We start from the raw sequence: 72,089 nt of genomic DNA on the forward strand, positions 1-72,089 counted from the left end.
AAATCTATTTGAACAAAATAGCAAATGCAAATACTCTACAATATACAATACCGTACACTATACCCCCAAACTTGAGTGTCACATTGTCCTCAATGTGAGAAGACAAGTAAATGAAAATAAGAACAGAGAAGGTTAAAGAACAATAATACCAAGTGGAGTGACGAAGGCAAAGATGGTCAGCTATGTGAGTGCGCAACTGCGTCCCCCAAACTTGGACAGGAAAACCTAACAAAACACAACTAATGTACACAGGTAAAAGCATAGGCTTTTAAGAAAAATCAGAACAGAAAAAAAAAAAAAAAAAAAAATACAAACATGAATGTTATTGAAAGAGAGAAATCTATACAAAAACACAAATTGGCACACATTAGGTAGAAGTTTAAAATGGAAAACAAAATAATGCCAAAAGCCGTGCATTTAGAGAGATGAACACAAAATGAGCACAACAAAATGAAGAGATGGGTTGAGGATGGATGCCGAGAGGAGAAGAGTGGATGGGGGGGTGTGTGTGATAGTGTTGGGATGGTTGTAGGGTTGCTTGGGTTGCATGGAAGGAAGTTGGGTTTAGGATCATGAATGGGTAGTAGTCGAGATTGGGTGGTGTGGAAATGGAGCAGCTGCGAGCACTCGAAGCTTGGCTTCGAGTGCTCGAAAATTTTGCAGAGAAATGGTGTTGGGTTTGGTTAAGGTTGCATGGTGAAGTGGGTTGAAGGAGGGAGATAGGAGTAGATGCCGAGAGGGTAGGGTGTTGTGAGGTTGGTTAATGCTTGGTTTGCATGGTTGAGGTGGTTTATGATTGGTAGGTTGATGGAGCTTGAAGTTGCCGAGAGAGAGAGAGGTTTGGAGGTGGTTGAAGGTGCATGCAGGGTGTGGGTTTGCATGGTTTAAGGAGCTTGCTGCATGCATGGAGATCGTGGGTTTGCATGGTGGGATGAGAGGGAAAGAGTTGGTTTGGATGTGGGAGCTTGCATGCATGATGGATGGTTTGTTTTTGGTTGTGAGTGGGAGAGAAATTGATGAAGGTTGCATGGTTGGCATGGTTTGTTGTAGAGGGGTTGAGGGTGGTGGACAGGAGGTTGGAGTTGGCTGCGAGGGCTCGGGATGTTTGGGCTGAAGGTGGAATGCAGTTGCGAGCACTCGAAGCTTGGCTTCGAGTGCTCGAAAAACAAACAGAGAGGTGGGCATGAGTGTGGGATGAGAGAGAGAGAAGGAAGTGTTGTGTTGGTGGGGTTTGAAGTTGCCGAGAGAGTGAGGGAGAGGTTGGTTTATGGTGTCGAGCAAGATGGTGGTTGGGTTAGAGGTTGGTTAAGGTTGAAGAGAGATATGCCGAGAGATGGGAGTTGGTTTGGATGTGGGAGCTTTGGTTGGTGAGATGCCGAGGGGATGGTGTTGTGTGAGGTGGTTTAGGAAGGTTGGCATGCATGGTTGGATGGTGCTGATGGTGGTTGTTCTTGAGGATGGTTGATGCTTGGGTTGGATGGTGGGTGAGGGGGGGTATGATGGTGGCATGATGGTTTGTGAGGTGAGGTTGGTTTGTTTTGAGAAGTGGGATTTAAGGAGGGTGGTGTATTGGGGATGCTGAGGTTGGTTTGTGTGAGTTAGTGAAGTTTGGTTGATGGTGGTCTGTTGGTGCATGGTGTGTATGGTTGGTGAGTGGGTTGGTATTTCGAGCACTAGAAATGTGGCTTCGAGTGCTCCAAAAACAAGCAGAAGTGAGCACTTGAAGTTTCGAGCATGCTGAATTTTTGGAGTGGAGGCTCGAGCACTCGAAATACATGGTTCTAGTGCTCGAGAAACAAACAGAGAAGTGCCCAAATTTGGATGAGGAAATTCGAAATGGCACATGAAATTTTAGAGCACTCTAAATGGAAGCTAGAGTGCTCGAAATGAAAGCAGTGTCCTCAGCAAGGTGGTGTGGTAATTTGGAGCAATCTGAATGGGATTTAGAGTGCTCCAAAATTGGGCAGTGAGCTTAGGATGAGATTGGTTCACAATTGGAGCACTCTAAAATGGAATTAGAGTGCTCAAAATACAAGCAGTAGCCTCGGAATGATGGTGAGGAAGTTTTGGAACAATCTTAGGCAACATAGCAACATTGAAGTTGAATTTTTGGATGAATTCCCTGGGAAGAAATTGAAACTTGGCAACATGATTCCCAAACAATGCTTGGATGCAATTTGCATGCCATTCCCATGCATGGACAAATGCATGGATGGAAAATTTTTAAACTTAGCATGGATGGAAAATTTGCCAAGCTCTAAGCTTCAATGCAATGCATGGAAAATTTTGAAAATTTTTCAGACTGAGAAATTTTTCTCCAATGCTTGGCTGAATTTAGGAGAAAAAAAAAAAAAATTGAAATTGCACATCAACTCAAATGCATGGAAATTTTTTTAAAACTTTGCAACTCCATTTTAATTCAATGCATGGAAAATTTTAAACTTTGCACTTCATCTCAAATGCATGGATGGAATTTGGTTTATTCAAATGCATGGATGAATGTAGGAAAATTTTTAAACCTTTGCAACATCACACAATGCATGAATTAAATTGCTGAATTTTTTTTTTTTTTTTAAAAACTTTGCAAATTCATTCCAATGTAATGCATGGATGGAAAATGTTGAAAACTTTTCAACTTCTTTCTAATGCATGGACAATTTTTAAACTTTTGAACTTCAATCCATTCTAATACAAGGAGGGAAAATTGTCAAACTCTACACTTCATTGCAATGCATGGAAAAATTAGAAAATTTTTCAAACTGTGCAATTTTCCGCCCATGAATATATGAATGAAATTTGGGAAAATTTTGAGACCTTGCAACTACTCTCTACTGCATGAATGAATTTAAGAAACTTTTTAACTTTTTGCAACATCAATATAATGTATGGATGATTTTTAGGAATCATGATCCAACAATGCAGGAAGAGGATAGGCTATGCATGTGAAGGCCAAGTCGAAAGTCCGAGAAAATTGCCCAATAGAGCCGGAAACTTCCGGGAATGAAAACAAGAGTTGAGAAGGTCTAAGAAGCCGGTCTAAAATTGTGGAACACAACTAAAGAGCATTCCAGAAAAATCAAATTTTTGGCTTTTCGAAACCATTTCCCAGAAAATTTCAAGGCTCAGGCAATGGAAAGGAGGTAGGGAAGCTTGGAACATCGAAAGAATTTATTCCCTTACTTTGCTAAATTTAATGTCAATAGCTAGACGAACCAGGATCGGGATCCATTAAAGAGATGGATCCTTAACACTCTGTATGCAACTTGCCTCCTTCATATGGTCTCAAACTTGGATCAATGAATGGTGAGGGAATTTGATCCTTCCGAAGAGAAACAAGTTTGGCCTTAGAGGATTTGAGCATCGCTTTTAATCTTACTTCTTTTATTTTCAGATTTAAGCAAACCTGTTGCTTGTTCGAGATTATGGAGGCTCGTTGAATGTCATTGTCTTGACTAACAATGGGAGGATCATGACCTTTCATATTTGCAATCTCCAATTCATATACCTCATTGTACTCAAATGGTTTGTTCATAGGTTGAGTATCATGGACAATGATTCTAGATTGGGCTGGAATGATTGGAAGAATTTCCAGCAACTTGCCAACATTCTCCTTACCCTTGTCCGGTGGTTCACCTTCAAAATGTTGAGGTAACTCCGGTGAAGAAATAGAAAGAGATGGACAATCCCAAGATAGAGATGGATTTGGTGCTTCCCATAAAGGAGAGGAAAATGGTGATGGAATATCAAGCAAGGAGTTGACTTCCCGAATGGATTTGTCCACACCAAAATCCTCAAAATCAAAAGGGACCAAGCAAGCATGTAGGGGATCCTCCGTTGAAGGAGGTGGGATTGGATTTTGAATGTGTTCATCAGTAATAGTGATTTCAAAACACTCATTGTCATCTGAAGGAAGTTGCACAGCATTGAAGATATTGAGCTTAACATTCATATTCCCAAAAGAGATATCCATCAATACGGATCTACAGTTAATGGAAGCATTAGCTGTAGCTAGAAAAGGACGTCCAAGAATTATGGGAATGTGTTTTCTTGGATTATGGACTGGTTCCGTATCAAGAACCACGAAGTCTACCGAGAAGTAGAATTTGTCCACTTTTATGATCACATCTTCAATAATTCCCCGTGGTTGCTTAATAGATCGATCAACAAATTGCAACACTATCGGAGTTGGCTTTAGATCTCCCAACCCAAGTTGTAAGTAAACTGAGTATAGGATCAAATTGACACTAGCGCCCAAGTCAAGGAGGGCCCTTTCTATCTTGTTGTCACCAATGACACACGAGATAGTTGGGGCGCCCGGATCCTTATACTTTGGAGGAGCACTGTGTTGAATGATCGCACTCATATTCTCAGTTAGTCTTACTTTCTTTGGCAAATGATTTTTGGAAGTCCGCTTTTGAGTGCACAAATCCTTGAGAAATTTTGCATAGGGAGAGATTTGCTTGATAGCATCAAAGAGGGGCAAGTTTATCTTTACTTGCTTGAAAACTTCCCACATGTCTTGAATTTCGCAATTTTTATTCCCAAAATGTGTCGACTCTTGGAGATGTTGAGGAAACGGAGCTTTTGGCTTATAAGAAGTTTCCACATTTGGGGTGACATGGGTGGGATTTCCGTGAATGGTATTTGGACAAGAAGAACTTGGATTTGGATTGGAAGAGCTTGAATTTGAATTTTTCAAAGGAGGATTTTGTTCACTTTTGTCTCCATCGACCTTGTTGTCGACCACTTTACCACTCCGAAGGGTAGTGATAGCTTGAACATGCTCAAGACTCGGCCCACTCGGAGAAGGGGTTTCGTCAATTGCATGAATCCCTCTAGGATTTTCAAATGGTTGAGCGTGAAGCTTACCCTTGTCCTTTTGGAGCAATTGGTTCACCGAATTAGCTATTTGGCCCATTTGATTTTCGAGCTTAGCTATGGATTGAGTATGGGAGTGAACCATTTGGAGAGTAGGCTGCAAAGATGTCAAGAGTTGCTTGTTGGAATCCATGATTTGCTTGTTTAATGATTCCATCATTTGCACATTTAATGATTCCATCATTTGCTTGTTTGCAGCCACTATCTCATCAATTGGATTCACAGGAGGTTGAGTGGAGACGTTTGGATTGTATGGAGGTTGGTAGCTTGAAGAGGCTTGGAAAGGCCTACCTTGATATTGAGAAGAGGGTTGATTTTGAGGCCCTTGATTTTGAAGTTGGGAATTTTGTGGGGCTTGTTGCCTCCACGAAAAATTCGGATGGTCCCTCCAACCTGGATTATATGTATTGGAATACGGGTTATGCCCGGGCCTTGAGAACATGGCATTAGCTTGCTCTTGGTTGGGATTGGGAAATTACTCCGGTGTGGGGCAATCTTCTGAGAGATGGAATGGACTAGTACATGAAGCACAAACCGAACTTGCCGGATTTTGAGACAATGAAGGGGGCAGATGTGGTGCCATCAATTGGTAGAATTTATGAGCAATGGCATCCACTTGAGATGATTCCTCCCTTATTGATTTTTGTTGACAAGGATTGGTGTTCTTTGGAGTGGTTGAGGTCGGAGCCCTACGAGAATTGTGTTGAAGTGAATTTTCACTCAAATTCTCAAGTAAGGTCCAAGCCTCATCCGCATTCTTGGACATGAACATCCCACCACAAGAAGAGTCAACCATGAATCTATGGGTGTCGGTCAAGCCGGCATAGAAAGCTTACACTAATTGCCATTTTGGGATCAAATGATGATGACATTTCTGAAGAAGATCTTGTAACCTTTCCCAAGTCTCGTGGAGTTGTTCTCCATCAACTTGAGAAAAGCTTAGAATGGAACGCCTCATTTGGTTGGTTTTACTCACCGGATAATACTTCTTAAGAAATTCTTGTTGCAATTAAGCCCAAGAAGTAATAGAGTTGGGAGCGAGGGAGTTCAACCAATATTTTGCCCTATCCTTTAGGGAGAATGGGAAAAGATGTAAGTGGAGTGCATTTTCAGGAAATCCTCTCAACCGGATGGTCGAACAGATTTCAAGGAACTCATCGAGATGCTTATATGGATCTTCATTATCAAAACCATGAAAAGATGGAAGCATTTGGATGGCACTAGATTTGATCTCATATTGAGCTGCGTCGATGTTTGGCATCACTATGCAAGATGGAGAAGCATAGGTGGTAGGGATGAAATGATCTCTAAGAGTCATTGGCTCGATATTAGGAATTTCAGCCCTTTCATTCCTTGTATTTCCTATATTATCCCCCATTGTATTAAATTCAGTTTCAAGATCCCGTGTAAGAGTAGGTTCCCTGGGGTTCCATCTAAAAGTTCTTTCAAGAGAGTTAATATCAATGGGAGAATCGATTGTGGGTAAGGAAAGTGACCTACGACCGAACATCAACAACAAAGCATATACTCAACAAAGCAATTCATCAACCATAACTCCACATACGATGTTCCCTTTCTCCTCAATTATCAAGATAGAAAATAAATGGCCACGACAAGGACCGATGCTTGAACACGAAATTAAAACAATAATATAGCCTCAACAAGGGCTTGCAAATAAATTAACTACTTCTAAGCTTAACACATGCACAAAATATAACAATGCGAAACTAAAAGGTTAAGAAGCTTACCTAGGGTCCCCTAGACTTACACTTTGCTAGCGTTCCCACGGCGAGAGTCGAGTCCCTAGAATCTTACAATATAAAAATGGTTAAGCCACACGAGAAATATGCACAAAACACAATATTAACAATCACACTAAGTTTAACCCTAAAACTTTGGTTGCTAAACCGTATGCAAATCCCCGGCAACGGCGCCAAAAATTGATCGGTTAATCAACTATACATCAACCTTCGCAATAGTACGAATCATTGTAAAATAGGGCTATTGGTCGGGTAAGTCGAACCACTGGGACTGCGCTAGTCTAAAGCAACCTAAATGTCTAGAATCATTCTTAGGATGATGAGGTGTAATAAAGAGTTGTTGATTGTTTGTCACTTATACTATGAATTGAAATATGCATTAATGATAAAATTGTAACAAATTTAGAAAGAGAGATCTAGGTAGAGAAGACTAAGGAGATGAATTCACACTACACCCTAAGTACATGCTAGATTAAGTCTAAATTGGGGATGGACAATATATACAATGGTCAAGAAATACATGACAACACTTAGTTACCATATATTTGTTAAGAGATCCATTAAATTGGCACAAGAATGATCCTTCAAAAGCTAACACATTGAACTACCTAAACTAGGATGTAGAGTCAAATATATTATCTTAAGCTAAAGACCATCAAGCATTCAAGCAAATGATAAAGCACATGAAGTAGGAAACTAGCATAACCCATCAAAGGAAGTTCCTAAGCAATGGACTATCCATTTTTCTATCAACATGCCTTGAAAACATTTCATAGTTTTCTCCCCATTGTCACCATGAGAATACAAGCAATAAGATTAATGTAAGAATCATCAAGTCAAGCTAAATAACTTACATCAATCATTTAAACATAATAGAGTTCATTACAAGAAGTAATATGCTCTAAACTATGAAAAGACCAAAATCTATACATTAAAATCCCCAAAATAGAACCTAATCTAGAACATGAACAACAAGGGGAGGCTTCATCGCCTCCCTAGATAGAGTTTAGTTACCCATTGATGCACTAGAGGAAGGAGGAAGCTTGAAGAAAGACTCCATTTTCGTGCTCCTTCCTTTGCTTCAAGAACACACCTCTTTTTTTGCTCTCTTCTCCTCCTCTATCTTGTAAAAATGCCCCCTTCATGATATGTGTGGCCTCCCTCTCTTATCTTCTAGAGATAAGCCTCTAAAAAACCCCCCACCAACCAACATCTCCAACCAACCATTAAAGAGGGAAATTAGAATTAAGGAACCCAAGATGCAAGTGGCTAAAAATGGGCCATTTCCGGATGCAATTCTGCCCTAATTTCGAGCACTCGAAATAAGGGCTCGAGCACTCGAAATTGGAGCAGAATGCTCCATTCTTACCTTGTTCTGCCCGGACCTACTTTGGTAAAATAGCCATAACTTTGCGTTCCAAACTCCAAATGATAAAATGTTTGAAGATTTGGAAAGCTAATTCAGAGCTCTAAAAATTTTATGTTTTGGTGGAGATCCAATTCTCAAGTCTGGTTTGTCGAAATTGAAGAGCAAGGCAGAAATTCATTGCTGCCAGGCAGTTCTGAGCACCTATGATAAGAAGATCATAACTCTCTGCTCCGAACTCCGAATGACAAACCACTTGAAGATTTGGAAAGCTAATTCAGAGCTCTAAATATGTCATGTTATGATAGAAGTCCAGTTCTCAAGTTTTCAAGATCAAAATGGCGAGCAAAGTTCAGGATCCACTGCTGCCAGAAATTCAGCCTTGTGCCTTTTGATGGCCAAAACTCCACAAAGCCTTGATTTTGCTCCTTTTTTAGCAAATGGAATTGAAAATATATACATACACACAAATGAAGATAATCTACTTAAATAATCAAACGATGGGCTTAACTAATGCAATTTAGGGCGCTTGAATATACCATATTCGGCACAAATGGAGTAGAGATGTTCCTACTTAATATTTTTTCTCGAATGAAGTGACAATCAACTTCAATATGTTTGGTCCTCTCATGAAACACAGGATTTAATGCAATATGAACAACTGTTTGATTATCACAGAACAATGGAGTAGGAGTTTCAACTGTCAACCCAAGTTCTTTTAAAAAATGTTGTATCCATGTTAATTCACTAGTGGTATAGGCCATTGCCCTGTACTCAGCTTCAGCACTAGATCGAGCTACCACCGTTTGCTTTTTACTTCACCATCTAACAAGATTTCTTCTTACAAATGTGCAGTAACCTGGAAAACCAGCCCAGTTAGCATCTGTAAAACCTTCCACCCTGATATGACCATTTGATTTAAAAGTAACCCAAAACCTGGAGCTTGCTTGAGATATCGGATAATCCGAAGAACAACAATCCAATGTAACATTCTAGGATCTCCCATGAACTAACTTACAACACTAGCTGCATATGAAATATCAGGTCGAGTGATAGTGAGATATATTAATTTCCCAACAAGGCGACGAAATTTGCCGGAGTCATTAAATAGATCACCCTCATTAGACACAAGTTTTGTATTTGAATCCATAGGAGTATCAACTGGACGATCACATAACATACCTGTTTCATTTAAGAAGTCCAACACATATTTTCGTTGAGATAAACTTATACCCTTCTTAGATCTAGCAACTTCAATACCCAAGAAATACCTAAGTTTACCCAAGTCTTTAGTGTGGAATTGATTTTGCAGAAACAACTTCAACTTAGCAATGCCTTCAGAATCATCACCTGTGATCACAATATCATCTACATACACCATAAGAAAAATGAAGCCAGCTTTAATGCGTTGGTGAAATACCGAATGATCGGTCTGGCATCTGTTAAGACTAAATTCTAATGCCGCCTCAGAAAATTTTCCAAACCAAGCTCGTGGAGATTGTTTCAATCCATACAAGGCATTTTTAAGGCGACAAATAGTGTGACGATACTCCCCCCGAGTAACAAACCCAGGTGGTTGTTCCATGAACTTCTTTAACCAAGTCACCATGCAAGAAAGCATTTTTGACATCCAATTGAAACAACGGCCAGTTACAATTGGCAGCAATGGAAATAAGTATCCGAATAAAAGAAATCTTAGCAACAGGGGAAAATGTCTCATCATAATCAACACCATAAGTCTGAGTGTACCCTTTTGTCACTAGACGAGGCTTCAACCGCTCAATAGACCAATCGTGAAGGTATTTAACAGTGTAGACCCACTTACAACCAACCGTTTTGGAGCCCAGACGTAAGGGAACAAGATCTCAAGTCCATTACGGTGAAGGGCATCCATTTCATCTACCATGGGTTTGCGCCAATTTGAATTAGAAAGAGCATCCTGCGAAGTCTTGGGAACAAAAGTAGCAGACATTTTGGATAAAAAAATATGATAAAGATGATGAAACATTATGGTAGAAGACAAAGTTAAAAATGGGATGTGCAGTAACATGTAGTAACACACGATCGAGTACCCTTACGGAGAGCAATGGGCAAATCCATAAAAGATATCGAATTGAAAAAACAAATTACAAAAGTTCGAATTGAAAAAACAACTGACAATCTAGAAGGAAGTATAATATATTTCAGATCTATAAAAGAAGACCACTGTATCAAAACTCAGAGAAGAAATAACCATCACAAAAGTTTTGCACAGAATGTGTCAATTGACTGACTCATATTTTGTAAGGATTCATATATATATATATATAGATCTGAGAAGTAAAAGACGATCAAAATTAGGATTTTACCTAAAAAGATTGAAAAAATGAGAACCGACGTGGTCCAACAATATGATTTATTATTACACGTGATTTATATGAGGATTCAGATAAAATAAAAAAGGTGTATCTTACAATTTTGATCCATTTAAGATGTGTTTGAATCTATTTGACATATTTTTTCACAAACATTTGCAAACATTTTTTAGGGATAAAAACAAATGAAAATGGTTAAAGAAAATAAAAATCAGAAGCAAGTTCATTGAAAAAACATTTATCTGGAAAAATAAAAATAAAAAAAAAAAAAGAAAAAAAAGAGAGAAGAACCATTCATAGAATCAAAGAAATAATAGAACAGAGTAAAACACATGCTCAAAACACACAGCCAATTAAAAATATGCAGAGTTTATTTTCATACATATATCAAAGCAAAAGCAAAAACAAAAACAGAAAGAAATTAGAAGCAAAGGTATCTTTATATATATGATGACCCAAGAAGACTAGAAAGTTAGTTGAGCCCAAACTTGGCCCCACTAAAAATTCAGACTATTAGTCTTATTGGGCCATTAGTTAGTTTAAACTCAAAAGAAAAAATATTTTAGTTTCTTAAGCCCAATAGTAATATAAATCATATATATAGCATAATAATAAATTTACCATATGATAGGAGAACATACCAAAAGTCTCTAAGTACTCCTTTTTTTTTTCTTTTTTCTTTTTTCTTTTTTAAGTTGATATTTGACGCTTTATATTTATTTTATACATATCTATGTCACTATTGACAACGTCGATTTTTATGAACGAATATACCAAAATTTGGCTAGATATATTTTTATATGCATTTAATAAATAGTCGAATACTTTGGGCTTATAAATAATTTTGTGATGTTTTAAACTTCCTGATCATGTTTGTGACAAATAGACATCTCTTTACAGACTTTACTCCGAAGTGAGTTGGGTGGCTTGGGAAAAATGTGTTTATCAAAAGTACTTGAAGATGCAAAGAATCAACTCTCTCTATTTTGACAGAGTCTCATTACATTTTCAACCAAAAAACCCCCTACATTCTCTCTTTCCTGCCTATTTATAGGCATTTACAAGTGCTATTAGCATGCTATAAGTGATTCCCTAAGTTGGGTCCCTCGACCTCAGGCTTCATTCCTTAAGGGCCCAGCTCTTCTCGGAAGATCCCATACATTCGGCCCATTCCGCAACGTCATCGTATGGGCTGAGTCCAGTTTCTCGACCCGATCCTCTTTTCGTGTGTCATATCCGGCCATGTCATTTCCGGTATCCACAGTACTGAAGGGTGGGATAGGGTTCAGACTTCAGATAGATAAATTGTTTCAATAATGCATTGTTAGCCAAACAGTATTGTCATTCAAACTTGGCGGGAATTCGTGTATGGGTCTGTGGACACCTAAATTTTGTGATGATAGTCTAATCATTATCCCATCAGTCAAGAAGTCAATACTTTTGGCCAGTGGAGTTCATTTCGAGTTGACACGTGTCAAATTTTGGAGGTTGCAGCTTTAAAAGAAAAGTGTTTGTAATTCAAATTTATTTCCATATAAAAAAAAGATAACAATTTTTTTTTTTTTTTTTTAAGATAAACTAGAGTGACACATGTTTGCCCCATTAAAAAATAATTATTATCATACCATTACTTGTTTCTAATACTCTCTTCATCTCAAAATAAGTGTCATATTTTTCTTTTTTGTCTGTGCCAAAATATGTGTTCACTTTCCTTTTTCAAACAATATATTTCACATCATTTCAAAAATGTCCTTTGAATTTAAATTTCAAACTTGAATATTCAAAACTTAAAAGGGCAAGTTAGTAATTTTTCAGACAGACAATGTATGTCCCATATGTTTCCTTAAAAATTATTATCCCCGTAAGTAACACTTGTATTAGGACGGAGGAAATATAATAGACACATAATAGACAAAATTAAAAAATATACAATAACTACCAAGTAAATGGATCTCTCGTCCTCAATTTCATAGACTTGATTAGGCAAAGGCAATTATAATCGGTGATGTTCAGACAGATCACAGATTTGATTAGGCAAAAGCTACTTACTCGGGAGGTGCGAGACTCTCTCTTCATGCAAAACGTCTGATCCTTGAATGGAATGTACCTGTCGTCGTTCATCAGGAGTCACCGATCGTTTCAATTAGGGTTGTGCTTTGCCCTAATTTGCTTCTCAGGATTAAAATATCTATAAACTACTTGCCTTGCCCTAATTTGATTCTCACAAGGATTAAAATATCTATAGGCTCTGTTTGGAGGAGCTTTTAGTTTCTAAAATTCCTGCCATTGAATCAGTTTTGAAGAATGCATTTTGACGAAAGGCATTTAAAACAAAAAAGTTGTTTGGTGGGTAAATTTTTTGAAGCTCTTAACTATTAATATAATTTAATTTGACAATTATATCCTTAATAAACCATGAATAATAGTAAAGAATTGAATTGGAATGTACAAAGAAGTGAAGAAAAAAAAATCATAATTAAAGTGATGGAAGCAACGATTATTTGGCATAGTGAAAATCCAGGTATACAAATTTAACCCAATCTACATGATTGAAATTTTTTTTTTCTTGATTATCTGTTAGAAGTTGAAAGTGATGGCAAAAAGAAAGGGAAAGAAAAATAAAACAAAAGAGAGAGATGGTAGCAAAAATATCCCATTTTTATTTTTATTTATATCTATAAATCAATTTAACAACGGAATTATATATATATATATTTAGAGAGAGAAAAAATATTTAGAATTCTACATAAGATTGAATTTTGGATAAGATTTCATAAATGTTGGAACTCTTTCAGACTTTGAAGTCAAACAGGAGTCCATAGTATTTTTTCCCGCAACTCCTCAATCTTTTTATTCTTCCTTTGTTGAATCGTTTTTCAACAATATTTTTTTCAATAAAGTTAAATTTTGCTCAACATTATTATTATTATTATTTGGGTAGAGAATGAAGGAAGAAAATGATACAGAAATAGAAAGATAAAAGTTTGCAATTAAATTCATAAATGGAAATAAGTTAAATAATGGACAATATAGGAATTTTATATTTATTACTTAAAAAAATGTGTAGCTTGCGGAAGTCGATTAGAAAGCATGTTTTATTGGCTTTAGTCAATCGAGCTTCTAAACCATTGAAACTTTTTAAAAGTCCGTTTTCATAAATTTTACCGAACGCTCTTTATAATTGGCAAAATACTTTCTGGGCTTAGAAGCTTGTTTTGAGGCTACAGGAAGCCCAGCCAAACATCCCCATAAACTACTTGCCTTTGTAGCTTCACACCGATTATAGTTGCCTCTTTAAGGAGACATAGCTAACTCCTAGGTCTTTCTCTTTTGTCAGATTCAGGGGACTCTGTTGTCAAGGTTAGAGAAGGAGATGAGATCTTTTGAGGAGGCCAGTAATGCCATCGCCTTAGATGGCATTATGTTTGAGGCATGAAAAATGCTACTCTGATTCAATTAGCTGGAAGGGCCAGTAGTTTCTTGAATTTGCTGACTTTTTCATTAGATAGTCTCGTCATTCTCTGATCCAAATCCCAATGGCGAACCATCCCCCGAGTTTGTGAAATACCCATGTCGGGCATGACATGGGTATCAGTATGTGTCCCTTATAGTACCTTTGTGTCTATCAAAAAGAATGAAGGGACAAATATATACCTTTAAACATGAAAGTTCCAAGTGAATTGCTAGTCTAACAGGTAGCTTGTAGGCATTTGTTCCCTAGGGGTGTCTCGAAAACAATGAAGGCACAGAACATGAACGATCTAAATGAATCTAAGCTTCACTACAACAAAGTTCGAAAGATTTAATTTGATTAATTCGTTGCTGCGGACAGCTATATTCGTGTAATATATATTTATATTGGGATGACTGAAAAAAAATTGAAGTTATAAATAGTTTTTTTTCAGTCTATCCCAATATGATGCACAACAGGTTAGTGTTATGGATATATACATATAGAGAGTTATATTTTTCTTTTCTTTTTCTCTCTAAAAAACGTTTAAGTTATACATATAGTAGAGAGGGAAAATTGAAGATTAGATTTTTATATTGGGAAAAATTGAAGTTCCATCAAAGAATTATAAGATTACTAAAGCTGCTCCAGCAGGAAGTTTGGTTCGGAAGTTCTCGGCACGCTTTCTTGCTATTTTTTTCTCCTTGGTCTCCATGAACTCCCATGGAGTTCCTATTAGATTCGGTTTGCGAGAATCAAAAGTAATCTTCTCAAGCATGATGGCGTTCTTGATTAAATACATAGCAAGCTCAACATCATTTGTACGCCCAACAAACCCAATTAATTCCACCACCTTAAGATACTGATGGGGCCGAGACGCAAAACTTCGTCGTATTTTTTTCAGATCTCGCTTGTATAATTCCAACTGTAACAAGGAGGAATGGAGTCATACAGTGACATATACACTTAAAGTAGATCATTACCATACAAAACCAAAATACCAAGCATCAAATCGTAACTCAGGACAAGTTAGAATCATGGCATTGCTAGACTGAATATAATAGCCAAAACGATCAAATATATTCTGTTATAACATATTGAACATATTCTGCTATATATATATGATTCAACAATCAAATATTTTGTCTTAGCAACCATAAAATTCATCAAGCACTTAACAAAAAAATTAAGAAAAGTTTAATTGCTTAGGAATGACAACATGATTACATTAGTATTCCATGTCTTACAAAGACACAAAATGATAAAAGTAAAGAAGAAGAGATAATACAGCGTTAGAGGAATTCACGCTGTTTTGAAAAGGGTCCTAAGGTAATTGAACAATCATTAGAATAAAGCAAAATGGACAATGTAAAACTCTCAGGCAATAAATAATAAATAATAAATATTAAATCAACATAACAAAATTATTGATCAATCAGGAGAACAGAGCAAGCTAAACATTGTAAGAGCATTTTTCCTATTTCTGGTAAAATTATAATTTGTAATAGCAATAAAGAAGCAAGTACCTAGGAAAATTGAAATCTTTTAAGCCGAAGTACAAATGAATCAATGTTTACAATTCAAAATTCAATTTCAAAAGCAAAAAACCTCACATTTTTTTAAATGTGCGATGTAAAGTAAGACTTATTACCTGTAACACAAATTTGCTCAAGAAAGGGCACGCCTCTATCAGGGGAGCAAAAACAAGAAGACTTTGATGATCACTTACTCCAGTAATTATCAACTCTAGTTGCTTGAGCTTATTAAAGACTGGAAATTTAGCAAACTCGATATTATTCTGAATAAACCAAAGAAAAAGTAGTAAATCAGCACAAATTGATGATTATGTTAAAAAATGAATAAAATAAAAATTAAGGGGAGGAGATAAAAAATAATTAGTTAAACTAACTAACCTCAATGGAGGTCATGTGCAACGTCATGTCCAACGTAAGGCTCTCTAGCTGAGCAAGATGGCTTGAAATATCGAAAAAGTTGTTATTAATTAGATAATTGCAGTACTCACCCCCAATAAACAGTTCAACAAGCTGCTTGACCATCTTAAATGGCTGGCTTATTTTTGGTCCAAAATACTTAAATGACACTAGATTCATAGCTGAAATTTCAATACTTTCCACATTGCAGCAGTAAATTATCTCCAAGCGCTTCAATTTGAGTGAGTGATATGGAACTTTCAGATTTACCAGACATTCGGATTTTTTCACAGACAATTGCTCCAAAAATGGGCAGTTAGTTAAGAAGTCCTCAAGAACTTGTCCAGTTACCTCCACGTCTGTGAGCAGGAGATTGGTCAGCGAGTTGAACCTAGTAAACCCAAGGGACAATGAATGCAGGTGATCTGTAATTCGGTCCGTGTCAGGAAAATTGTAACGCTCCTTGATTTCCCCACTTTCATAAAAGTCTAACTCAAGTCTTTTAACTCTCTTTTCTATGGCAAAATTAACCCAGTTGTCAATATCAAATTTACTACTGTCATCAAGATCAAATTGAACTCTGAATTGATCTAAACTTGGACCATTGTACGAGTTCAAGACTTGATTAACCCAACTCAAATACAAAGGCTTTTCTACTTCAAGTTGCTTATCACCCAGTAGAATTCCCTTTTGTATATGTGAAGCATCAAAGTTCAAAGCAGTAATGTAAGTCCACATATATCTCCATCTCTTTGACAGGAGACTAGTTCTTCCCGCTTCCTTCATTGTCAATAGTGACAATATTGAAACAAGTACAACATCAGGAAGTCCGCTAATACGATCCTCCAAACACAACCCTCCTTTATCATCCTTCTCACTACTCCAAGTAAAGTGAAAAAAAAAAAAAAAAAAAAAACAATAAGAGTGCGTAATAACAGAAACAACACGGTGCTGCTGAATTTTTGTAACAAAACGTCTTCATGTAAAAATTAAATAAACAGAGATATACAAATCCAGACACAAGTGAAAAGATGGTACCTTGCGTTTTTAGCACAACATATTGAGGCGTGTCCATTGGTTTTCTCCATGGGAATTGATTTTGCAGTTTTCTGGATAATTTATCGCATAAATCTGCAGAACCAAGAGATAGCAGGAGGAGAAGATGAAGAGATTAGAGATATAAAACAAATTTTGGTTGCTTTATTGCCAACAATTTTATATACAAACTTGGAAAGTAACGTTAAATTGAGCCTGTAGCAACTTGGGAAAGTAATGTTAAATTGAGCCTGTACAAACTTGGAAAGCAAATAAAGTAATAACCTTTTATTTTGTGTCTTAGTAGGATTAGGCAACTTGATACCGGATTAGCCTTTAATTAATATATATATATATACACATACACTCCGTATTTGATACAGGTTTAGGGCAACTTGATATTTGGAAAAGACGTCGAGGCCCAATGACGGAGGTTCAATGTCATAAGCCCGGTCCAATTTTTTTTCCCGGTCCAAGCCCATTTTCTAGAGAGAAAAAAAGGGAAAAAGAAAATAGAATAATCACCGGTTTGCTACATGGCCATATTTGGAAGAAAAAAATTAATATTCAGGTTCATTAGTTTTGAAGTTTCGCTTTATCAATAGATCTATTAGATCTAGCCAGTAGACTGAATATGATGACTTTTTCTTCATTAGAGGAAAGTACAAAAGACACTGCCATTGTTTCAAAACTACAGTATTAGTATTTGGTTCAATGTCTAATAAACAACTGTCGAGAAGTAAAAAATAAAAAAAATAATAATAATAATAATAATAAAACAAATAAATAAATAAAGACAAAGAAAATTCTCGATAAATAAAAACAAAGAAAATTCAGAAAATTATACAGTAAAAGAAAGCTGGTTCTCTATAATAAAAAATTTTAAAAAAAAAATGAAACTGTAAAAGAAAGTGTTGAAGAAATTACATAGATCACAACATCCGATGTTTCGTATCTGACAACTGACAAGAACGAAAAATATAAAATTTACAGAACAAATTTTGATGATGAAAGAAAAACTTACAAAATATTGTAGATTTGATTTACAGATCTTGTAAGCGTTGTGCCTTGAGACTTGAGAGAGACAGGCAGTTGTGCGTGGGAAGTCTAGGATTAAGGAACTTGATACCGGTTTAACCTATAGATTCACAAAACTTACAAATTTTGTATCGCATGTGCGGTGGAACTGAACGGCAGCAACATCTGACACGCCGACGTAGGCTTCTAGTCTAGGGTTAATTATTATGTCTCAACAACTTTTGCAAACCAACGGTTGAGATGCTTTAAAATTTAATGGCTGAGATGAAATCTGATGTGCTGATGGAATTATCAATTCTTTGGGCCTTGGTGAGTTGGGCCGAACTAATTATACTCATATAGGATTACGCCTTTTAAAACTATAATGGATATCCGAATGGGCTTCCTTACGTGGTCTATTGGTCTTGCATTGTAAGGAAGCCCACTAATGCGATCCTCCAAATACAACCCTCCGTTATCAACCTTCCCACTATTGAAACTAAAGAAGAAGAAGAAGAAAAAAAAAAACAATAAAAATAATTAACAAAGTGTGATAACAGAAACACCACAATGTAAAAAATATTTAAATTTTTACCTTGCGTTTTCAGGAAATATTGAGGTGGAGAAGATGAACACAGGACTTACTTTTGTTCTGCACAGAGAAGAAAAGAGGGCAACTTAACCTATACAACAAACGTGCTCGTTCATACTCATATTTGAATTAGGGTTTGTTTGTACTTTTCGTGTCTTCCTAGGTTTAGGAAATTTATTACTCCATATATGGTAAGTGAGGTTTCTTTTCTTTTTTTATTTTTAATTCGCTTTTGGTAAGTAGGTTTTAAGGATTATTACAAATATATGGAATTATGAATCCATATTATGGAATCAAGGTCATAATTTTTAAAGTAGACAAAAATGTTGATGTAGACATGGAAAAATATTGTTTATTGTTCAAACTATCTTACTATTTTTATTTACCATTTTTATTTTGTACATAGAAGTACCACTTGTATGCACACCATTTTTTATACAACACAAAAAAACGATATCGATAACAACAAGAGCTACCTATGTGTATAAAAATAGTACATTTATGCTCAAAACAAAAGTGATATTTGAAAATAATAAAGGTAATTTGGGCAAATGAATGGTATTTTTTTATTTTATCTTGGTCAATTTAATTTTTTTTTTTTTTATAAGTATTATGACTTTGATTCCACCAAATGAGTATATATATGGTCCATAACCCCATGTATGAGCAATAATTCCGAGGTTTAAAAGATTTGAACCTGCTCCAACCCAATATTTCAAGTGAGATACAATTTATCCCACTCAAGGCCCAATTGCCCATTTGTGAATATTATATACATGGAAAAAGCTATAGGTACGGTGGAGTCCATTTGTGAATTTGTGAATTTTTTAAAAAATGAAGAAGATAATCATGTGGTTTATTTCAAAATTTTAAATCTAATGAGGTAAAATTCTAAAAATAAATATTAGATTTAAATGCCCACCAACAGCAACATTATTTAATTAATGAAAAAATAATAATTACAATGACCCCCATGAAATTTGACCTATTGACAACATTATTTAATACAATGTTGAGAGATTTTTGCAATTTGGGGGCTTCTATTTGCTAGCATATTTGGAAGGTGAGAAACGACCTGCACTTAGAGCACTTTTGCATTGATGCTTTGGAGGTGGTCAATAAGGCCATCTCAGCTTTTCATGAATTTTCTAAGATCATGGCTCAAACATGTCATGCTTGCTTTGCCTAAGGTGGATACTGCTCTTACTCTTTCTCTGTTTCCCCCAATAGTTGATAGAGTGAAGCTGAATTTTGATGTATCCTTGTGGATTGCTGGAAATGTGGAGGTGGAATCATTCTTAGAGATTCGTTGGGTCGTCTTATGAAAGATGCCTATATATATATATATATATATTTTACAGTTTGTCAATTCAACGGATATGGTCGAAACTTTGATCCTTTATATATGCCTCTCTCTTATCCAAGACTAGGGCTATACCAACGTGGACGTGGAAGGGGATTGTTTGTCAGTGATGAACTTGTCACCTCTTTCTTCATCTCTTTCAATTGTGATTGAGGTGGGATGCAATTTGGTTCAATCCCTTCGTTCTTGTAATAACGTGGCCGCATGCTATCAGTTTCTCCCTTCGATCTCGCTCGTCAGATCTATGTTGGGATGTTTGGCCAGAATTGTGATACCCCCAGATTTTTGAATGCGGGTTGGCCAGGCCTACGACCGAATACCCGAGGATATCAAAAACAAATAGGCAATAAACGAACACAGAGTACAAAAAGTATAAAGAAGAATAAATAAAATGCTGACAAAAAACTAAAATGATAATCTAATAATAAATCTCAGAATATATTTTCATTAATTAATAAACTCTTCTGATACAACTGATCCTTCAAAATACAACTCGAGAATCCAAACTGTGTGGACCCCTAGAAAATCCAAACTAAACAAATGACAGCAATAACTGTCTAAATCAGGAAATTGAATCATAAAGGAACTCCTATGCAGCATCGGAAGAATGAAGTAGACTGATCCCCGCTCAGCACAAACAACCTCTACTCCTAACGAACTCCTGAAAAATAATGGTGGGTCAGGCCCACAAACAAGTTCTACTCTACTACAGTCTAAGCAGAGATCCGATATACGTATACATCATAGTCAATCCAATAATCACTAGTAGTCCGTATATATATATACAAACTTGTCTGTTAGAATCTAAAATGACAAAATTGAAAACTCCAATTGGAGAAGGATACAACACTGAATTTACCCCTCCATTAGGGATTTTGAGTTGATGGGCGAGGTCTTATGAACCATGCTATGAGATCGCAGTTGGAAATCTTTTAACTTGGAAGAGAGGAGCTCGGATGTAACAGAAAACAGAATATTGTTGACGACAAAGGAAAAAGTCGAATTCATTTTTTCGAAATTAAAGTATGTTGTTCGTTCAAGTCAAATACATAAAGGTAGACAGATAGTGGCTCGAAGGGTAAGCTTAGATATGGAGTACCAATAACCAAGAGAGAGGAAATAAGAAAAGAATAAATTATCCAAAATTTTTACATTGCCTAATTTTTTTTTAATATTATTTTATTTATATTAAAGAGGGTATTAAAGTCTTTTTATATGAAGAGGGGGTAATTACACCAAATTAATAGTATAAGGGAGTTTTATAATACACAGGGATTGTTTTGCACTATACCGAAAGTAGAGGGGAGTTTTTTGTGTTTAATCCTTAAATATAAATTTGTAAATTAATTTGCCAAATTTCCTCAAAATAAAAAGGGTTAATTACAATGACACCCCTGAGGTTTGTCATATTGACAATCATATATAAGTTAGACATTTTTTGAATAATGACATCCCCTGTCAAAAATTGAATCCAAACAGCCCCTTAAAAGATGTGAACAGTCAAGATTACCCTTCAATATTTTATTAATTTAAATGGTTAAATATTAGAAATCCTAAATGACGTTTTTACCCTGACACTCTCCCTCTCTTACCTCTCACTTTTCCATCAGAAACCTAACCCAACTCCCTTTCTCTCTATTTCCTCTCTCTATCTGTAATTGATAGTATATAAAATATATATATATGTTATACATGTATAATATTCTGAACATAGACACCACCACAGCCGCTGGTCCTCGACCACCACCACCACAACCGCCGATCCTCGACCACCACCACCACAACCATAACCGCCGGTCCTCCACAACAGAAAAAACAAAGGCAACGAATAACAACCATGGCCTCTCAAACCCTAACCCTAATCAAACCCACGGCCTCTCCCTCAAACCCACCATCAAATCCCTAGACCTCTCTGCGCTTAAATCCCTTACCATCGTTGCCACTATCACCACCAAGAAAGCCGTTGCCATTGAAACCTCGGATCTGGCAGCGGCATCAATGTTGGGCACATCCCTGTGATGACTATGCGCTTCTTCGGATCTTTCTCGAGCTTAGGGGCGAAGGATGTGGTGGAGTCAGCACCGCCGTTGTGGCCACCGTTTTGATCTTGGAGGTATATGTGTGTGTGTGTGTGTGTGTTGAAGATTCGGGTTTTGGATAAGTGGTGGTGATTTGGGTGAGAAGGCTTCACGGTGGTGGAGTCGGCGCCGACGGCAATGGCCACCATTATATGTATGTATGTTGAAGGTTTGGTGTGTGTGTGTGTTGAAGATTCCGGTTTTGACTAATTGAAGTGGTGATTTTAGGTGAGAGAGCTTCACGGTGGTGATAGAGTAACCACTGTATGACCGGTAATAGATGGTATTGGGATTGGATTTTTTATTTTTATAAATATTATACAAGGATAACAAGGTAATTTCATTATTTAAATTGGTCAATTTATAAGTCAAAGGACAACAATGTCAATTCATTACATGTCAGAGGTGGCAAGTGACCATTGGGGTGTATTTGTTAACTTTTTCAAACTTGAGGGGTGTCATTGTTCAAAAAATGACTAACTTATATATGACTGTCAATATGATAAATCTTCTCAGAGGGTGTCATTGTAATTAACCCAAATAAAAAACAGACGGCATAAAGTTTACTTCATCAATGAAACTATAAATAATAAATAGGTTTTCTCAAATTTTGTAAACATATCTAGTCTTTACAATATTATTAGAAGTTGGTAAAGTAACTCAAATGGCCAAATAATATTTTAAAACATTCTCCTTCTGTCTCAAAAAAAAAAAAAAAAAAATGTTCCAGATTTTCATTTTTTTTTTTTCACATTTCTATTTTAACCTTCTTACATTGAAATTATAAAAGGTATACATCATATCACTATGGACCCACCATGGATAAATTTGATAATTCATTCACTGTCAATATGATAACAAATTACTGAAAGTCGTCATCTTAAGAAGTTAGATTCCCAACAACAGCCTATACCCTAGATTTAAAGTGTGCTACATGAATTTAATGCGGTTAATAAATAAATAAATAAATAAAGGCAATAAAAAAATTTCTTTGATAACATTTTTTAATTATATCCAAAAACTTATATATTACATATTTGCAATAGTCACCCCAATATACAAATCAAGGGGGCTTGACATTCTTAAATTGAAAGTTTATTTTTGGTTCGAAATACTTAAATGATAGGAGATTCATTGTAGAAATCTCAATACTTTCCACATTAAAGCAATAAATTAAGTATCTCCAAGCACTTCAATGTTAGTGTTACATCAGGAACCTTCAGATTTATGAGACCGTCGAAGTGTTGTATAGACAAATGTTCCAAAAATGGACAATCCAAAGAATGATCTCAATTGTGCAATCGTAATAGATGCGGGCCATTCAAGTATAGCCTTGATATTCTCTTCAGATAGCCGAGTTGCTAAATGTTCGAGCATTATCCAATAGCCTAGTTGGTAGAACAGTTTCCCAAGTAGGTATGCCCATGTTTGAAGCTCCCTACCTAATTTGCTAAGATTTAAAAAAATAAATAAATAAATAATAATTCATGAATGTTCTAATTCTTTTATATATGAGAAAATCAATAAGACCTTCTACTAAATAGTTTATAATTTATACATATCAACTTTGTTGCTACATTTTTCCAGCAACTACTAACACTACATATCTAATATGACGGTAATCAGTTACATCCTGATTTATGTTTCCTGCTTAACAAGTAACTGAATGGAAGGTGACTGAATGTTCCATTGAGAAGTGAGTCAGAAACAAAGTTGTACATTTTTTTTTTTTCCCTAGTTTACAAAGTTGTGCATTGCTGCTGTGAGATGAACTCCATCCTAATTGTTGTGCTGGGAAGGTTCTGGCGGGAGCTCGAGGACGGAGAACCACAGGCAGCACACACATCAAAATTGTACGGCCCTCCACCAGATACACAGCAAGCTTTGAAGAGCTCATTGAAACAAACTTTTATTGGATTCTCCATGATTGTTTGGTAGACGTTCCAGTAATCAGCATAGATGATAACAGCACGAGGAAACTGTTTCCTGAGTTCTTGCAGCTTTGATTGGAGGATAGTGTTGTGGCTGTAGCTCTGCTTGTTTGTGCTCCCCACACACCCAATCTCGTCGCTGTAGGAACTTAAAGGGTTTGAAATTCATCCTACTTCCTGAAAATGCAAACACATTGATATCCTGGTTGAAGGTTGTTCGCTTTGCTAAATCCTTCCGACCCACTTTCCAGAACCTTGAAACCATATTCCGAATGGCATAGAACTGTCCACAATCTTGAAACTGGATCTCCAAGGAATACAAAATTCTTATAATCCACTACTGTCCTACCCTTGAATGAAATTGATGGCAAGCTTGTTGGCAACTCCTGCACAGTTCAAAGAATCCCCAAAATCAGCTCACTGGTGCACCAGTGTGATACGTATAGGGACTACAACCAGTCATTAAGTGGAAACATCCAGAAGAGGAAATCAAGTAAGTAGCACGGCTAGATGATTACAATCATCCAATTGCAATTTCCAGTGTAGGTCATCAACATTCCCGACAATAGAAAAGTTTGGAATGGTCCCACCAAGAATGTGTTTGGTTATGAATCATAGCTAAATCAACTTCTCTTTCCTCATATATATTAATGGTATTATAACCGTTTGAATATATTTTAGAACCATACACCAAGCAAGGATTTACAAAGAATCATCAAAACCTGGTTCACAAGAAATTCAATGTTTCCAACACAATTTTGGGTACTCGAGATCCATGATTTAATTTCATCCTCAAGTACATATCGTAAGACACCGATTTTTTCTCTCTTTTCTACATTCTTAATGTTATGGTTAGTTTAGTGTCTCAAGAAACCAATTTCTTTATTTTGGTGGTCCGAACCCCCTTTTTTTCTTTTCTTTTCTTTTCTACATTCCTAATCCTTGTTTTATTAATTTTTTAATCCAAAAACGTTAGACGAGCTGGTTAACAGTTTAGTTGGTCTGAAAAGATTAGACATACTATAAATGTAAGGAGACAAGGTAATTGGATAACATCCATTGCCCAATCTTATGCTAGAAAAATAAAGGATACTCATGTAGCAAAAGAAATGTAAGTATAGAATGAGAGAGAGACTGAATATATAGGAATACACAAAAACTGTCTTTTGAACAGTGTTGATAGTTGGCTTTTAAACTGTTTCACCATCCAATTTACCTTTTTTTATCTCTAATTTTTTAGTTTATAATTATATAGGAAAGGGTATATGATCAGGAACGGACCTATTAAGGCCTCAGTGGGGGGACAGCCGCCCCCACAATTTTTTTTTATTTTTTTACAAATTACATATAATTTTGTGAAAATCTTAAAAATGCACCCACTCAATTTCTGATGATACCCCTCCCCCTCTCATGCAATTCTCTAGGTCCGTCACTGTATATGATGGTATAGGTAGAAGGAATAGGTGTTTGGTTCCTTTTAAGTTGTAATCCATCTTATCTTAACAGAGTAAAACAGATTTATTATTATTATTATTTATTTATTTATTTGCAGAACCTCTGTGACCAATTATCATTGGCAGAGTTTTTTCGTCATTATGCTCAATCTAAAGCCGTAACTTCAAAAGAAGACATATGCTACCCAATATAGTTATTGGCCTTCCATGGACGCAGCCAAACCATCTTAATCAATTCTCTCTCATTTCATTTCCAATCGATCCTACTTCAAACTTCTAATTTGTTCATTTCTATTATTTATCTTACCACACATCCGTCCCTAACATTAGTATTTCTTCAACACATTTTACGAATATGGTGTTTTTTGGTCACCCAAAATTCTGTCCAATAAAGTTTGTATAGCAATTGTTTATAATTTTTTTAGAGGTATATGCCACGCCGATCACTCAAGAGTCAAGATGCCAGGAGCACTACTCCATTTCATCCATCTAGCTTTATCCTATAAGGAATATCATCTTCAATTTTCCCTCTCTGTGTATAGTTGAGCCTAGGCGAAACAATGTTTGCTTTTTGGTACCTCTCGACTCCCTAGACTACATCCCTACTTTTATTGCTAGTTTTACTATACTTATGTTCCATGTAGTCAGTTTTAGTCTTAAGTATCTCAAAACCTCTTGATTCTAGAACTTCTCTCCAAACCTCTAATTTATCACTTTTCACTAATATCATCAGCAAATAGCAAAATACATGAAAACCTCATCTTATATTTGTTTTATTAGTTCATCCATAACTAAGGCAAAAAGATATGATCTTAATGTCGATCCTTGAATGTAGACCTATAATAATGGGGAATGCACTTGTTTTCCCTTTAACTGTTCTAATTATGGCCGTTGTCTCATCAGTCCTGTCTTTAGAACATCAATATATCTATTAGTAACTTCTTTCTTTTCAGAAGTCCATCATATTATGTCTCTAAGAACCCAGGAATTGAATCCCCTTCGTTCGGCATAGCGGAAGCAAATCACATTCCAAGCATGGAAATCAAATCACAAAACAAACAATCAACTTGCAACATACAATATTTTACTAATAATGACTTCCTCCTCTCTTTTCAAATATGAAGATTACTACATGCACTCTTCTTCTCTCTCAACTCAATTCTCCCTTTGAATTCCTCACAACAATAATCTAGGTCTCTAATCTCTATAATAGAGAAACCCAAAAACAAATTTTTTAGTGGCCAATGATTAAATTTCCTTAGAGACCAAAACTTGCCCAAAAAGAAATTTCCTTAGAGGCCAAGACTTGCTTTACAGGAAATTACCATAGTACCATACATAATAGGACTCAAAAAAGAAAACCTAATTATTGAGAGAATTTGAGACACCAATCCTAGCAGTATCATCTTTGACTAAAACCTTTAGACCCTCAATTTTGATGCACTTGATAATGATACAATCTCTATCTATCTATCTATCCTCTCCCTCAACAAGTTTGTATGTTTTCTTCTTGTTGCCCTTTATACCTAGATTATAGTAAATATCATCCAACACTCTACACATAGCTCCTCTCACAACTATTTAACCTATTATCTATGCATATCTGTATTTTGCAAAAGTTTCTCCATTTCTAAATTTTGGCCAAAATTTACAATACTCACTTTTTGTTTTATGATTATCCCCAATGTCCTTGTTCATCGATCGTATGGGTTGGAAAATCTGTTGCGAAAAGAGGATGAGACAGTCAGCTAAGGCTTTTGTGTCTGATCTAGCAATGATGGAATTTCTATTCTGTAATACTTTCAGCCATCTTATTTAACAATGATTTAGTTTCACATTCTAAATTCCATGTCATTTCTTTTAATATCCTATTCGCTTCATTGATATTCCTTTAATACACGTGCAAGACCTTCAACCAATGTAGTGATGTCAAACTCTCGTCTAGAGTGCTATTACAATCTTTGCAGGTACTTTTCTACTTAGAAAAGTATATGATTTTATCCTATGTATTATTTCATATACTCCAAGATTTTTTCCCACATGACCAATAAAGTCTCCCCTAATAAATAATTTCTCTCTTTCAAGTATTTTATGAATTAATTCATCTATATGTTACCAAAATTCTGATTTAATATACTTATAAAAAAAATTGTGCTTCAATATTTTTTACAAATATCATTATATTATTGTTTTAATAATTCTAACATTGTCTTTTAAATTCTCATCTAAAACTATACCTAAACCATTTTCTCTATCTTTTCCAATGCAATAAAGTTTATATCATGTATTTTCAATTCTCTTTCTCTCATACCTACTTAGTCTTGCGTAAACAAGCTACATGAACTTTCTTCTAGTGGTAGCGTCGACTAACTTCATCCCTTTACCTGTCAATGTTCCTCTAATCCAAGGTTTTCAATCTAAGCCTACAATCTTAGACTAACTTCTTTACCGTTCTGGTCAAGAAAATAAAGGTAATCAACATACAAGGATTGAATTAAGACAGATTATTCCTCACAAATAAAATAAATAAGGGAACAACATAACTCATAGAACAATTATTACCAAATGATATGATTAAAAAAAGAAAAATAAAAAAATATAATATGCCAGCAGAGAATGACTTTGTGCTGTAAACCTATTCTTGACTCAGCTATTTAGTTTTGATTATAGAAAAACAAAAAAAAAAAAATGCAAGAAAAACAGAGCACAAAGGCAAACACATTGAGCAGAATGAGTTAATGAGTAACATACAAGAAATGATTGACCATCTCCCACCACCGAACTGGTGGCATCCAGTGAGGAAAAAACAATCAAATCAAGAGGTTCAGTTTTCACCACTTTGTCTCCTTTATTATTATCGTTTATAGCCGAACTTGAACCTTGCCCGCACTCATTGATGACCTTTGGTTGCCTTCTTGTATTTCATTCAAGTATTTGATACTGAGATGGAAAACCTAAGGTGTGCACATTTGTGTTCTAAACAAAATAAAAGAAGTAAAAGCAAAATGATACCATGTCTCGTCTCCTCATGACTGCACATTTCTCTCTCTTTTTCAACCACTTGCATCCATTCACCTGTTTAATATAGCTATTAATTCGTATTTATTGGATAAAGATCAAATACAATATTTATGAAATAAAATTTGAAGCTTTTGAAACAACAGAATCCTGCTCCAACAAACCACCATGCAAATTGGTAACAAGGACAGAACACAAACCAAATTGACAATTCTGCATTGCAATAGAGACTGGAAGGTCACAGAACTCTGAAGATCCAGTATATTTCTGCAGGACACTCGGACTACCTTCCTTCTGAAACACTCCATGACTGCCTGCTAATGGTTCAGCATTTTTAATGTGAGGGAAAATATATATATATATCTATATATAATGATGATACAGGAAATGATAAAACAAAAAATATATATATGTACATAGGACTTCTAAGATCACACATAATTAATAAAGTAACTAACTTGATCGTGCAACTCTCTTTTTCTTTGCATTCTGGCATTCTTTTATAACCATATTCGATATCTCAGCATGGCTGTTTCTATTTCTTGCAGCTTCTGCAGCAGATGTGTCCAGGAGATGCCCAGAGGTATTTCCACTGCCAGAATCTTTTCTAGACATGAATATCATTTTATCCATTCTCACAGAATCATCATTTTCTTGAATTCATTGCAAAGTGAGATGTTTCAGAGACTTCCAACTGCTTCAGCCGCACCATTATCAATTGCTTCAGCCGCCGGACCATTACGTCCATGGCTCTTTTCAGAGAACACTGGCTTCTGACACCCAGTTTTCCCAAATATTTGAACAACAAAATGGGATCCTTTGATGTAATTAAATACTAAGAAATCCCCAACTTCCAGATCATGGTCCAATGAGAAACCATGCCATCCCTTCCGAGGCAATGGAGCCATTAATCTTGGATACTGTTACTATCCAACGCTGCCCAATTTCATCCTCCAGATAAGTTTTCTGACCAACCAAAGCTGACACAGTTCGAGCAAATTTAGGAGGCAAGAACTGCAAAAGAATGGCACAATTTAGAAAAGATTTATGGATAGTAAAGAAAAATCTCCAGAACTGAAAATGCCTGTATGTACATCATTGCCATTAAGGTCCTTTCCAATGCAAAAACAGAGAAGTGACTTCATCCATCTCATGCACATCCAGATACTCGTAACAAAATCTAGAATATTATTTAACATTGATGCAGTCAACAGAAAAACCCAACTAAACAAGCGCAACTGTGTTGAAGGAAAAGAATATACTTTTAGTCCAAATAAAAAAGGGTTAAATACACTGACCGTGACCACCCTAATAACACATGGATGAAACTTTTTAAAAAAATTTGCACCATGTTCCCCTCAACTTTGGCTCATTATTACAAATACCTCCCTCTGTCCAAAACATTGCATAGTCTGACCAAAATGCCCATCCCTTCATCTGAAATGACTTTATTACCATATATATAATTGTTCTTGGTAAGCCATGCACCTAAACCCGATTTGAACAAGAACAATGAATTACTGAACTGAAGAGAACAAGATATATAAACCCATATTTACATACACAGTTAGACAATTTTTTGCCTAGGCCACACAGTCAGATCATCTTCATTGTTGTCACTTGGAAAAGGATCTCACGTGCATACCTTGCCATTGCTCTGATTTCCAGAACTTTATTATAGAAATTCATAGATTTTGTAGCCCAAGTACTAGAATATACACATGATGCCAATTTATCATCTAATTTCATTACCCAAAAACTTCATTCTTTGAAACATGCAACCCCCACTCTCTATTTCTCTAGCTAAAATTTTTGCATGAGAGATCTCTGATTTCACTTCTGTTAAGTCCTCAAATTCACTCTGGTTATACAACGAATGCTCAATTCCACTTCTCAAGATTTCTTCCTCATTAACAACAGCCTTTTTGACATTACCATCTGAATCAAAATTTACTAAATATAGGTCAAAACCCAATGCCACAATACTCTAAATCCTTCTCATACTGATCAACCCAACCTTCAAATTTGTTCCATAGAACAGATTCACCCAAATTTTATAATTTCAATTCATTCATGGAATCAGACTCAGCTACATCTTGAACAACCCCATAATTAGAACTAAAATTATTAAGTTTTACACAATCAATATCTGAGTTATATTGAAAATTTTTGACATGACCTTTCAAAAAAACAAAAAAAAAAAAAAGAAGAAAACTCTAGACATGATTAAAACTATGAACTGGGTTTCGAAAATCAAAACTTGGACCATGAATTACTGGAATGTGATGCACCTGTTGTTAACTTGTTGTTCAGTCAGCGTTATTCCGAGCGAGTTTCTACTATTCGTGGGTCGGCCGAAATGAGCTGTAATTCAGAAATTTCTCATTGGAGGGACGGACAAAGACGTTGAGTATGGTGGGATGAGGTGGAAAGGAGAGAGAGGGAGTGGAGAGAGGAGAGAGAGATGGTTGGGTTAAATTATGAACTGGGATTTTAAAATCAGAATTGGTTGGTCAGAAAACTAATCTTGAGGATAAATTGGGCGATGGTGGATAGTAACAAATATCCAATATTAGTGGCTCCATTGTGTTCCAGCAGGGATGGCATGCTTTCTCATTGGATCATGATCGGGAAGTTGGAGGTTTCTTAGTATTCAATTACATCAGGATCCCATTTTGTTGTTCAAACCTAAGAAAAAATGGGAGTCGGAAACTAGTTGGTTGTGGTGGTGGCGACGGCAGGAGGAGGTTGAAATCGTTGGGGGTAGAGTGTGAACAGAAAACCAAGTGTTGCTTTTATAAGTGTGGACAAAGTTGCCACTACACGATGTATAAAAGCTAAAATCACCCAAAAAGTTAACATCATTAAGCCACTATTCATTAGAGGGGAGGTAATTGCAAGATTTTTCAAAAGTTTCATCCACGTGTAATTGGAAAAACCTCACAGAAGGTTACTGTATTTAACCCATAAAATAATTAATAATCAATCCACTTAGCTTCTCAGATAAACAAGTCCTTAGTTTTAACTGGAATAAAACTCCGTGTCAAACAAATGTAGTAACATCTTTATAAATTGCAACTTCACAGACTGAATGGGCATTTATTTGATTTCCACTATTTCATTTGGCTAGTGTAATTTGACTTTGCTAATAATTAGTGATCAATTATTCGTAAATCACAACCAGAAAACTCCTCTACTATCACAGTACATTTGATTTCTACTATTTCAATTATTCGTATATGGTAACCAGAAAACTCCCACAGAGTTCATAGGACCCATCTATCTACTATGAAAAGACAGAGAAAACACAACATATGCATGGCACACCAAGAATCTTTGACAGAAAGAAAGTTCAAGCCAGTTCAGAACTGTTTCCTCCCCCCTCTCGTCCTCAACTATTTCCTTCTTTCAATAATATATTCAAAACTTGTATAAAAAAGGTTGAAAAATAAATTTAACTAGATACAATACCAACGTTAGATTCTGTTTAGTAATTCAAAGTGTTCAACGCAACATGCTTTACTTAATGGCACGCAACATCCAGTAGTTAATAGTATCTCGATACCACAAATTCAAACTTGTCCAACCACAATTGTTGATACAACAAATTCACATAATATGATGCAGCAAAACCAGTTGTGGTCTCAATCTTACAACAAGATTGTTCACTGTGCCACAGATTTTAGCAGACGACAAATCAAGCTAAATAATGATCAAATCCAATACTGATTTCCATGCGCAAATAAGCATGTGCAACACACAAAATACCATCTTTCCTAAAAAAATGGCAATTATGAAAGGCAGACCCACCATTTAACGAAAACTAAAACAAATTCAAAATTAAACATTGAAAGGCATTAGATTATGCAATAAATAGTAAAATAAAAATCAATACCAAAGGTCAAAAGTAGACAAACATGTATTTTGAGATATAAATTTAACAAGCAAAAAAATAATAAAAAGAGACTGTTAAAAGAAGTGTAAGATCAAACAAATAGTGGATATGTACAGAGAAAGAAGAAATTGGTGAATCAATGTGTAATAAGTAAGAGGAAAAAAAGAACAGAGAAGCAACATTAAAATCATATAAAGCAACACATTAATTAAATTAACTAAGAGAGAGAGAGAGAGAGAGAGAGAGAGAGAGAGAGAAAAAAGATGTGAAGTTATACCATAGCTGTTATGAAAAAAAAAAAATCAAATAGGAGTTTTGAGAACAAAAGAGAAAATTAATGACAAGAAAATTAAAATGGCATACACACAAACGAGATAAGGATTTACGTGGTTCGACTATGCTTACGTCCACGGAGAGAAGACAGAACAATATTTCACTATGGAAATAAAGAGATACAATACTTAAGTGGCTCACACCCAAAACTCTCTCACACTTTCACTTTCTATATTGAGTAAACACTTTCAATTGTTGGATGATTGAACCATAGAGATCAAGGCTATTTATAGCCAAAATGTCATCATTGTTCTTGGACTTAGTGACCACGCATGCATAGGCTGGACTTGGAGACCAAGAAAAAAGCTTGTTGAACACATATACTTGGAGGCCAAGAAGATGATGTCATGGGTGATGAGACTTGATGATGACATGGGTGAGCAAATTACATGGTGAGTTGGCAGAAATTGAGCCACATATTTCAACAATAGCTTTAGAAAAATCATCGCCAATCATGAGTTTAATAAATGAGGTAATGGTGGGTGACAGGCCTTTCTTCTTCCCATGAATCAATAGACAATTATGGGTGCACTCTGCACCTGCTTCTACGTTGCAACCCATCTTGTCTCTGTAGCAAACCCTTGCAAATTTTAAACATATTTTGTGTGGAACAAAATTGATGAAAAGAAAAGAAGGCAAATAAACAAAATCTGACTTATGAGACTGTTGATACCTATATTTCGAGTCCACATGGTAAACGCCACATCATCAGCAATGACTCACACAGCTTGGTCAAAACGGTCAACGAGCTACACCACATCAGTAGCGATGGCCCACATAACCTAGTCAACGGTTAAAGTTGTCACGGCATCAACATGCTTTGAATAGAAGAACAAAGACCTGAGTTGGGAGCAGGACTCAGGATTCCTTGGGATCTGAGGAGGTTTTGGTTTGGTGGCTGAAGTCCAGGGTTCGCCGAGTCGACACTTGGCCAGACTTGCAGAGAGAGATACCATTTTGACTCCCGAGCATTTGACTCCATCTTATTTAACATGGCTTTATAATTATTTGAGAAATTAATCTCTTTTAATTATTTTGTCAATGGACCCAAATGTGATGTCATCAATGACATCACCCACCCTTACTTGGCCTATAAAAGGAAATGACTTAAGGCCAAGAAAATGGGGCAGACAAAAAAGGAAGGAAAATTCCTCCTAGACCGAGAGCTCTAAGCGCTCTCTCTCTCTCTCTCTCTCTCTCTCTCTCTCTCTCTCTCTCTCAGAATGGGTTCTCTACACAACCCCTAAAGGATGGATCAAGGAGTCAATGGTGTTCACACATATACACTGCCATCTCTCTCTCTCTCTCTTGTTTGCCTGGGCTTCCACCTCTCTCAATTCACCTTGGATTTCATCATGTTGCAAGATTTATCTCACCATTTGTTACTTTGTGATGATCTGGAATCCACCTGAAAATCAAGTACCCACATTTGGCGACTTCACTGGAGAGGTATTCTTGTGTAAATCGTGAGAAGAGCTCTTTGTGGATATGGAAGAGCTCAGAAGCCCTCTATAGATATGGTATTTTGTACTACAAATTTGCGGTCACCGACATAGAAAACTCCCTTGCAGACACACTACTGCTTTAAACCGGTGATATCTTCCCCAACTCGTTTACTTATTATTTCTTTGCCCTGCTTTCAAATCAACGTGATTAATTACCTGCTTGCTCTCTGTTGATGTGGTCTCCAAAGAGTAACTTTACCAACTGATTTTCTTTTGCATCATTTATTTCGTTTTGCCTTAGTCAAATCATTTACATTTGCTCGCTCTGCAAATAAATCAATGGCCCAACTCAGCTGTTCAATCATTGGCTTATATATGTTCAACACAGACTCATTTGTTCTTCTTGCTTATCTGCTTGAAAAAATGTGTGCATATATATATATTTATTGCTTCCTTCATTTTGACAAAACATTTCACATTTGCTCATACCTCAAGGAAAAATTTTTTAATCTTAATTTCCTTTGCCAGATAGTATATTTACATATCCCAACTGATTTTGTCTTATTATTACATAACTGGTACCTTTACTACTATCTCACAGCTGTCATCTTCCAATTCTTATCATCCAGCTCATATTTATCTCAAATTAAAATATACAGATATATATATATATATATATATTTCACAAATTTATTTATCCATTTTTTTTGCTTTTACATCAACGAGATTAGATCCTGCAGCTCACAGCGATCTGTAATTTCTCAAACTCTGTTTCCTATTTACTTTTTTTTCTCTCTCTAGATTATCTTTTGTAAATACATACAGGCATGCATATATCTATATATATTGATGATCTGAAAACAATGCCCGTATGCACCTGGCACCACTCATTTCCTGTATGCCCACCTGCACACTTCTTTACAGATAGTTGGCTCCCTACAACTTTTCTCATAAAACAAATATTTACGGTCACATAAAACAAAATTCTTAGCTGGATCCCCACAACTTTTCTCTTTGACAGTACAATAAAGCCTAAAAATTAGGCAATAAAGCATCCAAAGTAAAAAGATATTTTGATACTACATTTTTACACATTTATCGAGACTATATATATATATATAGCGTTAGTTGGCATCCTTATCCATTTAATGGATATCTCATTGAACTGTTATATTCTCACATTTCAAACTGCTCTAGGACCTAGCCAAACAACGAAACTCGTCAAATTCATGCAACTGTCTCGACGACGACACCTACTTGTCGATTTTAGACCACCAGTTTGGTCATGACCAGTGATTTTCACAACCAACCTTGCACATGCCTCTTTCCTCCACTGGTGCTTCTTCGCACTTAACATCCAATTGTTTTGGATACCCAGAAATCCCACTGGCCATTACATAGTCAAAGTATTTTACACCCATATATTTGCAATTGCTGCACATACCAACATTTTTATTTGCAATGGTTGACGACCCCTCAATTTTATCAACCAATGGATTCATGACCTGTCCGTCGATTGCGTGCTCGCCGTTCTTGTCGACGTTGATCCATTGATTTTTGACGATGAGGCTGCAGTTTTCTTTTTGCTGTGTTGATGGACCCTTTGATTTCACAACCCCCACCCGTCGATTACCTGCACCTTTTTCATGCCAACAATCGTCTCGACACCAACCCGTCGATACCCACCCGTTGATGACATACCATGCCAGTTTTAATCGACAAGGATCATCGATTTCATGCACCCAGCGAGTTCATGCAACTGTCAATCTCACTGTTCTATTCAGCCTTCTTTGCTGCCACTTGTTTGGTGGTTTGTCCTTAAAGCTGAGCCCATCGACGACCCACCTCTCGTCGATTTTGTGCACCCGTCGACGACCCACCTCTCGTCGATCTTGTGCACATTCGCACCTCTTCGATTGTCCATGGCTCGCAGCCTTCGATTGTCCATTTGCGCTCTTGGGTTTGTCGATTTCTTAACAGCCAGCCAGTCTCAAACCTATTAACCCAACTCATCGATTTTCATAACAATTGTCTCAACACCCATCTATTGATGTTATCAACATTATTGACAAAACTCGTCCCTTTATGCAGTCGATTTTCATGCACCCATTTTCATGCCATTGTAATACACTCGTCGATTCCAACTCACTCGATTTTATGCAAAACAATACCGTCGATCTTGTACAAAACAGTTTGTCCAAACACCCGTCGATTCCATGCCTCCGCTTTTATCGATGACGCTCGTCGATCTCCAGCGCCAACCCATCCATTTTGTTCAAACCGTTTGGTTTGACAAACACGCTCCCTAATTTTGCTAGCAAAGCCAATCGATTCCAAGCTACCTAATCGACGACGAGGCCCCGTCGATCTTGGGCAATCAAATAATGATGAACTTTCGATTTTGCGGCCACAACTCAAATGATCAGTCCACCTTGTCGATGACCTCCATCCCATTGATGAACCATCGATTTTTTGGGACTTCAAACTTGTAAACGATGCCGTTGAGTTCTAGCTACCCCTTGTTAACAACTGAGCCCGCCGATTTTGGGCCACCAAACTTGCCCCATTTTTGTAGACCCTTTCTAGCTACCTTGTCAATAACCCACCCATCGCTATCATGGAGACATTTTCCAAATTGCCAACGCCGGTCGATTTCCTACAAAACGTTTCTTCCAAACGCCGACAACCTTCGATGTCGTGCAACACCAGTTTTACGACAAAGCTCGTCGATCTCCTGCAAGTCGTTCAAACTGTTTTCCAAACGATGACAACCTATCGATTTCATCGAACCTACCATGCTCGCCGATCGGGTAGTTGAAGCGCACGACGGGATTGGACATATAGGTTTCGCTGTTCGTCGTCACCATCCGACCGTCCCTTGTCATTCGTTGTCACCGACAGACGGCTCGTCGATTGCCGTTCACAGTCACCGACACTACTGCTTGTTGTTCACCTTTCGCTTTCTTCGCTGCCACTTGTTCGCCGGTTGTCCTTGAAGCTGAGCCCGTCGACATCTAGTCGATTTTATGCTATCAGACTTCGATTTTGCGCAACTGGCTGTCGGCGCCGAAGCCCGTCGATGGCAAGGCCCGTTGATTTCACGCCAGCGACGCTTAATTCCCATCGATTTCATCCTACCCACCTCAGCCCGTCGATTTCAGCCTCTATCGATGACTTCCACGGATCATTGCTGACAAAGTCCCGTCGATTTCACCTTTCGATTCTTCGATACCTCCCGATAACATAGCCCATCGATCTCCTGCAACAACCAGTATAGTCGATGCCCAGCGCTTCTTATCAACACAACCTGTCGATTGACCCAGTTTGGTCGATGACCCAGCGACCCTTGTCAGCAACCATTCGATTGACGGGCTCCCACCTTCATCGACGAGCACTCCCGTAGCTCTTATCGATGACACCATCTCAATTGCCGGTCCATTTCGTGCCAACTGTTCACGATGAGGCCCGTCGATTTTTCTATCTATATACAGAGAGAGACACAGACACGATGTTTATATAATGTATATCTTCTCCCATGTACCTACCAAGTAGTAGCTGCCAAAACACTCTTTGTTTTAGTTACTAATACAAAAAGGTGTATGCTTTTTGCTTACAAGTGACACATGTGACTCACAGTTTGTTTCTTTAACTGCCTCGACGGTGATATATCTAGTCTCATAAAATGCTTTAAGGCCTCAAATTTGGTGAAACAACTTTTGCATCCTTAATTAAAATAAAAATAAAAAATAAAAAAAAACTTTTGCATCCTTAATCATTTCAACTAATGATATAGTTTAAGTATTTCGAATTTTTTATTTTTTATTTATTTATTTTTTTCTCTCTCTCAATTTGTAATCTTATAAGCACTCCCTTTTATCTAATGTTTATTACATCATATATCTTTATCATTCAACGTCATATGTGGACAAAAACATATCTCTTTAACTTTCCAAATTTCAAATGATCCAAGTGTGTCTTTGACTCTACATTTACCAGAACATTTGTGCAAGTCCCATTCGAGGACTGCCTTTCAAAATGTTCACCTCCTCTGTGGGGTCACTACTACATTACATATACGTGTTCTAATATTGCCTCTATCAACATAAACTGCTACTAATATCGTCACTCAAACAACTCATAGCATTTAATACACATGGTACAGTTAAATCACTCAATTTACAACTTTATATTAACTCTTCTTCTATGACTTTATAAAGTTTTAGCATTATATTATATTTGGTTCATTTGATGGATACACATTGACTTACCATACTTGCAGATCATTGAGAGCCCCTGGGCCTCGAATGCTCTAAAACTAAAGAAAATCTATCAACGAGCCCAACGCCTCGATCCGACTCACTTTGGACATCGAGCGCCCAACGCCTTTATCCCAGCGCCATGATTAGTCAATCGAAGGACCCAGAGCCTCAATCTGACTTGGACATCGAGCGTCCAGAGCCTCTGTCCTAATGCCTTGTTTAGTCAATCGACGGACCCAGAGTCTCGATTTGACTTGGACATCGAGCGCCCAGAGCCTCTGTCCCAACGCCTTGTTTAGTCAATCGACGGACCTAGAGCTTCGATCTGACTTGGACATCGAGCGCCCAGAGCCTCTATCCCAAGGCATTGTTTAGTCAATCAACGGACCCAGAGCCTCGATCTGACTTGGACATCGACCGCCCAGAGCCTCTGTCCCAACACCACAATTAGTCAATCGACGGACCCAGAGCCTCGATCTGACTTGGACATCGAGCGCGCAGAGCCTCTATCCCAACGCCACGATTTGTCAACCGACGAACCCAGAGCCTTGATTTGACTTAGACATCAAGCGCTCAAAGTCTCTGTCCCAACGCCTTGTTTAGTCAATCGACTGACCCAGAGCCTCGATCTGACTTGGACATCAAGGCAGAGCCTCTGTCCCAACGTCTTGTTTAGTCAATCGACGGACCCAGAGCCTCGATCTGACTCGGACATCGAGCGCCCAAAACCTCTATCCCAATGCCTTGATTAGTCAATCGACAGACCCAGAGCCTTGATCTGACTTGGACATCGAGCACCCCAAAGCCTCTGTCCCAACGCCTTGTTTAGTCAATCGATGGGCCCAGAGCCTCAATCTGACTTGGACATCGAGCGCCCAGAGCCTCTGTCCTAACGCCACGATTTGTCAATCGACGAACCCAGAGCCTCGATTTGACTTGGACATCGAGGGGCCAGAGCCTCTGTCCCAACGCCATGATTAGTCAATCGACAGACCCAGAGCCTCGATCTGACTTGGACATCGAGAGCCCAGAGCCTCTGTCCCAACGTCTTGTTTAGTCAATCAACGAACCCAAAGCCTCGATCTGACTTGGACATCGAGCGCCCAGAGCCTCTGTCCCAACGCCTTGATTAGTCAATTGACGGACCCAGAGCCTCGATCTGACTTGGACATCGAGCGCCCAGAGCCTCTGTCCCAACGCCTTGATTAGTCAATCGACGGACCCAGAGCCTAGATTTGACTTGGACATCGAGCGCCCAGAGCCTCTGTCCCAACGCCACGATTTGTCAGTCTATGGACCCAGAGTCACAATTTTATTTTTTCCTTTAGGAATCTCGAAAGATTTCTCATTTTCTTTTACGATTACAACACATCATTCTATGCCCGACTAACATTCTACTTTCTACGAAGCTCACTCGCGCGGGGGGACTACCATACTGTTAGTACCGGTATATTTGCGGTCCACATAATAGCAACATATCATCCACAGATGGCCATAACCTCGACATAGAATCAAGCCCGAAATCATCGAGCAACCCAGAGCCTTGAATGAGCTATCATAAAAGTTAATCAAGTGACCTAGGGCATCAATCAGACTTCACCATTCGAAGTCCATCGAGCAACCAAGTCCCGAACTGTCACTAGCCGATCGACGGACTCCTCCTCGATCCAACTTCCATCGAGCGACCCAGAGCCTCAGACTTAACTCAAGTCCATCAAGTGACCTAGTCCCAAACTGTCACTAGTCGATCGATGGACTCCTCCTTGATCCGACTCCCATCGAGCGACTCAGAACACTTACCCAAGATGAAATGCCTCATCTGAGGACACACCTTACTGCTTAAAACTTTTTCTCATAATTTTTTTTTCTTCCTTCTAAGAATCTCAAAATATTCTCCCTTTGTTTATACAATGAACATCATTTTATGCACGACTAACCTTTACCTTTCTACGAAGCTCACTCGCGCAAGGGGGCTAATGTTGATACCTATATTTCGAGTCCACATGGTAAACGCCACATCATCAACAATGGCTCACACAGCTTGGTTAAAACGGTCAACGAGCTACGCCACATCAGTAGCGATGGCCCACATAACCTAGTCAACGGTCAAAGTTGCCACGGCATCAACATGCTTTGAATAGAAGAACGAAGACCTGAGTTGGGAGCATGACTCAGGATTCCTTGGGATCTGAGGAGGTTTTGGTTTGGTGGCTGAAATCCAAGGTTCGCCGAGTCGACATTCGACCTGACTTGCAGAGAAAGATACCATTTTGACTCCCGAGCATTTGACTCCATCTTATTTAACATGGCTTTATAATTATTTGAGAAATTAATCTCTTTTAATTATTTTGTCAATGGACCCACATGTGATGTCATCAATGACATCACCCACCCTCACTTGGCCTATAAAAGGAAATGGCCTAAGGCCAAGAAAAGGGGGCAGACAAACAAGGAAGGAAAATTCCTCCTAGACCGAGAGCTCTAAGCTCTCTCTCTCTCTCTCTCTCTCTCAGAATGGGTTCTCTACACAACCCCTAAAGTATGGATCAAGGAGTCAATGGTGTTCACACATATATACTGCCATCTCTCTCTCTCTTGTTTACTTGGGCTTCCACCTTTCTCAATCCACCTTGGATTCCATCATGTTGCAAGATTTACCTCACCATTTGTTACTTTGTGATGATCTGGAACCCACCTGAAAATCAAGTACCTACAGAGACAACAATAGAAAATATACAAACAAGTATTAACATGCCTAATGTATGAAATATATGGCAAAGATGGGTCAGCTATTTCTCAACATATGAAATGAAGTGCCTCCCATTATTCTTTTTTGGCTTTTGTGCAGTTGTTTCGGGATGCCCTCTTGAGGGCTCTTTCAATGATATATACAAATAATTATAAATTTAAAATAAAATAAAAAAAAAAGTGCCTCCCATCGCCTCAAGACACTTAAACATGAAAGTGCGCCACCAAGTTTTTAGCTCAAATTGTACCTCCTCATCCACCCATATTGGTGATTTAACTAGAGTCCCCTTTGGTCTTTGCTGCATAGTGTGCTTTTGCATGCTACACTTATATATATATATATATATATATATATATATATATATATATATATATAATCCCTTGAAAGCTTGTTTGTGAACCCATCATAACAAAAGGAAAATTGGCTCACTTGGAGGAAAAATCTATCCCAATTCTCAAAGTTAACAAATTAATTGAGAAAACTATTTTTCATACATACGTTAATAGCATGAAAACTCGGATGTTTTGGGTTCGATTCCCACAAAACCCAAAAGTATCCGATTTAAATGACGTGTGGTTTGTCAGTGATTGCACATATTACAACCCATCCAAGAGTCTAAAGTGGCTAATGGGCGAGTTGATTCTTTGTTACACAAATAAAATAAAATAAATACACATGCACACTGATATATATGTGAAAAACAAAATTTAACAGTCTCTATTTACAATGTAGGAACTGACAGGGCAAGAACTGAAAATCGACAACACAAAAAGTTTGATCATTCAAGATTACAGGCATAATGCGCATGCACATCTATGATCCCAATCAAGGTCACTAGAACCCTAATTAGATAATTAAGTTTTAAGATGACTCTAATAAAAAGCAAATGCATAACACACGTGTATACATGAAGAAAAAGGAAGAGTTAAGTGCGAGAAAGAGCTCACCTTTGACGATTGAGTACTGAGAACCTTTGCAAGCCCTCTCTGTGTGTACTGTGTGTGTAGGTTTTTCCCTCTTCGTTGAATACCTCTCCCTCGAGAACAAATTAACCTCTCTGTTTCTCTCTCTAGAGAATCTCTCTCTCTCTCTCTCTATATATATATATCGAGGGAAGCAGTCTTTCTGTGTCATTGCGTCATCGGAGTCTCGGAGTGGTACGTCCCAACCAAGACTCCCTTTTCAGATTTTGGCGATATGCTTTGTAAATTTAGGTATACGACGTCGTTCTCATTGGGCTTATAGAATAAGGCCCAATTAGAAATTAAACCAGAGTGCTCGCCACTGCTAGTGGCCCAATTACAATGGAACAAATTTCGGCCGAGTCCCTCTCCATTCTAGTTTTAAAAATTACAAATCAAAATCCTTTTTTCAAATGTTTTATTCAAATATTTTAAAACTTATATTTTGGAATATCAATCAAATAAACATGCTTTCTAAATTTTACATAATTCTCTCAATAATAAAGATAATTTTGTATTTAATATAAGATTTAAGATTATATATTTTTTTGGATGTAAAAAAAGAAAAAAAAAATGATAAGGATTTAACTACCATGGACATTATTGTAGTTCGAATTCATGAGAGCTTAACACTGACATTTTACATAAATATAGGATTCAATCACATCAGCTAATAAAAAAAAAATTATAAAAAAAATTATTTCAAGCCTTTTCGTTAGTAAATGTGAACATTTTCATTACAAAATGATGTGATACACCATCATTTGTAGATTTGTATTATAATTAAGTGTGAGATTCTTAATATGTATTCCACTTATATAATGTACACGGTGTTGTTTATTGGACATGTTTTCCATTAAATCCATATTCAACCAAAAAGGAAAAAAATGGTGTGAAACTCTATTTTAATTGTTCAAATTTATTTTAATAATGTATTTTGTGCTTTCATAACTGAAACCACCGCATTGAACAGATAGAGTATTTTTAAGATGATTCACTATTAGCATTTGAATTGATTCCAAGTTGAAATTCATCTCAAAAATTGGTAAAGACCGCACTCAAACTCATAAATTAATCTCAAGCCATTATTTTAATATTCTATTATATCTTACACTTTTTATGCTTTTAAAAGTATAGAAGTTCGATTTTTGACTAATTGATATAATAATTGTTGAACCAAGGATTTTAGAAATTTAGATTAATTTTACATGTGTCTACTTGGAGTATTTTCACTCAAATCGAGGTTGTGTTAGCAGTTCTTTTATTTTATTTTTTATTCATCTTTTTTGAACTGGGAGTGGTATTGAATGTCTTAGAGCAATCAATAATCTAGGACTTACAAGGAATGACTACCCAAACATTTCATAAAATGCCCTAAGGCGATTCGAACTCCCGACATCCTCGCATTGAAGTGAAGATCTTTGCACCAGGGAATTGAGCCTGTTCTGTGTAGAAATCCAGAGAGAGAGTATTAAGGGCCGAGCTGTGGGAGGAAGAAAGAGTTTAAAGCACTTGTCTCCTCCTCTGGTACGTAAATTCTCGGAATTCAATTTATTTTTCTCACCTATTGAATTACATACACATACACTGTGTATATACCTGTAGATATTGCTTCGTAACTTGAAACGGAAAGAAAAAATTCACACCATTTCAAGAAATCAATCGATAGAAATTGTTGGTTAATTTATTCGTATCACACATGAACCAGAAAAACTCATTTTTACTGTTTCTTCCCTTAGATGGATGTCTACTGCCAGCTTTTGCTTCTTTCAAGTATTTGAATTGATTTAATTTGATATATATGTGTGTGTATATGCAAACATATGCTTGAATCAACTTGGGATAAGAGTCAAAATGAGGGACAACTTGAAAAATATATCGATGCGGAGGAGATTTAGCGGAGTATTATTTTTTTGTTCTACACAATTTGAGAAGTAGAATACTGTAACAAGAGTCAAAATGAGGGACAACACAGAAAAAAAATTAGATACTGTATTTCAAAGAGTGGCCTCAACCATTTACCAATGAACACAGGATATATATATATATATTATATAGAGAGAGAGACAGAGACAGAGACAGACAGAGAGAGAGTGGGGTTGCCTTCCTCCCAACATTCGCTCGAGGTCCTTGAGACTGACTCATATGCGGCATGCCAATTGTGAGTTTGTCTCTGTGGTTCCCTTAAATTCATTTACTCTATTTTACTTATCAAAAAAAAAAAAAAATCATTTACTCTATTTTTTTATTATTTTTTGTCCCTTTGTTGAATTGCTGTTATAGTTATTTGATTGAGACTAATATAATTGGTTTTCTGTTTTTTTTTTTTTTTTTTTTTTTTTTTGGTAATTTAATTGGTTTCTTTCTTTGTTGAATGGTTGTTTGCCCTAGTTATGCGAGGCCACATGATAATGTCATCTTAGTGAGGTTCTCTGAAAATTCAAAACGGAATAGGTTCTTGGGGTTTTTTTTTTTTGGCTGGAATTTAATTTTATTTATTTATTCTTTGGGGAAAAGTAAAGAATTTCATCAAAAACTCGAAGAACAAGAACAAATCTTATGGACATCCAACAAATCAGAACAAACAAGAAAAAACATGAGCAGCCAACCAATGGGCTGCAAAATTAAACTCCCTAGGAACATAATCAAGCCCACTATTCAGAATAGCTCTAAGGAGGTCTACGATTTCTTCCACAATAATTTGCACAGTCCAAGGAGCACAAACTTGACCATTAATTGCCTTAACCAAAGTGCTAGAATCACATTAAAAAATAATAGATTCAAAGCCCCAGTCAAGGACCGAGATCAAAGCTTGCCACAATGTCTCCACCTCAGCTGCAAGAGAGTCAGACATAAACAGCATCTAAATTTATTGGTTTTCTGTTTTCTATATAATTTAGTAAAGTTAGGTTCTATCTTCTTTCTCCAAATACTCATCATTTTTCACCAATTTACATAACCTATCAGGGATTTGTTAAGTTTGGTCCCCCTCCCCTCCCTCTTTTCCTGCTTTTGTCATAGTTCTGCTTTTCTTTTTGAACTTGTGCATTATAGGAATTAATAAAAATAGAGTATCAATTTTTATGTATGATGCATGTCTTTGTGATTATGTATTGCATTCTAAACAATGCATTTACTTGGAGCTTCATAGCGTATAATTGATTATTCCTACTCTTAAGGACACTACTGTGGCAGACTAACTAAATTGATTTCTTTTCTCGAGAGGTTAACTAAAGTGATTTTCTTATTGCTGATTGGTTTGCATGGCAGCTTCTATTCCAACACATCTTCAAATGAAATCCATCTATAATCACTTTGCACTTTTTATTTATTTATTTATTTAAACGGATTGCTTGTGTACATGTACTTCAAATAGTTGTTTACAATGTCAGTTCGCTACTTGCATACTTGTGTTTTTTTAAACTAGGACTTTTAACTTTTAGTTTTTGTTCTGTTTTGGGAGGTGAGATTATCATATGTTTTGAAGTAAGATACAATAACTTTGGTCCGTGGTTGATGTCTTCTATTCTTCAGGTGTGTGCGGATGGGAAGCTGATTAGCTGTTCACACAGGAGGAAAGCGAGCATTAAGATTCTATGTATGCAAACCACCTTCGAGTTAGCAAGACACCTTGGCTTACTCTCTCTAGCACTACTGTTCCAGGCACGATTACGAAGTCAAAGTTCCAATGAATGGCAAGTGCTCTGGCCGGGCATTTCTTTGAATCCATGGCACCTAGCAATCATTTGGTTTGGGTAGATATAGCGTTCCCTCTCGACTTTGGCTTCTTTCTTTTTTTTAACCATAATTTCACATTTTATATATTTATTTTTTGTTTATTCTTTATTAGCATAACTATTCTGGAAGCCAGCAAACAGGGTGCAGCATAGTACATGTACACCAGATCTCCCAAAAAATTAAGCTTTATAGGAAGAAGTCATACCTATCACCTATACAATTTACAAAAGAACCTAAAGAATTCAGAATGAACCAATAAGCCAAAAATAAACAGAGATTGTAAATATGCCTATTCCTCTCCTTCCGGCAAACCACATAAGATGGTGGCTTAAAGCTCTTAAAATATTAGTTCCCCTAGCCACACAATCCCCTTCTATCAGGGAAATTCAACATTACACAGACATGAAATCATCAAATTTGTGCATTTGAATGAATGTAGGTTGATTCATTGAGCATGTTTATTTAGCTTATTTCATGGTATGCCTCATCTCATTATCTAAACAGATTTGAATGAATTATTTTTTTGTCGTTCCTTATTTCTGCATAAACTAATGGAAGCAATGTTACAGCTGTGTTTTACCTTTCTCTTCAGCATCTCCGTGGTAATTCATCAGAGCTTGATATTGCCCAAGATTAAGGTCAGAGCTTGGAGATGATCCCCAAGAAGAGATTGGATGGGAAGAAGAAGCATTTAGATGCTGATTGTAGAAAGAAGATGAATGTGGGATCTGCTTGGAGCCTTGCACCAAAATGGTTTTGCCAAATGGCTATCAAGCAGTGTGCACCAATTGCTACTGTGATTGGTAAAAGTAAATCTCTTTCTTTCTTTCTTTCTTTCTTTGTAGCGCAAGACTTTGTATTGCTTTTTAAGAATTACAATGACAAGCTTGTTTGCATTGGCTAACCCAAAAAACAATGAACCAACTTCTTTTAAGAGCACCTGAGAGTTGAATTATATTAACAAAGAAACTAAATATATTCTTTTGGAAGATCCTTTGCTCTTTATCTTCATTGCGGTGTTAAATGTTTTCTGATTTTTCTGATATATACTGCCCTGGCTTGTACAACTTCTCATACCAACTAATACATGGAATTGCATCAGTATTATATTGTCATCAACCAGTGATGAAGCATACGAATTTACTGATATTATAATAACCTTTACTTGCAGGAGAATATAGACAAGAATGTGAGCCCCTCTTCGATTTTGAGCTATAAAAGTGGTTTTCAAGAACAGGAAACATAAAATTATTTCGAGAGAGCAGAAAAGAGTGTTCTCTAAAATTATATATATTTTTTACCCTGTTCCTAGAGAACAGTTTCCTGAAAACGCTCAATCAAGTGAAATTTTGAAATATTTTCTATTTCTATTTCTGCGAACAGAAAACACAAACACACACACAAAACACAAAAACCGGCCTTGTAAATTACCCTATTTTCCCTGTATAACTATGCACTATATGTACCATCCTGCTTCAGCTGTCCAATTTCAACTTGTAGTATGGATGATATATCGAGCTCATTTCAAAGTAGTATAAGTAGAAGTTTCAATTTTTCCTATTGCATGTTTAATTGACTTCCTGAAGCTACTACTTGAATACATGACACTGCATTTATAACTAATAGTCATTAGGGCATAGTTTTGCAACGTAATGATGAAGAAAAGTCTAATCCAATTTATAAAATTGTCATACTTCTCATGCATTCGCACAGCAACTGCTTCAGTAAATCAGTGGAATTGTAGTTTTTGTTGCTTTTCCTTTATGAACTGATTGACTCTGTGCAATTTTTGACGTATTTTCTAAAGGTGCAGATTTGCAATTTGATGTGAAAATACATTAATTGAGGTCTAATCTGTGCTTAGGAATGGTAAAGTATGTCTCTATGTGGGGATTCTTGTATCGATACTCGAATCCATGCATTGGAATGGAATTTATAATCTTGTACTAGAGATTAGGACCATTAGGTTTCCTAGGATGATTTCCCTATCAACCCCAAAACATTATGAAAATTTAATACCAACACAATGGCCATTCTACATTTTAGCTAAGGCTTCTTTGACTTAAGGTGACGCAATATCGCATCCCTTGCTGCTCAATAAGTGAGTTACAGAATGGTAAATTAAAAGTGTCTCAGTATTGACAACAAGGCAGTGAAGCTTTAATGCATCCAGGATCCGTTATTTTAATATTAAATTAGTGCAATGAGCAAACATGAGAAATTTGTTGCTGTTTTGTCTTAGATAATGTGATTGTTGACAAGCTAATTTCATTGGTGAATTTGATGCTGTATTAAGTATTTGACATACTTAGAGAACTTCCATTTTCAGCTAATGTATCCCACTTCATAAAGAGAATTTTCGGCTAATGTGTCCCACTTCATTAAGGTGCTCCCATGGGAGATGCCTTCAACATACTCAAGGAAATACTAGGTCCTATGAAATACTCGGGATGGCAGAGCGGTAGCACATTAAGTTGGAGGCAGGACTTAACATCCTTTGAGTCCTTTGAAATACTAGGTAGGTTTTGGATTAGTGGCTGAGAAACAAAGCTCATTAAGGTGCTCCCATGAGATGCCTTAAACATACTCAAGTAAAGACAGTAATCCTGTACTTTAATGCCAACCGTGCATATTAATCGTTTCACCTCTGCTCAACCACTTGTGAGCAAAGGTGGTTGAACTTGAATAGCTTGCAAGAATCAGAGGACCGATGGTTCAGGAAAGACCATCCAATAGCACATTCATAAGATCATCCTATGAACATCAAAGGCATGACGATTGACAGAGTATGTTAAAGAACCCTCATTAATGTGTCTGAAGATGGGTGATCTTTGTCATGGTTCAGTAATCCTCAAACTGCCACCCCTCAGTCCTCAAGTTTGTCTATCATTATATCTATTGCCCCGTTGTGTTACGTGTGATATCTCCATCATTACTCGTTCTTTAGAAGCCACAAATTGTTATTACCTTGAAGCTAACAGGGGATCATTTAACTTGAATTAATTAAAGCCTGGGTCCTTACTGACTGGTGCTTTGGCTATTCTGGTCGGATGTTGAGGTTCTAAATTTTAGAAGTCTTTTGTTAGATTACTTGGTATATCCTAACCTGAAGGAGGGCTTCATTGGGTAGGTGGCAAATTGTACCTGTATTCATTATTTATTTGAACATGTACCTAAAAGATCTTTTTCTTTCGTTCTTTCTGTTTTTTTTTTTTTTTTTTTTTTTTTTTTAAAAGAATTTTCAAACCCAGATTAATGAAAAGAATATAAATGCAATGACTTTGTGGTTGACTACTAGACTATATAAAGCTTTCTAGGTTCTAGTATGCCGTCGTGTTGGCATGCCTCTGTTTGTGGTTAGAATTCATTTAACTGAATCTTATGGGGTATTACCAGTCTGCTAATGAATGTCCTTATTTTTCACCAAAATAGCCATTTGAGATCAGTTTTAAACCTTGTCTGCTGATGCAAAATAGGATCTTGTCCGCTGACACAATTCCACGAACCATAATCTCCTAGGATCTCATCCCTTGATGCAACAAATAAATTGAACATAGAATGATTCACATCCTGAACTATAGTGGCAAGGTTTCTTTTATATATATTTATTTGCCCTATATACATCCAGAAAAGCTTTGATGAAATGATCACTTTTCATTTTCTTGCTATATTTGGCGATTCTGTGATGACTACAACCACTCTGTCTGGAAAGTTTTATTGACTGTCAATCTACTGACAACGTTTGCTATTGTTTTCAAATTAACATAGATGACAATGTTCTAATAGACAATGAGTTGATTTCAGATTTGAGTTTTTCTGATAACCGTTTGCCTTGACATTTAACTAGCTTAATGAAATTACATCTTAGCACAATGGTGAGGACATACAAAATAACGACACCATGTGCAATCTAGTTAGAAGAGTTCCTATTCTGGGGTGGTTATCCGGGAGCTCTTCTTGTGTTTGGTTTAACAGCCCTATTTTCAATAACCATAGGTCATTTAATCCGTTTCTCTTTATTAGCTGTAAGCTTCTGCTTCCATCTCTGTAGTTTTTTATCTTGTTTTGAGAGCGCCCTTAGTGAACTCGCACCCTCATCACCATTAGTTGATGTCAGACACGAGTTCTAGTGATGAAAGCGCAAGCCTACTGAGGGTGCCCTCATGAAAGACTTACTCTTGCATCTAACAATTTAGATGGAATTTACAATGCCTTGTTGAAACCAATGGAGGAAATAAGAAAATGCTCTAATACTGGGATTTTAGGCCTTGCTTGATACAATAATTCCTTTTGTTCATGCTGATATTTTTTTGTTGTTAAATAAGCTTATATCTTTGTCTTTAGAACCACTAGTTATTGAACTTATTTTCTATTGATCAATCTCTACCTCTTTATGAAGCGTTCTGTGCTTCATATACCCCTTCAATATGTTTTTCAGTTTGATATTTTTAATTGAAACTTCTAATCTAAGTACTGGTTCATATATGCTCCGACTTTTACATAAGAGAAATTGAAAGAAAGCTTCTAATATAGCATGTCCATCAAAGTGAGTTCATATATATTTCGAACTCAGTTTTCTCACATTTTATAGCATACTTGTTTTAATAAAAGTTGAACCTCCTAATTTGAGAACTTTCTGTTTCTTCTTAAATCTAAAAACTCTAGTGTTAAATGATCTATCTAGATCTCTCTATTCTTTTGATGGATCGATCATTAGCTTTGCCAAGTTTAACTGAAATTGTCAACTACCATAGTACACAATGTGTAAATCCAGCAAGTCAGTTTATCTCATTCTTTGGTATCTTACTCAGTTAATAAACAATCAAACCTCGTTAATCTAATTACCAGTTGTATCAACATTGACTCTTTCGGTCTCTTCCTGCTTATAAAATTTAGATCTTCCTGTTCTTTAGATGGATAGATTCCAAATCGTGCCCAGTTGCTGAATGCTAATTTGTCAAACGAACACTTTTATCCTTCTATGTGATGTGTGAATTTGTGAATGTTCTAATTCTTTTAGATATGAGAAATTCAAGGAGAGCTTGTATTATAATTATAATATATATATATATATCAACTGAGTTGCTACATTTATCCAACTACTGGCTCAGTTGTTGAGATAATGGTGACAACAACTACTAACACTCCATATGTAATATGATGGTTATCAGTTCATCCCAATTGCTGTTTCCTGCTTAACAAGTAACTGAATGGAGGGTTAGTGAATGATCCATTGAGATATGAGTCAGAAACCGCCTTGTACATTGCTTCAGTGAGGTGAACTCCATCCCAATTGATGTACTGAGAAGGGTTCTCGCAGGAGCTCAAGGCCGGTGAGCCACACGCAGCAAACACATCAAAATTTAATGGCCTGCCACCAGATCCACAGCAAGCTTTGAAGAGCTCTTGGAAACCAAATCTTCCTGGATTCTTCATATGATCGTGTGGTAGACGTTCCAGTAATCAGCATAGACGATTACAGCATGAGGAAACTGTTTCCTGAGTTCTTGCAGCTTGGATTGGAGGATGGTGTTGTGGCTGGAACTCTGCCTGTATGCGCTCCCCACGCACCCAATCTCGTCTCTGTCGTCTTCAGGAGCGATTACCATGGCGAATGGTAGACACCCCGTTGTGGGCAGACCTTGGACAACAATATACTTTGCACCCTTTGTCAACAATACCTGTGAATCAATCAATACAAATACACTTGATATTTCATGAATTCATAGTTGACTTCGAAGTGTGGATCTGCATTGGCGGGAAAGCATAGATAACTTATTTGTTTGGGTAAATCACAAACTTTTTTAGAACAGGTCGGGTCAAATAGCAATGATTCGAAGCACTTCTTTTTACTCTATTTCGGAAACCTAAGGACTCAATCATATGGATATGTAAAATACAGGATTTCCAACAGGAAAAGGAGGAAAATGGATACTCAATTTAAAATGAGTAAACAGAATTCTATACTCAATCTCATAGATACATATAGAATTCTGTGGAAAGCGCCCATTTGCCCCATTAGAGAAGATATTGCTAATAAAAGAGAAGACAATTGAGTGCAGTGATTACCTGTAAAAAGCCGGCAATGCTCTTCATGGCAAGCCGTTGGATGGTGGTGTCTGACACAGTAGATCCAAGAGTATACGAGTAGTCATTGGCTCCGATCTCACCAACCCAGACCAATGCATTGTCAAAAGTTGCCCTGCACTTGGGAGTTGGGGTATTCCCTGTACATCCCTGAGCCTCCAGGAACTTGTTGAACCAATTGAGCTGGGTTTGAAGTGACACAGGAGTGATGTCAAGACTAAGGTTGTTCCTAACAAAGAAACTATGTCGTATGGCCGTCGATCCTGCAACCACAAAGTTCACACCGTTTGATGTGTCTGCCTTTTGGTCACAATAAGGAGGCATGTATGGCAAGGACAGTGCTTGTGATACAAAGTCGATCACAAGCCGTCCATCAGAGTACCGGGTGGTGGGGTGGTGAAAGAATGTGCAGTGGCCTGTAGTAGATCTCCTATCTGAAGGAGAACCAACCCAGTCAGCATCTGTAAAACCTTCCACCCTGAGATGACCATTTGATTTATATAGTAATCCAAAACTTAGAGCTTACTTGAAATATCAGATAATCCGAAGAACAGCAATCCAATGTGGCATTCTAGGAGCTCCCATGAATTGACTTACAACACTAATTACATATGAAATATCAGGTCGGGTGATAGTGAGATAAATTAATTTCCCAACAAGGTGACGAAATCTACCCAGGTCATTAAATAGATCACCCTCATCAAACACAAGTTTAGTATTTGAATCCATAGGAACATCAACTGAACAACCACCCAACATACCTGTTTTTTCTAATAAGTCCAACACATATTTTCGTTGAGATAAACTTATACCCTTCTTGGATCAGCAACTTCAATACCCAAGAAATACCTTAAGTTTACCCAAGTCTTTGGTGTAGAATTGATTTTTCAAAAATAACTTCAACTTAGCAATGCTTTCAGAATCATCACATGTGATCACAATATCATCTACATACACCATAAGAAAAATGAAGCCAGCTTTAATGCGTTAGTGAAATACCGAATGATCGGTCTGGCATCTGTTAAGACTAAATTCTAATGCTGTCTCGGAGAATTTTCCAAACCAAGCCCGTGAAGATTGTTTCAATCCATACAGGGCCTTTTTGAGGCGACAAACAATGTGACGATACTCCCTCTGAGCAACAAACCCAGGTGGTTGCTTCATATAAACTTCTTCAACCAAGTCACCATGCAAGAAGACATTTTTGACATCCAATTGAAACAACGGCCAGTTACAATTGGCAGCAATGGAAAGAAGTACCCGAATAGAAGAAATCTTAGCAACAGGGGAAAATGTCTCATCGTAATCAACACCATAAGTCTGAGTGTACCCTTTTGCCACTAGACGAGCCTTCAACCACTCAATAGACTCATCGTGAAGGTATTTAATAGTGTAAACCCACTTACAACCAACCGTTTTGGAGCCCGGAGGTAAGGGAACGAGATCCCAAGTCCGATTATGGTGAAGGGCATCCATTTCATCTACCATGGCTTTGCGCCAATCCAAATTAGAAAGAGCATCCTGCAAAGTCTTGGGAACAAAAGTAGCAGACATTTTGAATAAAAAACAAGATAAAGAGGATGAAGCATTATGGTAGGAGACAAAGTTAGAAATGGGATGTGCAATAACACACGATCGAGTACCCTTACGGAGAGTAATGGGCAAATCCATAACGAATTGAAAAAACAAATTACAATCTAGAAGGAAGTATAATATATTTCAGATCCATAAAAGAAGACCATTGTATCAAAACTCAGAGAAGAAAGAACCATCACAAAAGTTTTGCACAGAATGTGTCAATTGACTGACTCATATTTTGCAAGGATTCATATATATATATATATAGATCCGAGAAGTAAAAGACGATCAAAATTAGGATTTTACCTGAAAAGATCGAATCTAAAATGAGAACCGATGTGGTCCAACAATATGATTTATTATTACGCATGATTTATTTGAGGATTCAGATAAAATAAAAAGGTGTATATTGCAATTTTGATCCATTTAAGATGTGTTTGAATCCATTTGACTTATTGTTTCACGAACATTGGCAAACATTTTTTAGGGATAAAAACAAATTTAAATGGTTAAAGAAAATAAAAATCAGAAGCAAGTTCATTGAAAAAACATTTATCTAGAAAAAGAAAAAGAAAAAAAAAAAGAGAGAGAAGAACCATTCATAGAATCAAAGAAATAATAGAACAAAGTAAAACACATGTTCAAAACACAGAGCCAATAAAAAATATGCACTGTATGTTCAAAGTTTATTTTTGGAGGTTCCAGCTTTAAAGAAAAGTGTTTGTAATTCAAATTTATTTCCATATAAAAAATAATAAAAAAAAAGATAACAATTTCGTTTTTTTTAGATAAAATAGAGTGACACATGTTTGCCACCATTAAAAAATAATTATTATCAGACCATTACTTGTTTCTAATATAATAGACACATAATAGACAAAATTAAAAAATATACAGTAACTACCAAGTAAATGAATCTCTCGTCCTCAATTTCATAGACTTGATTAGGCAAAGGCAACTATAATCGGTGATACTCAGACAGATCACAGACTTGATTAGGCAAAAGCTACTAAGTAAATGGATCACTCCCTTCATGCAAAACGTCTGATCCTTGAATGGAATCTACCTGCCGTAGTTCATCAGACCACCACCGGAGTCACCGATCGTTTCAATTAGGGTTGGGCTGTGCCCTAATTTGCTTCTCACCAGGACAAAAATATCTATAAACTACTTGCCTTTCTAGTAATGCCATGGCCTTAGATGGCATTGTGTTTGAGGTATTAAAAATGCTACTCTGATTCAATTAGCCTGGAAGGGCCAGTAGTTTCTTAAATTTGCTGAATTTTTAATTAGATAATCTCGTCATTCTGTCTATTTTACCCGCCAATCTTAGCCCCACATTGTGCTGTGCAGAATCGCAGATCAGGACTCACATACACACAGAAGACTCCACGACCTTCTAATCTATATTAACCTGATCCAAATCCCAACGGCTAACCATCCCGTGAGTTTGTTAAATACCCATGTCAGGCATGACATGGATATCAGTATGTGTCCGTTATAGTACCTTTGTGTCTATAAAAAAGAATGAAGGGACAAATATATACCTTTAAACATGAGAGTTCCAAGTGAATTGCTACTGTCTAACAGGTAGCATGTAGGCATTTGTTCCCTATGGGTGTCCCTCAAAAACAATGAAGGGACAAATACCTTAGAACATGAACGATATAAATGAATCTAAGCTTCACTACAACAAAGTTCGAATGATTTAATTTGATTAATTCGTTGCTGCGGACCGCTATATTCATGTAATATATATTTATATTGGGATGACTGAAAAAAAATTGAAGTTATACATATAGAGACGGAAAATTGAAGAATAGATTATTATATTGGGATGACTGAAAAAAATTGAAGTTACATCAAAGAATTATAGGATTACTAAAGCTGCTCCAGCAGGAAGTTTGGTTCGGAAGTTCTCGGCACGCTTTCTTGCTATTTTTTTCTCCTTGGTCTCCCTGAACTCCCATGGAGTTCCTATTAGAATCGGTTTGCGAGAATCAAAAGTAATTTTCTCAAGCATGACGGCGTTCTTGATTAAATACATAGCAAGCTCAACATCATTTGTACGCCCAACAAACCCAATTAATTCCACCACCTTAAGATACTGATGGGGCTGAGACGCAAAACTTCGTCGTATTTTTTTCAGATCTTGCTTGTATAATTCCAACTGTAACAAGGAGGGATGGAGTCATACAGTAACAAGGAGGGATGGAGTCATACAGTAACTGAATGGAGGGTGACTGAATGTTCCATCAAAGTACTGGTTGGTGGGGTGGTGAAAGAATGTGTAGCCATAAGGAAGGTTTGATACGAAGGAGAAAGAGCTTGGGCTGGTGGTTGAACCCGTGTTGCCGATGTCAGTATACGTGTCCCTGAATGCATAGATCTGCTTGAAGGGACGTGGAGGATATCCAGTTGCAGAAGCCAAAAGAAAGGTGAGGATGAAAATGGAGGTCAATGTGATCATGAGGTGAACATGGGAAGAGGCCATTTTTTCTCAAGGCCTTAACTTTGCTATGTTCCTTGTGGCTTTTATAAATCCAACCATTACTCACAATGAGCAAGTATGCCATTTACTATCTTCAGTTAAGTGCAATTAGTTAGGGTTTTGTCTATATGTGGATGTAATTCATTCGCTTTAGATCTCCGACATTGAACAGAACGACGGCCAAACCTTTGGCGAAGAACAGATTCGACCTTGATCTCGATTTTGATTTGTACAAGAACAACACAGATGCAATCACAACCACAATCTCAGTTTCCCATTGTTTCGTACCGCTCTGATACCATGTTCAAACTCATGAGAGAGAGAAAGAGAGAGATTGATTGTGTGTATTTCATATATTGCTAACCCTAAGCCTACAGTGGCTTATATAAAGATACAGACTAAGCTAATTACATAATGACCTTACCAACTATATGTAATTATATAATGACCCAAAATATTTTAACACTCCCCCTTAAGCTGGAGAATATATATTAAATAATCCCAACTTGGAACAGATAGTTCTTAACCGGTTATGACCCAATGCTTTGGTAACATATCAGGTAATTGTTCTTCAAACTTCACAAATGGAGTAGAGATGTTCCTACTTAATATTTTTTCTCGAACGAAGTGACAATCAACTTCAATATGTTTGGTCCTCTCATGAAACACAGGATTTAATGCAATGTGAACAACTGTTTGATTATCACAGAACAATGGAGTAGGAGTTTCAACTGTCAACCCAAGTTCTTTTAAAAAATGTTGTATCCATGTTAATTCACTAGTGGTATAGGCCATTGCCCTGTACTCAGCTTCAGCACTAGATCGAGCTACCACCGTTTGCTTTTTACTTCACCATCTAACAAGATTTCCTCCTACAAATGTGCAGTAACCTGGAAAACCAGCCCAGTTAGCATCTGTAAAACCTTCCACCCTGATATAACCATTTGATTTAAAAGTAACCCAAAACCTGGAACTTGCTTGAGATATCGGATAATCCGAAGAACAATAATCCAATGTAACATTCTAGGATCTCCCATGAACTAACTTACAACACTAGCTGCATATGAAATATTAGGTCGAGTGATAGTGAGATATATTAATTTCCCAACAAGGCGACGAAATTTGCCCGAGTCATTAAATAGATCACCCTCATTAGACACAAGTTTTGTATTTGAATCCATAGGAGTATCAACTGGACGACCACACAACATACCTGTTTCATCTAAGAAGTCCAACACATATTTTCGTTAAGATAAACTTATACCCTTCTTAGATCTAGCAACTTCAATACCCAAGAAATACCTAAGTTTACCCGAGTCTTTAGTGTGGAATTGATCTTGCAGAAACAACTTCAACTTAGCAATGCTTTCAGAATCATCACCTGTGATCACAATATCATCTACATACACCATAAGAAAAATGAAGCCAGCTTTAATGCGTTAGTGAAATACCGAATGATCGGTCTGGCATCTGTTAAGACTAAATTCTAATGCCGCCTCAGAGAATTTTCCAAACCAAGCTCGTGGAGATTGTTTCAATCCATACAAGGCATTTTTAAGGCGACAAACAGTGTGACGATACTCCCCCCGAGTAACAAACCCAGGTGGTTGCTCCATGAACTTCTTTAACCAAGTCACCATGCAAGAAAGCATTTTTGACATCCAATTGAAACAACGGCCAGTTACAATTGGCAGCAATGGAAATAAGTATCCGAATAGAAGAAATCTTAGCAACAGGGGAAAAAGTCTCATCATAATCAACACCATACGTCTGAGTGTACCCTTTTGTCACTAGACGAGGCTTCAACCGCTCAATAGACCAATCGTGAAGGTATTTAACAGTGTAGACCCACTTATAACCAACCGTTTTGGAGCCCAGACGTAAGGGAACAAGATCTCAAGTCCATTACGGTGAAGGGCATCCATTTCATCTACTATAGGTTTGCGCCAATCTGAATTAGAAAGAGCATCCTGCGAAGTCTTGGGAACAAAAGTAGCAAACATTTTGGATAAAAAAATATGATAAAGATGATGAAACATTATGGTAGGAGACAAAGTTAGAAATGGGATGTGCAGTAACATGTAGTAACACACGATCGAGTACCCTTACGGAGAACAATAGGCAAATCCATAAAAGATATCGAATTGAAAAAACAAATTACAAAAGTTCGAATTGAAAAAACAACTGACAATCTAGAAGGAAGTATAATATATTTCAGATCCATAAAAGAAGACCACTATATCAAAACTCAGAGAAGAAAGAACCATCACAAAAGTTTTGCACAGAATGTGTCAATTGACTGACTCATATTTTGCAAGGATTCATATATATATATATAGATCCGAGAAGTAAAAGACGATCAAAATTAGGATTTTACCTGAAAAGATCGAAAAAATGAGAACCGACGTGGTCCAACAATATGATTTATTATTACACGTGATTTATTTGAGGATTCGGATAAAATAAAAAAGGTGTATATTACAATTTTGATCCATTTGAGATGTGTTTGAATCTATTTGACATATTTTTTCACGAACATTTGCAAACATTTTTTAGGGATAAAAACAAATTAAAATGGTTAAAGAAAATAAAAATCAGAAGCAAGTTCATTGAAAAAACATTTATCTGGAAAAATAAAATAAAAAAAACAGAAAAAAAAGAGAGAAGAACCATTCATAGAATCAAAGAAATAATAGAACAAAGTAAAACACATGCTCAAAACACACAGCCAATTAAAAATATGCAGAGTTTATTTTCATACATATATCAAAGCAAAAGCAAAAACAAAAACAAAAAGAAATTAGAAGCAAAGGTATCTTTATATATATGATGACCCAAGAAGACTAAAAAGTTAGTTGAGCCCAAACTTGGCCCCACTAAAAATTCAGACTATTAGTCTTATTGGGCCATTAGTTAGTTTAAACTCAAAAGAAAAAATATTTTAGTTTCTTAAGCCCAATAGTAATATAAATCATATATATAGCATAATAATAAATTTCCCATATGATAGGAGAACATACCAAAAGTCTCTAAGTACCCCTTTTTTTTTCTTTTTTCTTTTTTCTTTTTTAAGTTGATATTTGACGCTTTATATTTATTTTATACATATCTATGTCACTATTGACAACGTCGATTTTTATGAACGAATATACCAAAATTTGGCTAGATATATTTTTATATGCATTTAATAAATAGTCGAATACTTTTGGCTTATAAATAATTTTGTGATGTTTTAAACTTCCTGATCATGTTTGTGACAAATAGACATCTCTTTACAGACTTTACTCCAAAGTGAGTTGGGTGGCTTGGGAAAGATGTGTTTATCAAAAGTACTTGAAGATGCAAAGAATCAACTCTCTCTATTTTTACAGAGTCTCATTACATTTTCAACCAAAAAACCCCTTACATTCTCTCTTTCCTGCCTATTTATAGGCATTTACAAGTGCTATTAGCATGCTATAAGTGATTCCCTAAGTTGGGTCCCTCGATCTCAGGCTTCATTCCTTAAGGGCCCAGCTCTTCTCGGAAGATCCCATACATTCGGCCCATTCTGCAACGTCATCGTATGGGCTGAGTCCAATTTCTCGACCCGATCCTCTTTTCGCGGGTCATATCCGGCCATGTCATTTCTGGTATCCACAGTACTGAAGGGTGGGATAGGGTTCAGACTTCAGATAGATAAATTGTTTCAATAATGCATTGTTGGCCAAACAGTATTGTCATTCAAACTTGGCGGGAATTCGTGTATGGGTCTGTGGACACCTAAATTTTGTGATGATAGTCTAATCATTATCCCATCAGTCAAGAAGTCAATACTTTTGGCCAGTGGAGTTCATTTCGAGTTGACACGTGTCAAATTTTGGAGGTTGCAACTTTAAAAGAAAAGTGTTTATAATTCAAATTTATTTTCATATAAAAAAAAGATAACAATTTTTTTTTTTTTTTTTTAAGATAAACTAGAGTGACACATGTTTGGCCCATTAAAAAATAATTATTATCATACCATTACTTGTTTCTAATACCCTCTTCATCTCAAAATAAGTGTCATATTTTTCTTTTTTGTCTGTACCAAAATAAGTGTTCACTTTCCTTTTTCAAACAATATATTTCACATCATTTCAAAAATGTCCTTTGAATTTAAATTTCAAACTTGAATATTCAAAACTTAAAAGGGCAAGTTAGTAATTTTTCAGACAGACAATGTATGTCCCACATGTTTCCTTAAAACTTACTATCCCCGTAAGTAACACTTGTATTAGGACGGAGGAAATATAATAGACACATAATAGACAAAATTAAAAAATATACAATAACTACCAAGTAAATGGATCTCTTGTCCTCAATTTCATAGACTTGATTAGGCAAAGGCAATTACAATCGGTGATGTTCAGACAGATCACAGATTTGATTAGGCAAAAGCTACTTACTCGGGAGGTGCGAGACTCTCTCTTCATGCAAAACGTCTGATCCTTGAATGGAATGTACTTGTCGTCGTTCATCAGGAGTCACCGATCGTTTCAATTAGGGTTGTGCTTTGCCCTAATTTGCTTCTCAGGATTAAAATATCTATAAACTACTTGCCTTGCCCTAATTTGCTTCTCACCAGGATTAAAATATCTGTAGGCTCTGTTTGGAGGAGCTTTTAGTTTCTAAAATTCCTTCCATTGAATCAGTTTTGAAGAATGCATTTTGACGAAAGGCATTTAAAACAAAAAAGTTGTTTGGTGGGTAAATTTTTTGAAGCTCTTAACTATTAATATAATTTAATTTGACAATTATATTCTTAATAAACCATGAATAATAGTAAAGAATTGAATTGGAATGTACAAAGAAGTGAAGAAAAAAAAATCATAATTAAAGTGATGGAAGCAACGATTATTTGGCATAGTGAAAATCCAGGTATACAAATTTAACCCAATCTACATGATTGAATTTTTTTTTTTCTTGACTATATGATAGAAGTTGAAAGTGATGGCAAAAAGAAAGGGAAAGAAAAATAAAACAAAAGAGAGAGATGGTAGCAAAAATATCCCATTTTTATTTTTATTTATATCTATAAATCAATTTAACAACGGAATTATATATATATATATTTAGAGAGAGAGAAAATATTTAGAATTCTACATAAGATTGAATTTTGGATAAGATTTCATAAATCTTGGAACTCTTTCAGACTTTGAAGTCAAATAGGAGTCCATAGTATTTTTTCCCGCAACTCCTCAATCTTTTTATTCTTCCTTTGTTGTTTTTCAACAATATTTTTTTCAATAAAGTTAAATTTTGCTCAACATTATTATTATTATTTTTTGGGTAGAGAATGAAGGAAGAAAATGATACAGAAATAGAAAGATAAAAGTTTGCAATTAAATTCATAAATGGAAATAAGTTAAATAATGGACAATATAGGAATTTTATATTTATTACTTAAAAAAATGTGTACCTTGCGGAAGTCGATTAGAAAGCATGTTTTATTGGCTTTGGTCAATCGAGTTTCTAAACCATTGAAACTTTTTAAAAGTCCGTTTTCATAAATTTTACCGAACGCTCTTTATAATTGGCAAAATACTTTCTGGGCTTAGAAGCTTGTTTTGAGGCTACAGGAAGCCCAGCCAAACAGCCCCATAAACTACTTGCCTTTGTAGCTTCACACCGATTATAGTTGCCTCTTTAAGGAGACATAGCTAACTCCTAGGTCTTTCTCTTTTGTCAGATTCAGGGGACTCTGTTGTCAAGGTTAGAGAAGGGGATGAGATCTTTTGAGGAGGCCAGTAATGCCATCGCCATAGATGGCATTATGTTTGAGGCATGAAAAATGCTACTCTGATTCAATTAGCTGGAAGGGCCAGTAGTTTCTTGAATTTGCTGACTTTTTCATTAGATAATCTCGTCATTCTCTGATCCAAATCCCAATGGCGAACCATCCCCCGAGTTTGTGAAATACCCATGTCGGGCATGACATGGGCATCAGTATGTGTCCCTTATAGTACCTTTGTGTCTATCAAAAAGAATGAAGGGACAAATATATACCTTTAAACATGAAAGTTCCAAGTGAATTGCTACTAACAGGTAGCTTGTAGGCATTTGTTCCCTAGGGGTGTCTCGAAAACAATGAAGGCACAGAACATGAACGATCTAAATGAATCTAAGCTTCACTACAACAAAGTTCGAAAGATTTAATTTGATTAATTCGTTGCTGCGGACAGCTATATTCGTGTAATATATATTTATATTGGGATGACTGAAAAAAAATTGAAGTTATAATTAGTTTTTTTTCAGTCTATCCCAATATGATGCACAACAGGTTAGTGTTATGGAGATATACATATAGAGAGTTATATTTTTCTTTTCTTTTTTTCTCTCTAAAAAAAGTTTAAGTTATACATATAGTAGAGAGGGAAAATTGAAGATTAGATATTTATATTGGGAAAAATTGAAGTTCCATCAAAGAATTATAGGATTACTAAAGCTGCTCCAGCAGGAAGTTTGGTTCGGAAGTTCTCGGCACGCTTTCTTGCTATTTTTTTCTCCTTGGTCTCCATGAACTCCCATGGAGTTCCTATTAGATTCGGTTTGCGAGAATCAAAAGTAATCTTCTCAAGCATGATGGCGTTCTTGATTAAATACATAGCAAGCTCAACATCATTTGTACGCCCAACAAACCCAATTAATTCCACCACCTTAAGATACTGATGGGGCCGAGACGCAAAACTTCGTCGTATTTTTTTCAGATCTCGCTTGTATAATTCCAACTGTAACAAGGAGGAATGGAGTCATACAGTGACATATACACTTAAAGTAGATCATTACCATACAAAACCAAAATACCAAGCATCAAATCGTAACTCAGGACAAGTTAGAATCATGGCATTGCTAGACTGAATATAATAGACAAAACGATCAAATATATTCTGTTATAACATATTGAACATATTCTGTTATATATATATGATTCAACAATCAAATATTTTGTCTTAGCAACCATAAAATTCATCAAGTATTTAAGAAATAAAATCAAGAAAAGTTTAATTGCTTAGGAATGACAACATGATTACATTAGTATTCCATGTCTTACAAAGACACAAAATGATAAAAGTAAAGAAGAAGAGATAATACAGCGTTAGAGGAATTCACGCTGTTTTGAAAAGGGTCCTAAGGTAATTGAACAATCATTAGAATAAAGCAAAATGGACAATGTAAAACTCTCAGGCAATAAATAATAAATAATAAATATTAAATCAACATAACAAAATTATTGATCAATCAGGAGAATAGAGCAAGCTAAACATTGTAAGAGCATTTTTCCTATTTCTGGTAAAATTATAATTTGTAATAGCAATAAAGAAGCAAGTACCTAGGAAAATTGAAATCTTTTAAGCCGAAGTACAAATGAATCAATGTTTACAATAAAAAACCTCACATTTTTTTAAATGTGCGATGTAAAGTAAGACTTACTACCTGTAACACAAATTTACTCAAGAAAGGGCACGCCTCTATCAGGGGAGCAAAAACAAGAAGACTTTGATGATCACTTACTCCAGTAATTATCAACTCTAGTTGCTTGAGCTTATTAAAGACCGGAAATTTAGCAAACTCGATATTATTCTGAATAAACCAAAGAAAAAGTAGTAAATCAGCACAAATTGATAATTATGTTAAAAAATGAATAAAATAAAAATTAAGGGGAGGAGATAAAAAGAATTAGTTAAACTAACTAACCTCAATGGAGGTCATGTCCAACGTAAGGCTCTCTAGCTGAGAAAGATGGCTTGAAATATCGAAAAAGTTGTTATTAATTAGATAATTGCAGTACTCACCCCCAATATACAGTTCAACAAGCTCCTTGACCGTCTTAAATGGCTGGCTTATTTTTGGTCCAAAATACTTAAATGACACTAGATTCATAGCTGAAATTTCAATACTTTTCACATTGGAGCAGTAAATTATCTCCAAACGCTTCAATTTGAGTGAGTGATATGGAACTTTCAGATTGACCAGACATTCGGATTTTTTCACAGACAATTGCTCCAAAAATGGGCAGTTAGTTAAGCAGTCTTCAAGAACTTGTCCAGTTACCTTCACGTCTGTGAGCAGGAGATTGGTCAGCGAGTTGAACCTAGTAAACCCAAGGGACAATGAATGCAGGTGATCTGTAATTCGGTCCGTGTCAGGAAAATTGTAACGCTCCTTGATTTCCCCACTTTCATAAAAGTCTAACTCAAGTCTTTTAACTCTCTTTTCTATTGCAAAATTAACCCAGTTGTCAATATCAAATTTACTACTGTCATCAAGATCAAATTGAACTCTGAATTGATCTAAACTTGGACCATTGTACGAGTTCAAGACTTGATTAACCCAACTCAAATACAAAGGCTTTTCTACTTCAAGTTGCTTATCACCCAGTAGAATTCCCTTTTGTATATGTGAAGCATCAAAGTTCAAAACAGTAATGTAAGTCCACATATATCTCCATCTCTTTGACAGGAGACTAGTTCTTCCCGCTTCCTTCATCGTCAATAGTGAAAATATGGAAACAAGTACAACATCAGGAAGTCCGCTAATACGATCCTCCAAACACAACCCTCCTTTATCATCCTTCTCACTACTCCAAGTAAAGTGGGAAAAAAAAAACAAAAAAAAAAACAATAAGAGTGCGTAATAACAGAAACAACACGGTGCTGCTGAATTTTTGTAACAAAACGTCTTCATGTAAAAATTAAATAAACAGAGATATACAAATCCAGACACAAGTGAAAAGATGGTACCTTGCGTTTTTAGCACAACATATTGAGGCGTGCCCATGGGTTTTCTCCATGGGAATTGATTTTGCAGTTTTCTGGATAATTTATCGCATAAATCTGCAGAACCAAGAGATAGCAGGAGGAGAAGATGAAGAGATTAGAGATATAAAACAAATTTTGGTTGCTTTATTGCCAACAATTTTATATACCAACTTGGAAAGTAATGTTAAATTGAGTCTGTAGCAACTTGGGAAAGTAATGTTAAATTTGGGTTTGTACAAACATAGGAAAGCAAATAAAGTAATAAAATTTTTTTTTTTCGTGCCTCGGTAGGATTAGGCAACTTGATACCGGATTAAACTTTAATTAATATATATATATATATATATATATATACACACATACATATATATCCGTATTTGATACAGGTTTAGGGCAACTTGATATTTGGAAAAGACGTCGAGGCCCAATGACGGAGGTTCAATGTCCTAAGCCCGGTCCAATTTTTTTTCCCGGTCCAAGCCCATTTTCTAGAGAAAAAAAAGGGAAAAAGAAAATAGAATAATCACCGGTTTGCTACATGGGCATATTTGGAAGAAAAAAATTAATATTCAGGTTCATTAGTTTTGAAGTTTCGCTTTATCAATAGATCTATTAGATCTGGCCAGTAGACTGAATATGATGACTTTTTCTTCATTAGAGGAAAGTACAAAAGACACTGCCATTGTTTTATTAGTATTTGGCTCAATGTCTAATAAACAACTGTCGAGAAGTAAAAAATAAATAATAATAATAATAATAATAAAACAAATAAATAAATAAAGACAAAGAAAATTCTCGATAAATAATAACGAAGAAAATTCTCTTCAGAAAATTATACAGTAAAAGAAAGCTGGTTCTCTATAATAAAAAAATTTAAAAAAAAAATGAACCTGTAAAAGAAAGTGTTGAAGAAATTACATAAATCATAACATCCGATGTTTCGTATCTGAGAAGAAGGAAAAAAAGTAAATTTACCGAACAAATTTTGATGATGAAAGCAAAACTAACAAAATATTGTAGATTTGTATTACAGATCTGGTAAGTGTTGTGCCTTGAGACTTGAGAGAGACACGCAGTTGTGCGCGGGAACTGGGAATTCTAGGATTAGGGAACTTGATACCGGTTTAACCTACAGATTCACAAAACTTACAGATTTTGTATGCATGCGCGGTGGAACTAAACAGCAGCAACATCTGACACGCCGACGTAGGCTTCTAGTTCAGGGTTAATTATTATGTCTCAACAACTTTACCAAACCAACGGTTGAGATGCTTTAAAATCTAACGGCTGACATGAAACTTGATGTGTTGATACAAATTATCAATTATTTGGGCCTTGGTGAGTTGTGCCGAACTTATTATACTCATATAGGATTACACGTTTTAAAACTATAATGGATATCCGAATGGGCTTCCTTACGTGGTCTATTGGTCTTGCATTGTCCACCTAGTGATAGTGTGAAAAACAAAATAATTTCTAATTATGAAGGGTACTTATTGAATGTTTAGTAGTAATTAAATATAGGATTAAGCGTAAAAAATTTTCTGATATATAAAGTTTGTGCAAAAATAATTCATATTTTTTGAAAATATGCATTTCAATTCAAAAAATTTTAAAAAAGTGTAAATAAATCCTCTGACCACTTTTTGATCAAAATTCACATAAAATAAATTCAAAAATCCTATTTTGCCCTTTTCTTTTTCTATTATACCCTTCTCTCCTGCACTCCTCCTCCACCACCACCACCACCAAAGCCACATCAGATTCTTAAAACAATACACAAATTATTCTCACATAAATGAGTAAATTTATGTGGTTCATGTGTTCCAATGTCCACTTTGGATCTGGTATCCCATCTATTTGTTGGGCAGTAAATATTTTACCCAATTCGAAACACTTACTACAAGAATTGATATGCAGTACCAATCACCAAAAGTACTGAGATACAGGTTCTTGTTTATTGAGTTATTACTTCTATATAACTTTAACTTTTTCTTTTTTCCTTCTGTGTTTTGGTAAATAACTATGTATACATATAGTAGCAAGGAAATGGATACAAACTTGTCCGTTAGAATCTAAAATGACAAAACTGAAAACTCCAATTGGAGAAGGATACAACACTGAATTTACCCCTCCATTAGGGATTTTGAGTTGATGGGCGAGGTCTTATGAACCATGCTATGAGATCGCAGTTGGAAATCTTTTATCTTGGAAGAGAGGAGCTTGGATGTAACAGAAAACAGAATATTGTTGACAACAAAGGAAAAAGTCGAATTCATTTTTTTGAAATTAAAGTATGTTGTTCGTTCAAGTCAAATACATAAAGGTAGACAGACAGTGGCTCGAAGGGTAAGCTTAGATATGGAGTACCAATAACCAAGAGAGAGGAAATAAGAAAAGAATAAATTATCTAAAATTTTTACATTGCCTAATTTTTTTTAATATTATTTTATTTATATTAAAGAGGGTATTAATGTCTTTTTATATGAGCAAGGGGGTAATTGCACCAAATTAATAGTATAAGGGAGTTTTATAATACACAGGGATTGTTTTGCACTATATCGAAAGTAGAGGGGAGTTTTTTGTATTTAATCCTTAAATATAAATTTGTAAATTAATTTGCCAAATTTCCTCAAAATATAAAAGGGTTAATTACAATGACACTCCTGAGGTTTGTCATATTAATAATCATATATAAGTTAGACATTTTTTGAATAATGACATCCCCTATCGAAAATTGAATCCAAACAGCCTCTTAAAAGATGTGAAAAGTCAAGATTACCCTTCAATATTTTATTAATTTAAATGGTTAAATATTAGAAATCCTAAATGACGTTTTTACCCTGACACTCTCCCTCTCTTACCTCTCACTTTTCCATCAGAAACCTAACCCAACTCCCTTTCTCTTTATTTCCTCTCTCTATCTGTAATTGATAGTATATAAAATATATATATGTTATACATGTATAATATTCTGAACATAGACACCACCACAGACGCTGGTCCTCGACCACCACCACCACAACCGCCGATCCTCGACCACCACCACCACCACCACCATAACCGCCGGTCCTCCACAATAGAAAAAACAAAGGCAACGAATAACAACCATGGCCTCTCAAACCCTAACCCTAATCAAACCCACGGCCTCTCCCTCAAACCCACCACCAAATCCCTAGACCTCTCTGCGCTTAAATCCCTTACCATCGTTGCCACTATCACCACCAAGAAAGCCGTTGCCATTGAAACCTCGGATCTGGCAGCGGCATCAATGTTGGGCACATCCCTGTGATGACCATGTGCTTCTTCGGATCTTTCTCGAGCTTAGGGGCGAAGGATGTGGTGGAGTCAGCACCGCCGTTGTGGCCACCATTTTGATCTTGGAGGTATATGTGTGTGTGTGTGTGTGTGTGTGTGTGTGTGTGTGTGTGTGTGTTGAAGATTCGGGTTTTGGACAAGTGGTGGTGATTTGGGTGAGAAGGCTTCACGGTGGTGGAGTCGGCGCCGACGGCAATGGCCACCATTATATGTATGTATGTTGAAGGTTTGGTGTGTGTGTGTGTTGAAGATTCCGGTTTTGATTAATTGAAGTGGTGATTTTAGGTGAGAGAGCTTCACGGTGGTGATAGAGTAACCACTGTATGACTGGTAATAGATGGTATTGGGATTGGATTTTTTATTTTTATAAATATTATACAAGGATAACAAGGTAATTTCATTATTTAAATTGGTCAATTTATAAGTCAAAGGACAACAATGTCAATTCATTACATGTCAGAGGTGGCAAGTGACCATTGGGGTGTATTTGTTAACTTTTTCAAACTTGAGGGGTGTCATTGTTCAAAAAAAAACTAACTTATATATGACTGTCAATATGATAAATCTTCTCAGGGGGTGTCATTGTAATTAACCCAAATAAAAAACAGAAGGCATAAAGTTTACTTCATCAATGAAACTATAAATAATAAATAGGTTATCTCAAATTTTGTAAACATATCTAGTCTTTACAATATTATTAGAAGTTGGTAAAGTAACTCAAATGGCCAAATAATATTTTAAAACATTCTCCTTCTGTCTCAAAAAAAAAAAAAAAAATGTTCCAGATTTTCATTTTTTTTTTTTCACATTTCTATTTTAACCTTCTTACATTGAAATTATAAAAGGTATACATCACATCACTATGGACCCACCATGGATAAATTTGATAATTCATTCACTATCAACATGATAACAAATTACTGAAAGTCGTCATCTTAAGAAGTTAGATTCCCAACAACAGCCTATACCCTAGATTTAAAGTGTGCTACGTGAATTTAATGCGGTTAATAAATAAATAAATAAATAAAGGCAATAAAAAAATTTCTTTGATAACATTTTTTAATTATATCCAAAAACTTATATATTAGATATTTGCAATAGTCACCCCAATATACAAATCAAGGGGCTTGACATTCTTAAATTGAAAGTTTATTTTTGGTTCGAAATACTTAAATGATAGGAGATTCATTGTAGAAATCTCAATACTTTCCACATTAAAGCAATAAATTAAGTATCTCCAAGCACTTCAATGTTAGTGTTACATCAGGAACCTTCAGATTTATGAGACCGTCGAAGTGTTGTATAGACAAATGTTCCAAAAATGGACAATCCAAAGAATGATCTCAATTGTGCAATCGTAATAGATGCGGGCCATTCAAGTATAGCCTTGATATTCTTTTCAGATAGCCGAGTTGCTAAATGTTCGAGCATTATCCAATAGCCTAGTTGGTAGAACAGTTTCCCAAGTAGGTATGCCCATGTTTGAAGCTCCCTACCTAATTTGCTAAGATTTAAAAAAATAAATAAATAAATAATAATTCATGAATGTTCTAATTCTTTTATATATGAGAAAATCAATAAGACCTTCTACTAAATAGTTTATAATTTATACATATCAACTTTGTTGCTACATTTTTCCAGCAACTACTAACACTACATATCTAATATGACGGTAATCAGTTACATCCTGATTTATGTTTCCTGCTTAACAAGTAACTGAATGGAGGGTGACTGAATGTTCCATTGAGAAGTGAGTCAGAAACAAAGTTGTACATTTTTTTTTTCCCTAGTTTACAAAGTTGTGCATTGCTGCTGTGAGATGAACTCCATCCTAATTGTTGTGCTGGGAAGGTTCTGGCGGGAGCTCGAGGACGGAGAACCACAGGCAGCACACACATCAAAATTGTACGGCCCACCACCAGATACACAGCAAGCTTTGAAGAGCTCATTGAAACAAACTTTTATTGGATTCTCCATGATTGTTTGGTAGACGTTCCAGTAATCAGCATAGATGATAACAGCACGAGGAAACTGTTTCCTGAGTTCTTGCAGCTTTGATTGGAGGATAGTGTTGTGGCTGTAGCTCTGCTTGTTTGTGCTCCCCACACACCCAATCTCGTCGCTGTAGGAACTTAAAGGGTTTGAAATTCATCCTACTTCCTGAAAATGCAAACACATTGATATCCTGGTTGAAGGTTGTTCGCTTTGCTAAATCCTTCCCACCCACTTTCCAGAACTTTGAAACCATATTCCTAATGGTATAGAACTGTCCACAATCTTGAAACTGGATCTCCAAGGAATACAAAATTCTTATTATCCACTACTGTCCTACCCTTGAATGAAATTGATGGCAAGCTTGTTGGCAACTCCTGCACAGTTCAAAGAATCCCCAAAATCAGCTCAATGGTGCACCAGTGAGATACGTATAGGGACTACAACCAGTCATTAAGTGGAAACATCCAGAAGAGGAAATCAAGTAAGTAGCACGGCTAGATGATTACAATCATCCAATTGCAATTTCCAGTGTAGGTCATCAACATTCCCGACAATAGAAAAGTTTGGAATGGTCCCACCAAGAATGTGTTTGGTTATGAATCATAGCTAAATCAACTTCTCTTTCCTCATATATATTAATGGTATTATAACCGTTTGAATATATTTTAGAACCATACACCAAGCAAGGATTTACAAAGAATCATCAAAACCTGGTTCACAAGAAATTCAATGTTTCCAACACAATTTTGGGTACTCGAGATCCATGATTTAATTTCATCCTCAAGTACATATCGTAAGACACCGATTTTTTCTCTCTTTTCTACATTCTTAATGTTATGGTTAGTTTAGTGTCTCAAGAAACCAATTTCTTTATTTTGGTGGTCCGAACCCCCTTTTTTTCTTTTCTTTTCTTTTCTACATTCCTAATCCTTGTTTTATTAATTTTTTAATCCAAAAACGTTAGACGAGCTGGTTAACAGTTTAGTTGGTCTGAAAAGATTAGACATACTATAAATGTAAGGAGACAAGGTAATTGGATAACATCCATTGCCCAATCTTACGCTAGAAAAATAAAGGATACTCATGTAGCAAAAGAAATGTAAGTATAGAATGAGAGAGAGACTGAATATATAGGAATACACAAAAACTGTCTTTTGAACAGTGTTGATAGTTGGCTTTTAAACTGTTTCACCATCCAATTTACCTTTTTTTATCTCTAATTTTTTAGTTTATAATTATATAGGAAAGGGTATATGATCAGGAACGGACCTATTAAGGCCTCAGTGGGGGGACAGCCGCCCCCACAATTTTTTATTTTTATTTTTTTACAAATTACATATAATTTTGTGAAAATCTTAAAAATGCACCCACTCAATTTCTGATGATACCCCTCCCCCTCTCATGCAATTCTCTAGGTCCGTCACCGTATATGATGGTATAGGTAGAAGGAATAGGTGTTTGGTTCCTTTTAAGTTGTAATCCATCTTATCTTAACAGAGTAAAACAGATTTATTATTATTATTATTATTTATTTATTTGCAGAACCTCTGTGACCAATTATCATTGGCAGAGTTTTTTCGTCATTATGCTCAATCTAAAGCCGTAACTTCAAAAGAAGACATATGCTACCCAATATAGTTATTGGCCTTCCATGGACGCAGCCAAACCATCTTAATCAATTCTCTCTCATTTCATTTCCAATCGATCCTACTTCAAACTTCTAATTTGTTCATTTCTATTATTTATCTTACCACACATCCGTCCCTAACATTAGTATTTCTTCAACACATTTTACGAATATGGTGTTTTTTGGTCACCCAAAATTCTGTCCAATAAAGTTTGTATAGCAATTGTTTATAATTTTTTTAGAGGTATATGCCACGCCGATCACTCAAGAGTCAAGATGCCAGGAGCACTACTCCATTTCATCCATCTGGCTTTATCCTATAAGGAATATCATCTTCAATTTTCCCTCTCTGTGTATAGTTGAGCCTAGGTGAAACAATGTTTGCTTTTTGGTACCTCTTGACTCCCTAGACTACATCCCTACTTTTATTGCTAGTTTTACTATACTTATGTTCCATGTAGTCAGTTTTAGTCTTAAGTATCTCAAAACCTCTTGATTCTAGAACTTCTCTCCAAACCTCTAATTTATCACTTTTCACTAATATCATCAGCAAATAGCAAAATACATGAAAACCTCATCTTATATTTGTTTTATTAGTTCATCC

The 72,089-nt window shown here is 36.2% G+C and overlaps 2 protein-coding genes and 1 pseudogene across 3 annotated transcripts in view; all 3 read right to left on the minus strand.

The window, feature by feature from the left end:
- Positions 1-23,330: 23,330 nt before the first annotated feature.
- On the minus strand, positions 23,331-42,029 carry LOC132303834 (uncharacterized). Its single transcript, XM_059801268.1, has 5 exons — positions 41,857-42,029; positions 28,687-29,242; positions 28,429-28,542; positions 28,223-28,285; positions 23,331-24,142 (listed from the first exon to the last, which is right to left on the minus strand). The coding sequence occupies exons 2-5, from the start codon at positions 28,859-28,861 to the stop codon at positions 24,102-24,104; spliced, it is 393 nt and encodes a 130-aa protein (XP_059657251.1). The 5' UTR covers positions 28,862-29,242; positions 41,857-42,029; the 3' UTR covers positions 23,331-24,101.
- An 8,610-nt stretch (positions 42,030-50,639) lies between these two features.
- LOC132302307 (GDSL esterase/lipase At3g48460-like) lies at positions 50,640-55,768 on the minus strand (annotated as a pseudogene).
- A 13,657-nt stretch (positions 55,769-69,425) lies between these two features.
- Positions 69,426-72,089, minus strand: part of LOC132302308 (uncharacterized) — a 5,767-nt gene continuing 3,103 nt past the window's right edge. For both annotated transcript variants that reach the window (XM_059799149.1, XM_059799148.1), the window contains exon 4: positions 69,426-70,232. In XM_059799149.1, the coding sequence (XP_059655132.1) occupies positions 70,192-70,232 (41 nt within the window). In that variant the 3' untranslated portion in view covers positions 69,426-70,191. The remainder of the gene's footprint in view (positions 70,233-72,089) is intronic.

The sequence above is a fragment of the Cornus florida genome, unplaced genomic scaffold (genome assembly GCF_030987335.1).
Source record: "Cornus florida cultivar Cherokee Brave unplaced genomic scaffold, ASM3098733v1 CherokeeBrave_3.0.0_Hap2_Chr04, whole genome shotgun sequence".
NCBI classification, from domain to species: Eukaryota; Viridiplantae; Streptophyta; class Magnoliopsida; order Cornales; family Cornaceae; genus Cornus; species Cornus florida.

Coding starts and splice junctions, on each gene's coding strand:
- LOC132303834 (XM_059801268.1), bottom strand. CDS start 28,861: ATGGATAAAATGATATTCATGTCTAGAAAAGATTCTGGCAGTGGAAAT. Junction 28,543..28,686: donor AAAGAGAGTTGCACGATCAA/GTTAGTTACTTT, acceptor AACCATTAGCAG/GCAGTCATGGAGTGTTTCAG. Junction 28,286..28,428: donor AATGCAGAATTGTCAATTTG/GTTTGTGTTCTG, acceptor TATATTAAACAG/GTGAATGGATGCAAGTGGTT.